This window comes from Cannabis sativa, chromosome 2 (assembly GCF_029168945.1).
Source record: "Cannabis sativa cultivar Pink pepper isolate KNU-18-1 chromosome 2, ASM2916894v1, whole genome shotgun sequence".
Classification (NCBI taxonomy): Eukaryota; Viridiplantae; Streptophyta; class Magnoliopsida; order Rosales; family Cannabaceae; genus Cannabis; species Cannabis sativa.
In genome coordinates this window covers 54,484,193-54,552,361 of record NC_083602.1, presented here as the reverse complement: position 1 = coordinate 54,552,361, position 68,169 = coordinate 54,484,193, and the positions used below count along the sequence as shown (strand labels likewise).

The window sequence follows — 68,169 nt, the reverse complement described above, 5'->3', positions numbered from 1 at the left end:
CCCTTTTGAGCATTGTCATCAATTTTTAGAGAAAATCTATAATGGTATTGAGCCCTCACTGTCATATGGGCCAGAGATGATTGGTTCTCCTCTCCCACAATCGGGCTATGACAGGTATAGGACTGATTTTTTTAAAGGAGAAGTGTGGCCTCTTATGACTCGATTAGCCAAGAAGTCCTTCACTGCTGCTTTGCCACAATTATCTACCAGAACCCGATCTTATCCCCAAGGTTTAACCATTGGCGAATCATCCTCAACACCAGCACCTAAACATACCATCATGCCAATGACTGACCCCAATCATGCCTCTTTGAATCAAAATCCCACCACCACGGCCTCAACTACTAGTAACAATATTGCAGTCACCCTTCCAATGCCTTCTTATCTCCAAAACTCCTTTCCATTTGCTACATATCCCCCATCTTCCATAGCCACTAACTTTCACCAATCTACAAATTTCTTATCTTCACCATTACCCTCAGCCATCTATACAAACACTGCTGCAATTCCTAATATACCAAAAGATACTGCTCTGCCCATCTCTCTGCAGAATGCAAATCATAAAGGGAAAAACATTGTTATTGATGATGTTGACAAGGAAAATTGCAACCCCAATAAAGTTTTCAAAAGGCAACTTAATGCTGAATCACTCCGATCAGTTCTTAAGCGTTGTCAATCAAATACAACTTCCAGTCACTCTGGTAATTCAGGCTTCAATGACTTCACTGCTCCTTCTGTTTCTACTTCCTCGAATTCAGATGAGTTTATCTCTGAAAGTTTGGCGGATGTTGCTAAGCAACACCGCCCACAACCATGAATTGCATAAGTTGGAATGCCCGGGGATTGGGGAACCCCAGTGCATTCAGGCATCTTCGCTTGCTAGTCAATGAGCAAGCGCCCTGTTCCATTTGCTACATATCCCCAAAACTCCTTTCCATTTGCTACATATCCCCCATCTTCCATGGCCACTAACTTTCACCAATCTACAAATTTCTTATCTTCACCATTACCCTCAGCCATCTATACAAACACTGCTGCAATTCCTAATATACCAAAAGATACTGCTCTGCCCATCTCTCCGCAGAATGCAAATCATAAAGGGAAAAACATTGTTATTGATGATGTTGACAAGGAAAATTGCAACCCCAATAAAGTTTTCAAAAGGCAACTTAATGCTAAATCACTCCGATCAGTTCTTAAGCGTTGTCAATCAAATACAACTTCCAGTCACTCTGGTAATTCAGGCTTCAATGACTTCACTGCTCCTTCTGTTTCTACTTCCTCGGATTCAGATGAGTTTATCTCTGAAAGTTTGGCGGATGTTGCTAAGCCACACTGCCCACAGCCATGAATTGCATAAGTTGGAATGCCCGGGGATTGGGGAACCCCAGTGCATTCAGGCATCTTCGCTTGCTAGTCAATGAGCAAGCGCCCTGTTTGTTGTTTATTATTGAATCTAAGTTAAAAGCTGGTAGTATTGACAAAGTTCGACATTCTCTTCGTTTTCCAAATGGTATTGAAGTTCCTAGGCAAGGCCATGGTGGGGGACTTATGTTGCTATGGAAATCCTCAGTTTCTGTTTCCCTAAATAACTTTTCCACTAATCACATTGACTGCTTTGTTGAGATTCATGAGGGGCCCTCCTTTCACTTCACTGGTTTCTATGGACATCCATGCACTTCTCAAAGACATTACACATGGACAATGCTGAAACGTTGTCATGATATTGCTCCTTTATCACCTTGGCTTGTACTTGGTGATTTTAATGAAATACTCTCACATGAAGAAAAAAATTGGAGGTACAATGAGGAATTCTTCTCAAATTTAAGCATTTCGTGGCACTGTCACAAATTGTTGTCTCAACCCGCTGCCTTTTGAAGGGGATCGAATCACCTGGAGTAGTCAAGGTCAAGGAAGAGGGGCTATCAAGGAAAGGTTAGACTATGGTTTTGTTAATGATCATTGGGATTCTACTTTCCAAGCTTGTACAGTTCAAGACCTGGATTACTAAAAGGTAGACCATCGGGCTATCAAAGTCCTCATTGAAGCTCTGAATGAACAAGCACACAATATTCATTTCAAATCCAGATTTCGATTCAAAAAAATATGGCTTCAGGAGGAACAATGTGCTGCATTAATTCTTGAAAATTGGTCTACAGATTCCAGTAATTGCATTGCTCAACTAGAAGCCAATATCTCTACCATTTCGAGTAAGCTCCAAACTTGGCATCATTCAACTTTTGGCCAACTTAAGCAGCAGATTAAGGACACTAAGCATGTTTCCACACTTCATAATTCAAGAAGGAATGACAGTGATCACTTGCAAGCTGTACAAACCTCTAAACAAATTCTTGATGAGTTACTTGCTAAAGAAGAGGACTATTGGCATCAACGCTCACGCATATCATGGTTACAATCAGGGAATTCCAACACTAAATTTTTCCATCAGCATGCTAGTACTCGGAGGAAAAACAATCAGATTCGAAAACTGATTGATGTTAATGGAAATGCTCAAACTAATCCACCGACTGTTTTGAATATAATCTCAGATTATTATGATGATCTTTTTACAAGTAGTGGTGTTGATCAAGCCTCTTTGGATATAATCCTTGACACAATTCCTTCCACTATAGATGTTGAAGCAAGGAATCTCATATCAGCCACTTTCACTGCAACATATGTTTATGATGCTCTAAAAACAATGAGTGATGACAAAAGCCCAGGCATCGATGGCATGTTCGTAATGTTTTATACTAATTATTGGCACATTGTTGGTCCACTGGTAATGGCTGCTGTTCTGAATTTACTAAACAATGGAGCAGATCCTAGCTCTTTTAATACAACTTTGATAACACTCATTCCTAAAGTGAAGAAGTCGAGCCACATTTCACAATATCGGCCAATTAGTCATTGCAATGTTCTTTACAAGCTAGTTTTTAAGGCCATTGTGATGAGGCTAAAGCCTTTCCTTCTGCAGGTGATATCCGAATATCAAAGTGCTTTCTTATCTCAAAGACTTATCACGGATAATATTCTTGTGGCTTTTGAATTATTACACTCTCTAAAGAATAGGAAACGTGGTTCTAAGGGGTTTGCCGCTATCAAACTTGACATGAGCAAAGATTTTGACCGAGTAGAGTGGCACTTTGTTGCTCAAGTCATGATCAAGATGGGGTTTGGAACTGTAATGGTTGATCTTATTCTCCGCTGTTTGCAATCGGTCTCTTATTCTTTTTTGTTGAATGGTATTGTTCAAGGTCAAGTGACTCCTTCTCAAGGTATCAGACAAGGTGATCCACTATCACCATATTTATTTCTTATATGTGCTAAGGGTCTCTCTCGTCTCTTGCAATATGAAGAATCAGCAGGTGGTTTAGAAGGGTTAAAAATTTCAAGAACAGCTCCCTCGGTATCACACTTGTTTTTTGCTAATGATAGTGTCCTCTTCTGTCGTGCTAATCAACAATCTGCTCGGGCAATACATCGATGTCTCCTAACATATAGCAAAGCTTCGGGACAGGTTATCAATCCTGAGAAGTGTGTACTATCATTCTCTGATAACACTCGGCAACATGAACAGATTTTTTTCAAAGATTTACTTAGTATGCCTATTCAACCATGTCATGAACAATACTTGGGGTTACCTTCTTTTGCTGGTAGAGATAAGAAGAAGCTCTTTGGAGGCATTACTGATAAGATTTGGAAACTTCTAAGTTCTTGGAAGGAGCATCTCTTCTCAGCTGGTGGCAAAGAAGTTTTACTAAAAGCAGTGGTATAAGCCATTCCAACTTATGCTATGAGTTGCTTTCGATTGCATGTTACTTTGTGTCACCAAATTGAAAGTATGATGGCAAGATTTTGGTGGGGATCCTCTGCCTCAGGCAAAACTATTCACAGGAAGAATTGGAATTTTCTTTGTAAGGCTAAAGTTCAAGGAGGACTAGGATTTCGCAATTTCATTCATTTTAACCAAGCTCTTTTGGCTAAACAAGCTTGGCGTATTATTGAGTTTCCTAATTCTCTTTTAAGGAATCTTCTCCGACATAGGTACTTCTCCAATGGTAATTTTCTCATTTCTGGTTTGGGATCTAATCCATCACTAACATGGAGAAGTTTAGTTTGGGGAAAGGAATTATTGTTGAAGGGTCTGAGATGGAGGGTTGGCTCGGGTATAAGAATCAATTGCAAATCTTATCCGTGGTTGCCTGGACATACAACCTTTAAACCGTATTTCTTCAAAGGTTCAGATCCCGATTTGATGGTTGCAGATTTGATTACTGAGCAAAGGCAATGGGATATGATCTCACTTGAGACAAATTTCAATCAAGCTGATATGGATCGTATACTCTTTATTCCCTTAAGTCTGTTTCCACACGATGATATCCTAATCTGGAATCACTCTTTCACAGGCATTTATAATGTAAAATCAGGATATCAATTTGCTGTTTCTCTAGCTGAACAAGATGACTCAACTTGCAGCACTTCAATTGAGCATTGGTGGTCAACTTTTTGGAAAATGAAACTCCCTCCAAAAGTGAGAATTTTTGTTTGGAAACTCTTTCACACTTCTCTCCCTGTAGCTGCGGAGCTTTATCGAAGGCATATTGCTTTTTCTCCATATTGTACAATCTGCAACTCTTGTGAGGAAACAATTCATCATGCTTTGTTCTATTGTCCAAGAGCTAAATCAGTTTGGGAATTATCTAATCTTTGCATCAACTTCTAGACTCTAGAACTAAGTTCAAGTGCTGATACTTTACTACAGCTCTCTACAACACTGTCCACATCAGAATTTGAGCTATTTCTTGTCCTCTGCTGGAGTATTTGGCATGAAAGAAACGCCATTTACCATGGTAATGTTGGAAATTATTTTACCAGGATCTAGATTTACTAACAAGTATGTTGGATTAACAACCTAATATGAATTCTAAAACAATGAAAATAAACACGTATAAAGTTAGAAAACCTTACAGTGGGTGCAGCGGAATATTATGACTCCTTCCGTTCAGATCTCTAGCCCTTGATTCCTTTCTGTAGCAGAGCATCACCAAGATCTGAACCTGGATCTTCTTTTCTCCTTCTTTGATGCAGAAATTCCATAGTCTTACATACTATGATTGAGGTACCACTTGATGTGTGTGGGCACTACTCATCTCGCAAGGATTTCGAAATTTCTCTCTATTTTTCTCTCTCAATTTCGTGGCTTATTACTTACAAGAGAAGAGAACAAAGGTTGCTTTATATAGGGAGAAGGGAGAGCACAACTTTCCAAATAAAATAGTTTCCTTAATTACTATGTAATCAATTGACTGTCTTATTTAGTGTGATCCACCACTTTCCTATTATTGCTAGGCTTTGATTAGCAATTACATGACAATTAAAATTGAAAATAATAATTGGGAAAATTAAACCATGTGGCCGGCCATAAGGGGAAATGGGCGTCACTTAGATTTTGCAGTTTCCTCAATTTTATTTATATTTCTCCAAAAATGCCATTTTTCCAATTCTAATCATTTAAATGCCAAAACTAATTATTTAATAACTAAAATAGATTATTAAATAATATTGTCATTTAAAATAATTATTAATTAGACATGCAAAGTCTCTCAATTAATGATTAAACCTAGAAACCCTTTTCTTTACAATTTCATCCTTAAACTGTGAGAATTCATAAAGTAGACATAGTCTAACTTTTAGAATTATAATTGATTAATTAAAATCAATTAACTGAGTCTTACAAGCAGTATGGTCTCAACTAGTATGGGGACCATGGGTCTATATAACCGAGCTTCCAATAAGTCGAACCGAATTTACCAAGTAAATTCCCTAACTTATTAATTCCTCATTGAATCCACACTATTAGAACTTGGAATTGCACTCTCAGTCATATAGAACACTCTATATGTTCCATGATATAGACACGTCATTAGTTATCCATTGTTATAACCCTAATGTGATCAATGATCCTCTATATAGATGATCTACATTGAAAAGGCACTACTGTTACCGCTACACCTTCAATGTATTTTATCCTTAAAACACTTGGCCCTGTATAAATAATATTTCACCAAAGTGAAATGAGATCTCCACCATTTATCTTCGTTTGGTTAAGCTCGAAGGAAATCATCCTTTACTTCTATTTGCCAAATAGAAGCTATAGATTCCATATTTATGTTAGCACTCCCACTCAATTGCACTACCGTGTTCCCAAAATGTAAGTATCACCCTGACCCAAAAGTAGGCTTAACTTAACAAATCAAAGAACATGAATAACACTCTTGAGATTGAGCCTAACCATATCATGATTGAGATCATTTGATCTAGGATCAACAAGTAATATTGAATTGAATAGATATTACGGTAAGTTTTAATATATCTAATCAAAGTTCAATATCGGTCCCTTCCGATGTATACTCCATACATCCGATACTGGTAAACTTTGCCAATGTCCTGGAAAGGACATAACACTTTTCCAAGGTGTAAGAATACCTATCGTTGATTATACCATGTCAGTCTAAATCCAGTGTTCTGACAAATCAGGGAATAAACTTTTGAACATATAATAAAGATTATATTCCACTGTGCTGACAACACTATAATCTTTAACAAACTCATATGTTCTGGACTTAAAAAGAATTCCTACATTATATACATATAATCATGAAATAAATCATGTGAACCATGCAACATAAAATGTTATTTCTGATCTTTATTAATAAGTAAATCTAATTATATGAAATGAGTTTTATTTAGGGAATAAAACCCAACAGGTAATACTGTTCGCACTCCAACTGCTGTTGCAGCATATGCACCGTCGTATCTACAAGAGTTTCAACAAGCCCGTGCACAGAGTACACAACCTGCTCCTACTTCAGGTTCTTCTACAACCCCTCGGCCATCATCTGAATTTACACATGTTCCTAAATGGACATCTCCTCCTCAGGGAAGACTCAAATTAAATACAGATGCTGCAATACATAAAGAGCACAATATTGTTGGTATTCGAGCGGTTCTCAGAAATTCAGATGGCATTATTGTTGCTGCACTTTCGAAGCCTATACAAGGGAATTTCAAAGCAGAGGAAATGGAGGCTCTTGGACTTGCTTTAAGCTTGAATTGGTTACTCTCAAACAATCTGTCAGTAGATTTCATAGAAACTGATTCACTCCTAGTTGTTTAAGGATTAAAGTCATCTCACTCTTTTTTTTTCTGCTTTTCATGCTCTTCTAAATAATATTAACTATCTTGTATCCTTTTTCCCACGAGCACAAATCGATCATGTTTCACGATCTACTAACACTTATGCCCATACTTTGGCTAAATTTGCTCTTACGGTGGATACTGATTGTACTTGGTTGGAGACTATTCCATCTCCACTAATGACTCTTATGTAATTCTTTTGAATTAATATAATAGTCTTTTTCTCAAAAAAAAATAGCGTAAAAAGTTAAGTATTTAATTAATATAATATTTAAGTGTATAAAATTAAAAGCATATAGTATTCATACCACAAATTTCCTATATAGATTAATTGAAGATTTTCTTTGTCTTTGTATAATAAGATGGAAACAAAAAAAAAAAATATAGCATTTTTTATTGTTTGAAATAAATAACAATATATATTAAAAGAATTAAATTTTAATTATTTAAAAAAATATTCCCATATATAGAGGAATTATTTTTGATGGGGTCAAAAAATTTGGTAATGAATATAGTAATTTCTTTCATTTTTATTTGTTCGTGTTCCTTTTTACCAACAACAATAAAATGATCACATCCCATAATTTATCCATCTTAGAGCACCCCATTAGATGTTTTATAAATGCTAAGAGATTAAAAAAAATAACCTAAACACTACAACAATACGAGACTTTCCTGTCGATCAACACGTCTATCAAATTTATTGACCGATGAAATAGACAACTATGTTTAGGAGGTGGATATTTTGAATTGACACTATTGAAACTCAATCGCATCGATTTACACCGACAATACAAAATATCATCAGTTATCAACCAACACAATATAATTCATTTAAAAAAAAAAAAAAAAAAAAAAAAAAAAAAGCAACCCAAAAACTGCATAGCAACAGTTGAGCAAGTGGGAAATGTTGGGGTGAACTAAAAACATTTGTGTAGAGTCGAATCTAAACATTGGCTAGGTAAGCGTCCTATAGTAAGAGGAGTAGTTATGAACCCTGTAGACCATTCTCATGGCGGTGGTGAAGAGAAGACCCCAATTGGTAGAAAAATAACCCTCAACCCCTTATGGTTATTCTGCACTTGGCAGAAGAAGTAGAAAAGAAATAAATATAACGATAATTTAATTTTTCGTTGCTGTAGTAAATAGGAGGGAAAATTAAATTTATTTCTTTGTCTTTATAATATAAAAAATAATAGAATAAATAAAAAAAAAATCATTCAAAGAAAAAGAGTGTTGATTAGAAACTGTTGTTACTTGTAGACAAAATTAAAGTAGCATTTTACAAAGTACTTTGATTGATTAAGATGAAAACTTCACGCAGGTTGTGTATGTCACATATATTTGTTAGTCTATGATTTATGATTTTGATTGGGCCTCCATGTGTTTTTATTCTGTACCTTACTTAAAAGCTGATCCTTGTTTTCCAACCAAATATTGTCTAACCAAATCCAATTCTCTCGATATTTTCCTCAAAAAATTTGATTCATGCGAATTCTTCCCCCAACTAAAAAGGAGATCTTGGCGAAATTGCCACATATGAAATTGAGCATAATTTTGTAAAGAAATAACCCACTTGTTTCTCGAGAAGAGATGAGAAACATGCTCAATATCATTTGATTGGTTACTATGGGGAATTAGATTCTCTTTCAAAAAGAACTTTTAGTGAGCAAGGAAAAAGCCTATCTTTTCTCAAGCTTGTATCGAAATAGCTATCAGTTCAAGCAGGAGAGTCCATCTTTCTTTGTTAAATGGCTGAATTAGTCACACCCATAGAAATGATCAATCCCACATTCAGCTCGTGAGAAGCAAAGGAAAGATCAGAGTCGGCATTAGCCCCGTTGTTGGAGGAAGAAGCCCTTCTATTGAATCAATTTGAGGAAGGACTACTACTAAGTAGTGGTGAGGTTGTTCTTATTAGTTCGAATTGGTGTTGGTAGCTGTAAATGTTGAAATACTGTAAATCTGTATATAGCCCTAATTAATTCATGAGAATTAAACAATAAGATTAAGGAATAGCGGAAGCGTACCGGAGTCCATAGAATCGACTTTGTAATAACCTTAGATTGGTATGATCTTACAATTTGCATCAAAACCTTTCTCTGTAAACTTTTGCTCTTGGTGATGGGGATACAAGAGTGAAAAGATACGATGCAAATGGGGACCATTACCCGTTATATTACCAACAGACAAACCTGTTGGCAATATTTTTGACTATTTCTATTTGGCCCCTCATCAATATAGAAATTGTCTAATTGGTATCCACATATTAAAATCATGACAATCATGCCCTTAAGTCATAAACTTTATTCCAAAATAGACCACATAAATTTGACTTATTTATTTGATGACCCAACACACATTTTATATATACAATTGTGACCCCAATAAATTCTAACAATCTCCCACTGGGTCACATATGTATACATATAAATGTGTTAACCTTATTGAGCTCATAACTTTGTCATCATAACCATAGGCATGTGCAATCTCGTCCATTAATTATATCAACATAGGATCAAAGCGATTTTCGTTGTATCAATCACAACTAAACCCATCAATGGTCACATATATCAACATAGCCAAATGACATAGATCAATCATGATAATGTGGTATGAAAATTACATGCACGGTGATCTATTCATGTCAATTTTCAATTGGTCCTACTTTACTTTATGGAGATCAAAACTTTAGCTTAAATGTACAAAGTGTAATAAACTGAATAACATAATTTCTGATCAGAAAAATATCCAAATACAGATGTTTCATGAAACAAATAAAACACACTAAAGACAAACTCCCACTGAATCTAGATATCCTCATAATCTAAAACACCCATACGAGCAGTGTGCTCGTGAAAGACCTTGGGTGGCAAACCCTTAGTAAGGGGGTCTGCGATCATGGAGTTTGTACCTAAGTGTTCTATACAAATCTGTCCACTTTGTACCCTTTCTTTTACAACAAGGAACTTGATGTCAATGTGTTTTGACTTCGTCGAGCTCCTATTGTTGTTGGAATATAATACAGCTGACTTATTGTCACAACACAACTTAAGTGATCTTTCAATTCCATTCACAATACGCAGCCCTGTGACAAAGTTTCTCAGCCATATACCATGGTTGGATGCCTCATAACACGCAACAAATTCTGCTGCCATGGTGGATGAAGCTATGAGTGTTTGTTTTGCACTCCTCCATGATATAGCTCCACCACCTAACAGATATATGTAGCCCAAAGTAGATCTCCTACTATCTTGGCATCCCGCAAAGTCAGAGTCAGAGTATCCAATGATCTCAAAGTGATCTGACTTCCTATATGTGAGCATGTACTCTCTTGTTCTCTTCAAATATCTCATAACCTTTTTGGCTGCTTTCCAGTGATCAATTCCTGGATTGCTTAAGTATCTGCCTAACACTCCAACAATGTATGCTATATCCGGACGCGTACAAACTTGAGCATACATAAGACTCCCAACAGCCGAAGCGTAGGGAATCTTTTGCATTTCTTGAATTTCAAGGCTTCCTTTAGGGCATTGTTTAAGACAAAATTTGTCTCCTTTAACGACAGGGGTATCACCTGGTCTACAATCTTGCATGCCAAACCGTTTGAGTACTTTATCGATATAGCTCTTTTGTGATAATCCAAGAATGCCCCGAGAACGGTCTCGATGTATTTGAATTCCTAAAACAAAAGAGGCGTCACCAAGATCTTTCATCTCAAAATGCTTCGATAAAAATCTCTTGGTTTCGTGCAATAAGCCTATATCATTAGTGGCAAGCAATATGTCATCGACATATAGAACCAGAAATATACACTTACTCCCACTAAACTTATGATACACACAATCATCAACAGCGTTCATCTCAAAACCAAATAAGAGAACCACTTGATGAAATTTGTGGTACCATTGACGGGAAGCTTGCTTGAGTCCATAGATGGATTTTTTTAATTTGCAAACCATTTTCTTTGGGTCACCAACCACAAAGTTTTCTGGTTGCTCCATATAAATTGTCTCATCAATGTCGCCATTGAGAAACGCTGTTTTAACATCCATCTGATGTAACTCAAGATCAAAGTGAGCAACAAGTGCCATTATTATTCTAAAAGAGTCTTTCGATGAAACCGGAGAGAAAGTCTCTTTATAATCAATGCCTTCTTTCTGAGTATAGCCTTTTGCTACAAGACGTGCCTTAAACCTCACCACATTACCATTTTCATCCCTCTTGGTTTTAAATATCCATTTACAACCAATTGGTTTTACACCTTCTGGTAATGGGACAACTTCCCAAACTTTATTGTCTTGCATAGACTTATTCTCTTCATTCATGGCATCATTCCACTTTTGAGAGTTAGAACTTTTCATGGCCTGATGAAAGTTGATTGGATCATCTTCCATCATTCCAATGCCATCCTCATGTTCTTGAAGATACACTATGTATTCATCTGGATTAATAGCATTTCTTCTTTCTCTAGTGGACCGTCGCAAAGGCACTTGTTCTTGAGGTTGTTGAGTTTGTACCTCTGGGGTTTGATTGACTATGTTTGGTTGCTCTTGATCTAAAACTTGATCAATATTAGGAATGGAATCCTGAATATTGTCAAAAGCAACTATTGGAATAGGAATCAACTCATCTTCAAGAGAAGTGGGTGATTCTAAATCCTCCTCAAAAACAAAGTCTTTAACCGTATTTCTCCCCCCAAACTCAATATCCTCAAAGAACTTTGCAGTTCCCGTTTCAAATATATTCTTTACTTTGGGATCATAAAACTTGAAACTCCTGGATCGTTCAGAATATCCAATAAAGTAGCTGCTCACAGTTTTGGGTTCCAGCTTCTTTTCATTTGGCCTATAAGGCCTAGCCTCAGTTGGACATCCCCAAACATGAAAGTGCTTAAGACTAGGCTTTCGCCCTGTCCAAAGCTCATAAGGTGTTTTTGCAAACCGCTTTGGTTGGTACCCTATTCAAAATGTAGGCCGCCGTCTTAAGTGCCTCTCCCCGCAGTGATTCTGGTAAGGTTGAATGACTGATCATACTCCTTACCATATCTTTAAGAGTACGGTTTCGTCTTTCAGCAACACCATTCATGCTAGGAGATCCTGGCATGGTGTACTGTGGGACAATTCCACACTCCTCTAGATATCTGGCAAAAGGTCCTGGACGTTGTTCACCTGAGCCGTCATATCTGCCATAGTACTCACCACCACGGTCAGACCTGACTTGCTTTATTCTTTTGCTAAGTTGATTCTCAACTTCAGCCTTAAAAGATTTGAACACGTCCAACACTTGAGACTTTTCATGAAGTAGAAATAGGTACGCATATCTTGAGTAATCATCTATGAATGATACAAAATATCGTTGACCATTCCAAGAAGGTGTAGGAAATGGCCCACAAATATCTGTATGTATCAACTCTAAGACATCTATAGCTCTTTTCGCACCTAATTTCTTTGTTTTGGTCTGTTTGCCTTTGATGCATTCAATACAAACATCAAAGTCTGAAAAATCAATTGAATCTAAAATTCCATCAGACACAAGTCGCTCAACTCTATTTCTAGAGATGTGACCTAACCGTTTGTGCCATAAGGAACTTGATTTTTCATTATCCATTTTACGCTTAGTACCACGTGATTCCACATTCAAGGTTTCATTATAAGAAGCAACAGTGTCAAGCAAATATAAGTTGTCATAAACCATAAGTGAACCAGTTCCAACAGTATTTGAATTAATAGATAAACTAAAGAAATTGTTTCCAAATGAACAACAATAACCCAATTTGTCCAAACAAGAAACAGAAACCAAATTCCGTCTAAAAGACGGTACAACAAAAGTATCTATTAAGTCCAAATAGTAACCAGTACTTAACAACAACCTAAAATGCCCTATTGCTTCCACATTTACCGACTTGCCATCTCCCACATAAATGCTTCTTTCAGCATCATTTGGCTTTCGGTAACTCAGGCAACCCTGCATAGAAACACTGATGTTAGAAGTAGCACCGGAATCTAACCACCAAGTGTTTCTTGGTACTGAAGCTAAATTTACCTCAGAACAGACCAAAGTAAGAAATGTACCTTTCTTTGCTCGCCATACAATGTACTTAGCACATTCCTTCTTCATGTGTCCTTTCATGTTACAAAAGAAACAAGCATCATCATTATTGGCTTGAGTTTGTTTCTTATGTGCAGGACCTTTATCCTTAGCAGCCTCATTCTTTCTTTTCTTTCCCTTATCTTTAGAGGTGCTTGCCAAATGAGCACTTTCAGTCTTCTCTTGCTTCAATCTTTCTTCCTCTTGAACACAAAATGAAATGAGCTCATTAAGAGTCCACTTCTCCCTTTGGCAGTTATGTAATCGACCTTAAATTGACTGAATTGTGGAGGAAGAGAGATAAGCACTAAATGCACAAGCAAGTCATCTGAAAGCTCAAGCTTTAGTGCCTTCAACTTTGAAGCAAGGTGAGACATTTCCATAATGTACTCCCTTATGTTTTCCTTGCCCTTAAACTTCATGGAAATAAGTTTCTTTAAAAGAGTACTTGTTTCCGCCTTATCGCTTTTTGCAAAGCGCTTCTCAATTTCAGCAAGGAAAGTTGTGGCATCGGTGACCTCCTCGGACACCGCACCCCTAAAAGCCTCAGGTATGTCGCGCTTAATGATCATAAGACTCATGCGGTTTGAACGGTCCCACTTCTCATAAATCCTCCTTTGCTCGGAGGTACTGGTATCCGTAAGAGAAGCAGGACGATCCATCATTAATGCAAGGTCAAGATCCATGCAGCCAAGAACAATAAAAATGTTCTCCTTCCAGTCCTTAAAGTTATTACCATTAAGGACCGGTACCGAATTAAGATTAGCAGATACACTAGCAACAGCTGAAAAGAACAATACAATTACATAAATAACATGCTCATATAAGAATCCAAATAAAACAATAAATTCAAATATTGGTTAATCCCATCTTAAGATACCAAACACAACATTAATATTAAGTCTTTCGACAGTAATATTAATTGTAAGCGGTACTCTTGTTGTAGTGATCAAACATTGATAATAAATTATGTCAAACAATATGCAATCTTTGGACTAACACATTGTTCACACAAAATACCTTATAATTGTCACACATTTATCACCACAAACATGCATGAAATTCATCCAAATATTAACTCACATTTGGGTTAATTAATAAATTTATGAATTACATACACACAATTATCATAATATTTTTATTAAATTAATCTACACAAAAGAGATCACTTTGGTGATATTTTGTTTCAATTAATTTAACTAAAATATTAAATATCCTTAATAAATTTTAAACCAAAATTTAAATTTAATTGTTACTGAATTATTATTATTATTACTTTAAAATTATTATATTTTAATAAAATAATAATAATAATAATCAATGAAGAAATCAGAATGTTATAATGGCATTCTCCCACAACAGTGAAAAGGACAAACAATATATATAGAATTGAAAAACTGTAATTGATTTACTAATACATATATGCCAAAGAGCAGCAAACGTGATTACTACATTATATATATAATAGTAATCCAAAAACAAAAAACTTAACAGTAACCACAGTCACCTTTATATATATTACATTCAAATCAAAAACTTCAATCGCAAACACAGTATTGACTGTTTTAAAGTAATATATATATATGTATACAAACCGTAATTAAATATGTATTGGCTTTCTGACCTATTATGAAAGAAAACTGATACAAGAAATGCATTTAAATTTCTGCAGTTTCCTTTCAGTCGCATTAAAACTTCAATCGTAATACATATATATAAATTAACTTAATCGCATATATATCTTTACAGAAAAGAATAATCAAATATTCCAAATACAGAAACTAAGAAAATATATACATGTATATGGCATGATTAACCAAATATTCCAAATACAGAAAAGAATACTATCATAAATTCTCAAGAACTAATTTAGGGTGATCTTGATACCACATGTTGAAATACTGTAAATCTGTATATAGCCCTAATTAATTCATGAGAATTAAACAATAAGATTAAGGAATAGTGGAAGCGTACCGGAGTCCATAGAATCGACTTTGTAATAACCTTAAATTGGTATGATCTTCCAATTTGCATCAAAACCTTTCTCTGTAAACTTTTGCTCTTGGTGATGGGGATACAAGAGTGAAAAGATACGATGCAAATGGGGACCATTACCCGTTATATTACCAACAGACAAACCTGTTGGCAATATTTTTGACTATTTCTATTTGGCCCCTCATCAATATAGAAATTGTCTAATTGGTATCCACATATTAAAATCATGACAATCATGCCCTTAAGTCATAAACTTTATTCCAAAATAGACCACATAAATTTGACTTATTTATTTGATGACCCAACACACATTTTATATATACAATTGTGACCCCAATAAATTCTAACAGTAAACTCTTCTTTCTTAATGGAAATCATAGCCCTATATCGTAGCCAAGTCAATGGACTGATGGGTTGAAAAAGTGCCTTGCGAACTAGGAGTTTGAAGATGCCCAAAGTATAACGCAACTTAGACCTTAATGGACGAGAGACTCTTGATCTTATTCTCAAATTTCTTACTCTTAAAGACTCGTACAAAGAAGAAAAAAAGTTCAATGGCATGGCACTTGCCTTCCCTTACTCTTACTAATACTAGTGCAATCATTTCCTCCCTCACATGCATTTGCATCAGATTCTAACTAAGATCGATAATCTCTAGCCATTCTTGGCATCTTCGTATCTAGGGAATAGTCGCTTCAAAGTGAATTTTCCCTAGATAAGGTTAGTCAGTTCTATTCTTGATATATTTTGAGTATATGGGTGATGTCAAAGATTCAAAACTCATTAAAATTTATGCAAAATGCTTTTTTATTTCTCATCGAGTTCGGGTAGAGACTAAAGGTCTTGAGTGACCGATTCGGCATAACAACTCAAAAGATAAAGAAGTATCATTAATTTTGTCATGCTCGTTTCAAGTTCTAAGTACCATTTGTACAAATAAGAATATCCTTTGTTACATGATTTCTTCTTCATATAGATAGATATAGGATCTAGGGAGCAATTACTTCGAAATACATTTTGTGCAACAACTCTTCCTATTTGATAGAAAAGGATCTCATGATCCTGAACCAATCTTACCTAGGATCGCAAATCTCAAGTTTGTCTATGAAGAGCAGATCTAATTATATTAGTGTCTATAATTTATTTTTTTTTTGTGTGTAATACTAATTGATAGGGCCTCCTGGTAAGTGCTACAAAATCTCGTACATTGGAACCCATGGTTATGGACCTGAATCTATTAGTATGGAACATTTTCTTTTTCAAGTGGAATAAGAAGCCTTCGTATCTTAATGCATGTATTTAATTTATTCAGAGCTATTAGAGTGGGATCCAGTTTTTGGGGAACATGAGCCGAAGTAATAACAAGAATATTTTTAGTGGAACATCTTTCAAAATCCCTAGAGAGATAGTTCACTAATAGACTGAAGGATAAGTAATTCTACCATTCACATCCAGATCATGAATGTTTGGAATCCATATAATGCAAGGAGACATTACTTTTGCTAATTCGAATTGAAGGGTGATATAAAATCGGTCTATTTTCGGCATCATATCTATAGTTAGCATATTCATTATAGTTAGAAGCTCCAGCTTCGTATCAAAATCACGGTCGATGCCATCCCTATCATCAATATCGTCACTATCATCAATAAGAAAACCCTTAGGCTTGATATTCAGGAACTTGTTCAGAAATATTGTAATTAAAGGAACATAGGAGTTTGTTGCTAAGTATTTGACCAAATAAGATCGTCCAGTTCCAATAGAACTTATCACTAAAATACCCCTAGAGAGGGATAGGGCTAAGCATAGCGAAAGGTTTTCCATGAGATGGGAAATGAAAACTATTAGCCCCACGGGAGGTTTGTGAATAAGTGATTATCTGATAATGATAAAGAAATATTTGTCTCTCTGCTAAACAAGATGTATTGAACTCATAATTCATTATAGACTTTTTATGAATGTCAACTAAGTATCGTAAGTAAATTGCTCCCAGTTGTTCAATCATTTGATAACGAGAGTCATTCTTTGATAAATGATCACTATGAGTCAGACTCAATAGAATTTGATCTATCCTTTTTTCTATCGTTAAGGCAGAGAATTGAACCAAGAGCTCTATTTCTATATTATTTATCCAATCACTATTCGAGACCCAAGATTCTATATGATCATCAATCTAATCACTGTTCACTTTTTTTCTTTTTCTTATCAATGAATGGGTCTCTTTACTTGTATGACTTAGATGTCTCGTATTTATAAAAAAAAAAAAAAAAAAAAAAAAAGAGAGAGAGATTCGATTGATAGAATTTGGTATAATACTTATAAAATTGATGAAATTGATTATCAAATATTTCTTCTTATAACGTATTAATTTGATCCCATAGGTAGGATCGCCACCCCATAGCATGTTACTGCTAGAAGTAGAACCCTGTATTTCTTCTATAGAATCTCCTAATTGTTCTCGAGCAACTAGAAAGAATTCAGTTCAAATGTAGGATACCTATCTAAAAGTTTTTGCAACTCTATAATGTATGATAGAATCAACAAAGATTTAACATTTTCGAACTCTGTCTATAACTCACTATAGGCTTAAGAAACAAAAAGAAGATGTGTATGAACGAGATATCCAACAACAAGAAGAAGGAAAAGGATTGAATAGATGAACTCTCGAACCCGAACATTTGTCGATCTCAGATGTGTCGATATCAATGGTGACTCATTATTTAACACAACTTATTTCTATTAACCCTAGTTATCTCTCTCTCTCTCTCTCTCTCTCTCTCTCTCTCTCTCTCTCTCTCTCTCTCTCTCTCTCTCTCTCTCTCTCTCTCTCTCTCTCTCTCTCTCTCTCTCTCTCTCTCTCTCTCTCTCTCTCTCTCTCTCTCTCTCTCTCTCTCTCTCTCTCTCTCTCTCTCTCTCTCTCTCTCTCTGATGTAGCCACTCCTTGACAACCTCACCCCTGTAATTCTCCAGCCACGTCGAGCCCAACACTACAGCAAAAGAGATTGGGAAGGATATGCTCTTGTCTCCCATCATCGGCAATTTGCTTCTGTCATGGTTAAGGATGCACATGGGGACGGGGCAATGCGGGGAATGCATTTCTTGCCCCGTACTCGCTTATTATTTTTTTTCTCGTCCCTGCATATTCCCCATCGAGGAATGGGGTGGGGAATCCCCGTCGGTAATGGACACCATAAGAGGGACCCATTTATTACAAAAAAATTTACAAAAATAAATAATTATATATATTCAAAATTAAATTTTGCAAACACTAAATTAAAACAACATAAAATTAAATTCATTATATAATTGATAGTCATTTAGATAAATCTAAAATTAAAAATCCTTCAATGTTAAACTTAAAATCCATAAACATAAACTTAAAACATAAACATAAACTTGAAATCCAAACAAACATACAAAACTTAATAAAATTGTAATAATGTCTTCATCTTCAACTTTGAAATCTAGTAATAGTTACCACCACTATTCAAAAGTTTTTAATCTTCAAGCATCAAAATCCACAAAACTTGGGCCCTAAAATAAAAATGTCATCAAGTTTAAGTAAATATATATTTTAAAGGAAAAAATAATGAACAAACAAATAAATATATGCTAACTTACTGCTTCATCATCTTCGACATCATCAAAGAATGTACTATATGAAGCCTCATATTTTGATGCATCTTAGAAATAAATAATATTGTCATTGATTGATTTTTTAATATAAAAAAATTAAATAATAAGAGTAAGTTAAAATAAACATACCTAGTTTCTCATCTCATAGCCAATCTTGTGTACATACTAAAGCCTCCAACATGTTCGGATGAAGCCTATTACGATAAGGAGTCACATGTCTTCCACTAGTACTGAAAGCAGACTCAAAAGCAACTATAGACACTGGGATAGCCAAAATATCTCTAACAACTTGTTGTAATATTGGATATTTAAGACCATTTGTCTTCCACCAAGCTAAAATATAAAACTCTCCACTCCTAGGCAAAACTGCTTCCTCCAAGTATAAGTTTAACTAAGACTTGTAAGTTTTCACATTTAAAGTACTACTAATAAACAAGGCAAAACCAACTAAATTATCTACAAACCCATCATTATCTCCACCAACTCCAGAAGCATTGAATAAAGGATCAAGAAGATTTTCTTTTCTATCATTCGGTTTATATTCTTTCACTAAATTATAGCACAACATTCTAATTCGCTCAACTTTATTTTGATATTCACCAACATAAATTTTAGAAAAGTAATACTCAATCAATTTCATCTTGAACCTTGGGTCCAAAACAGTTAATAGCTAATATGCCATGAATGGAAGTCTAATACTGCTCAAATTTATCCATCATATTTAATGCCATAATCCTAATCTCATCATAGAAAGATTTAAGACACCCCTTAAGCAACAACCAAATTTTACAAATCTTAGAGAAAAAATGATCAGCAATAGGATATTTAGTTTCAGAAAATATCTCAGTTACATTGTAAAACAACTTCAATTTTTCACACATAACTTTTGCCAAAAGCTAATCTTGCTCACTAGGTTCTTTTTTGTAATTTTTTTCAGTATGTATTAGGCGACTAAAAATATCTTTATTTATAAATAATTGCACTAGTAAGCATCAAATAAGTAGAATTCCACCTAGTCTTGCAATCAAACACAAACCTTTTGTTGCTAGAGCATGATAATCCTTTCTTAGCCTCTTCAAACTTTTCAACTCTTTTTGGAGTGCCAGTCCAAAAAACTGCACTCTCATGTATAGTTTTTATGGCACCTTGAATTGCCCTAGTCCTTACTGAACAATCAAGTTTAAGATATGAGCAGAGCATTTCATGTGAAGTAGTTCTCCTTTCATTAGTAAAGAAGGATTTCTCAATTTTTTTTTATTTGATCCATCATGGCAATGTTCACAGTACTGTTATCTAAGGTAAGGGTAGATAACTTACACTCAATAGATCATTCAATCAAACACTCCATCAACACTTTTGTTAAAAGTTTAGCAGTGTGAGGGGCAGACATATATAAACCTGAATGATACACAAAAAAAAAATTAGCATATATTGATATCAAATATTGACCTAATAAAAAAAATTATAAGTAATTTATCATATTACCATATAATTCAATTACGCAAAATCTAAGAATCATCAATATAATGTGCAGTCACCACCATATACTCTCTCTTTTGATTATTTTTGATGTCCACATGTCAGTTGTAATCGCAACTCTACTACGATTGTCATTCATTGAGTTTATTGTCTTGGTCTTTTCATTCTCATATATCTTCAATATATCCTCCTAATAGTAATTCAAGATACATGTCTGAATAATGGCAGGAGAAGAGAGTTGACAAAACTTCTAAATCTATTATGCTCAACCTTATTGAGTGGATACTCATGCAAAACTATTATCTTAGCAAGTTTTTCTCTTGAAAACTCTTGGTCAAAGTTGTGGGCAGCAAGAGAAGTATTTCCATCCTTCTTCCTACTTGGATTCAAGATTAATTGTTTTATATCACGATTCTTTCTAAGAGAATAAATCTTGAAGTGATCATGTAAATGTCTCGTTCCATGTTAATCCTCCCAATTTCTTTTGACAATAGTTACGAATTGTCTTGTCAACTCCTTCAATTTTTATCTTCTTAAAATATTTCCAAACAAAAGAAGTCAATTTTCTCTTCACCTGAATATTCTCATCGTCAATAATAGTTAGAGTTTCTAAATCAATATTATTTGGAGGAGTTGATGAGTCTACTTCTTTAAGTGTATTTGGTGTTGTTGCTCCTTCTATTTGTTCATATGTTGATGGTGTGTCTTTTTCAATCTCACTCATAGTTCCACTACATATAATAATAGACATATAAAAGGTCAACACACATGATAAAATACGAAAATAATTATAAATTACAAAAAAAAAAAAACAGTTATAGAATTACAAATGTATAATGTATAAAATAAAATAACATAAAATAATAAAACATAAAATATATATTACATAAAAATATTTTCTTATACATAATATGATATATATATATATATTTAAATATAAAATCAAATATATATATATATATAATATACCGCAAGATTCACAAGAATTACAACTTTATATGTAGATATAAACATAAATAACATATGTAAGACACATAAATATAAACATGCAAAAATCAATGCAAGAAAACAGTTACAACAACATATACTTATATACATTTCATACATCTTATTAAGAAATAAAATACAAAATGATGTTTTGTTCTACTATTATAATCTATCTTTCTATTCGTGAATCGTGTATGTATATATAAATTTATGTATATTCATTAATTATTACTAGCCAACATGCAAAGTTATACATATATCACATATCAATTTACATATAAGATAAAAATTACAAATTTTAATAAATATATATTATAAAATTTACATATAAGCTAAAACTTCTCAAATCTTAATAAATATATATATACAGTATATGTACAAGACAAAAAAACTGCTACCAAAAAAAGAATGAATAATATTAATAATAAAAAAAACAAAAGAATAAATTAGTGAATGAATAATATTAATAATAAAAAAATAACAGAATAAATCAGTTTCAAAAATAATATTATTCAAAAAAAAATAAAAATACTATACTAAAAAAAAAAAAAATAGAGTGCTAACCTCAAATTTCCTTCTATTTTAGAGCCACTATCACACACACCACAAACTCAACCTATTGGAGAGAAGTTTAGACTGTATGAGAAACTAAAAAGTGAAAACAATATATAATATGTATGTATATATGTACACTCTACTCTACACTGTAAGAGGATCTTTGACTATTAGGGTTGTAACAAGATAATCATAACGTATCTATATCGTGGTACATATAGAGCGTTCTATATAATTAAGAGTGTATTCAATTCTAAATCTTTAGTGGCGCAAGATGGAATTATAAGCTAGAGAATTTACTTGGTAAATTCTAGATCTACTTAGGGTGTATTTGGAAGTAACTGTGTAATTACTAGGTAGGGTAATTACTAGGATGGTAATTACACAGTTTAGTAATTACACTATATTTTAAAATGCAAGGTGTGTTTGGATATGAGGTGGTCATTACATATGAATTCTTAATATCTTGTTTGGCAAAATAGTTAGTAATTACATGGGAAAATAATATTTTTTAGTAGCTAATGTTTAATATGGAAAGTTTTTAGTAATTACAGTGTAATTACATCCAATTCTCATGGGGGCCATGAGAATTGGAGATTATAATTGAAACCCCTCAATTACTTCCAAGTACACAGTTACATTGTAATTACATGGTCAGACAAATATGTCAAATTGTGTAATTACCTCCAATTACACACAAATCCAATTACATTGTGGCTTTCCAAACGCACCCTTATTGAAAGCTCGGTTATATAGGCCCATGGTCCCCTCAGTAGTTGAGATAATACTACTTGCAGAATCAGTTAATTAATTTTAATTAATCAATTATAATTCTTAAATTAGATTGTGTTTTATTTATGAATTTTCACTAAGCAAGGGCTTAATTGTGAAGAAAAGAGGTTTTGGAGTCAATTTGTAAATTAAGAGACTTTGTATGGTCTAATTAATAAATTATATAAATGAAAATTTTATGTAGTAATTAATTATAATTATTAAATAAATAATTTTGGCATTTATAGGATTGAATTGAAAAATATGGTATTATTGAAAGAAGAATAAGTGGTTGAAAAGTGGCAAAATTGTAACTAGAGATTGGTCCATTATAGTGTACGGTCATGAAGTGTATTATTGCCCAATATCTTATTCTTTTTTAATCCATATAATTCAACAATTAGCCCTAGTTGAAACACTATAAGAGGAACATGATGCTCTCACTCATCCACTTGATGCCTTCAACCAAATCAAACCTAATTTTCTATGTCAGACAACCAGTAGATGAGAGAGTTCCTTCCATAGTGATTTCAGTCTCCTTCAATGTTCTTCTATATTCGAACCTTGAGTGATAGAGTGCCATGCCCACACATAGCAAGTCAAGTATTTAATCATAGTGAGTAAGACGGTGGTAACCAAATCCAAAGGAGAGAAAGAGATTCAGGTTCACATCTTGATAATGCTCTGCTACAAAAATGAATCAAGGGCTAGAAATCTTGAATGGAAAGAGTCGTTATGTTTCGCTGCAATCAATGTAAGGTTTTCTTAAACCCTTATGTGTTTATTTCATTATTTTAGAGAATTCGTATTTAGGATGTTAATCAACATACTTGTTAATAGATCTAGATCCTGATAATATTCCCAACATATACTTATTATAAGTTATTAACTATTATAATTTATATGTATTAATATATATAATCAAGGATAAATCGGGGTGGATAATACTTTCCCTAACCCTACCCCGTCTCTGACTCGGGTACGTAAAATTAACCTCGTCCTCGCCTTTGATCCCTGCTAAGCTGAGGAATCCCTGCCCCATTAGGGGCAGATGCCCGCGGGTTCCCATCCCCGTGGTGTTTATGTGCAACACTAGTCATGGTGCTCCTATTTCTCTCGTGTTATCTCTCTCATCTCTTTTTTCCATGTTAATATATTTTTTTTTTATTTATGTATAACTATCTTTTTTATTGTGATTTCTGTGCCTTCGATCCAACAGCCTAGATCACATTTAAAGAAACAAACCTTTCGAAATCCAACGGTCTAGGAATGTTAAAGATCGCCATTAAATGTGATGTACAGAACCTATGAATAATAATGATGACATTCGCCTTGAGATCATCTAGCTGACATCACTAGTTGTAAGTTTGCAACCCCAGGCTTCACGCACTTTCTCAAGCTACAAGATACATACGAACCAAGAAATCAGAGACACGTGCAATCCACTCACGGAATACAAGAAATTTAGCAAACGTCTACAACCTCCCACTTTGGGATTTTAAAGGGCTTGAGCTGGTCATGGTCTCGCGTACTATAGTGAATTTGGATGGTAGCTGCAAGCCTCTGCGACTCTTGAGCCTCGAAGGCTTGGGGGTAAATATTATCCATGTTTCTGGATAGGTGACACGTGTGCATTTAGTGTTCTAAATCAACTTACGGGCCCATTCACAAAGCCCAAAAAGACAAGCGGCCCGGCCCAAGAATGAAGTCAAAAAAAAGTTTGGATTCAATAAATATTTGGTAACAGGTAAAGTCTGACCTACAAATCCAGAAGGTTAACACAGCTGGATTATCGAGCATCTAGGAAGGCATAAACAAATGCCACGTGGGTATCCAGGACAATTAGTCCAAGGGGTACATAGAGGTCGACCCTTCGGGTTCAATCTAACGTGGAATACCTCTTACACCACAGAATCAGGGGTTTTTCCCTTATGTCGGAGGGAAAGGCACACAATACAAAAAGCAAACTACCTTTTGTCCAACATCCACTACCCTCACAGTAACTATACACAATTGGCAGCGCATGGCCACAGGTCAACATCAAGTTGTACAAGTTCGTACGGACGATGGTTATCCCTCAATTGGGCCTCACCTACTTGGCGGAAAGTCTATATTACAATATATTTTACCCCATCAATGGGCTTAAATCTCATGCAAGCCCTAACAGGTCCGAGTTTATCCGTAAACCTGACTCCAGCCTAAAAATATGGCTTTAACCCTTCATGCACAGGGTTACAAATTTGGCCACACACTCTGGTAAAAAATTTAGAAAGAACACTTGTGTAAAATACTCCATAGCCAAAGACCTCAATAATAATGACTTGTAGACTAATGTTCTTTAACGCCCCAACCACGTAAAAATTCTTTATCTTCTTTACTTCTTATCACTTTCCTTAAGCTTAATGTATTTCTTAATCGATTTCTGAAAAATGATAACATCACAACTAGTGATGTAAATACAGGCCAAACTTTTTGACATGGCATGATCGAAACTGGCACGAGTTTGGAAGGCACGAGCACGACTCGACATGAAAAAATATGGGCTTAGGCACAACACGGCACAATACTGCAAATTGGCACGACAAGATACAAAAAAATAGACTTAAGCACGACACGACACAATATGCCCGAAGACACGGTATGTAAGCACGAATAGAGTAGCCTAAAAGCACAACACGTTAAAAATTCTTATAATTTTAAAATTATAATAATACAAATTTATATTTTATTAAAAAAAATTCAATTTTTAATCATTCTAATTAATTTTTTTAAATGATTATGCGTAAAGTATTATCGAATATTTATATAAGAAATTAAAAATATAAAAAATACATATAATTTAGTGATTAACTTGTTAGTTGTAAAAAAAATAGTGAAAAAGTGAAGTCTGAATTCGAACTCGTATAAGAAAATTGGCTAACCTATTTATGAAAACAGATAAGTTTGAGAAAAGCACAGCAAGAAAATATAGGCTTATGGGTCGTATGAGGTCTACGCTTTAAAATATTGGTACAGTATAGCACGACCCATATTTTTTATGAGCCAACACGACATGATCGATATTATTACTGGCTTTTCAAAATATGAATCAAACTGGCCCGCGACATGCACATATCTACAGCTATGATCACAACATTGGTTCTAATAGAATAAAAAAGTTGTTTGTAAAAAAGAAATGTACCATTATTGTCATAGGTTAGCTAATAGAGTTGCACACTATTTAACTAAGTTAACTCTTTCCAAAAAAAAAATCATATATTTGGTAGCTTGGTTATTATATGCATGCCTTGATTCAGGTAGTTTATGAATAATTTACACTCAATATGAGTTTTAATTTTTTTTACTTAAATATGGTAGCTTTAAGTTTTTGACTAATTTTCATGGTATTTTTTTAAAACTATGTTATGGTATTAATTTGTTATGCCATATGTAAATTTAATTTTCAAAATAAATTGTTCACTGAAGATCCTTTATCAAGAAATTAGTTTTTTCATTAAAAAAAATTTCTTCATCAGGAAACTGGATTTGATTATATAAAAGTAAAATTTATATACGAATTTTTAAGTTTTTACCCATCCAGCAACGATCGATCGGAACAAAACTCACCAAAGATCTTTCATCAATAAACTAATTTTTTCATCAAGAAAGTGATTTTTTTTTTATCAAGAAACTAGTGTTTTTATCAAAAAACTTGTTTTGATTATATAGAAGTAAAATTTATATTCGAGTTTTTAAGTTTTTAATAGTATTTTTTCTATCTATGATGATTTATCTAATATTTTTAAGTTTTTTTAATGTTATATTTAGTACAATTAAATTTGCATGTCATAAATATGAAGAAAAAAAAATGTGTCATATTTTTGTAAATAGTTCACTATAAAAAGAAAAAAAAGAAACACTTTTTCGTCACAACATAAGTTTTTTATAATTAAATGTGACTTTTAGTCACAACAAAAAGTTACTTGTGACTAAAGCATAACATTTAGATATAAGTTGTCACTAGTTTAGTTTTAGTCACAATAAGTATTGTGACTAAAAATACATTTAATCACAACAAATTGTGATTTTTGTGACTAATATTTTTAGCCACGGATTTTTTAGTCAGAACATAAGAATAATAATTTATAATTAGTTATAATTCTTTTTACTTTTACTCATAAATTTTAATGTGATCATATTATTATTAATAGTAATTAATCATATCTTTTATTACTTTTGACATTTATCGCACATACACTTTTTAAAGAGGCCATTTAAAAAAAGAATGAGAAACTAAAATAAATCATAAACTCATGTAAAATTCATCAATTTGTTCTTATGTAATAACAATCTACTACGCAAACATAACAGAGTAATACTATATATAATAAATAAGTCAATACAGCTATGCATTTAACAAATTTAATTAACTGCTAACAATTATTGTATAAATCATCTTCTATAGAATTGAATGAATCTATATCTCAGAATAATCTGAGTCTCAGATTATTCTTAAAACAAAATTAACAAATTAACAGAACAAACAAAACAACAAAAGACTAGCTACGTGAAAAAAAATATAGTTCGGTGTACATGACCAACCCAAAAAAGTTATGATTATGGTTTTATGGTTATGTTTCATATTAGTATTTATTATATATATAAAAATATATTATTAATTACATATACATGAACATAAATCGGAGCAAATTAAATAGAAAAAATATATATAGTCAAACACCATAAATAGAGTTAACATTTGATCATATTTTCATATCATCCCTTTTAACGCATGTCCACAATCCTTTTGGCTCTTTCCACTTACTCAATAGCCTCTTCTCTCTTGATCTCAGTTTTGCATGGTTAAGGTTGCATTCATAAATATAACTTTCCCAAGAAAGAAACAAGAGAAAACCATCGAATATCATAGGTGTGTTTAGTGTTGTGTTGTATTGAATTGGGAGATATGGTAAGGGAATTCCCGTTGTACCATCCGCAGTCGGATGTGGTACCTTCAAGCCTGTATGGGACGATGATGATGCATCTGGCTAATGTTTCTGTGAAAGCTCAAAACGATGCACCGGTGATTCCAGCCGGTGGCTTATTCATATGTCAAAAGACTCATCAATCAAGTCACCCTTTCGGCATTTTTTATGGTGACAATACCAGCATGACATACTCCTTCCCTTTAATGTTGTTAGAAATTAGTTTCGTTGTCATCGCCACTCGCATTGTTCGTTTTCTTCTTTCGCCTCTTAAACAACCTAGGATTGTCTCTGAGATCCTTGTAAGTTTTTCTTCTTCATGGTTAAATTTGGATTAAGAAAATAATGGTAAAATAAATATGTGGATGATCATTTGCTAACAATAAATTAGTAGGTAGTATATTTTTTTCAAGAGAATTACATCATATACTATATTTTTAATTTTTTTTTTTAAATTTACAGTTTGGGTTTCTAAAGTAGTTGCAGCGCTAGTTGCAATAGGAATTTCTATACCATTTTTTGTTGCAATTTAGGATGCAGCGCAAGTTACACTAAGAAATTCTACGTACAATTCCATAAAAATACAAAAAAAATCTATTTTGAAATGTAAAAATGAAAAAATCTCTCTTTTTCTTCATTGCTAGTATTTTATTAATATACTAATATAACGATTGAATAGAATAAACTTATGTAAAAAGAAAAAATTGTTGGAATTCAGTTATCCGGATTTATTTTCTAGTTATGTTGTTTAATTTAATAATAAAATTATAGGGGTTGTAAAAAATATGCTATTCTATTTCCTAAGTTAAAATTTGATTAATTTTAGCTTATTAGCAATGTTTGATAATAATTTTTTTGTTTTGTTTTGTTCAAATAAGGGTGGAATAATTGTTGGGCCAAGTGTTTTAGGGAGAAGCAAAAGGTTCACTGCATTTATGTTTCCAGAAAATGCAGACTTCATGGTGAAGAACATTGGAGTAATGGGATTCATGTACTTTTTGTTCGTATCAGGAGTGAAAATGGACATGACTCTAATCACCAAAACAGGTAAGAAACAGGTGTGGATTGCCTTAGCTTCAGTTGTATTCCCAATGGGCTTAATCATAGGCGTCGGATTCCTCTTACGCCCAACGATGGACAAGGATCTCGCCACATTATCATCAATAGGAGCTGTCTCATCCTCTGTCGCCATAACAGCTTTCCCTGTTTTATATCCTCTCCTCAAAGAGCTTAACCTCCTCAGCTCTGACCTCGGTCGAATGGCCCTTTCGACGTCAGTTATAAGCGATGCCATTGGAATCAATGCGCTCATAGCTTTCGAGTCATCCAAGCAAACCGAAGCCCAAAGCAAAAACGCAGGCTGGTACCTGCTCTCAATGGTCCTTATCTTGTTAATGTTGGTCGGTGTGAGGAAACTTATGCAGTTGTTAGCTTCCAGGGCTCGAAATGGAAAACCCGTCGAGCAAACTTATTTAGTGCTCATAATGACGTTTGCTATGTCAATGGGATTCCTCACTGACATGTTTGGTTTGGCTATAGCCAATGGACCTATGTGGCTTGGGCTCATCATTCCTGATGGCCCTCCACTCGGATCCATGCTTGTAGAGCGTGTAGAAACTATTGCTTCTGAAATTTTGATGCCCTTTTCATTTGCATTTATAGGAATGTACACTGATGTCTCAACTATCTACCTTGCATGGCCAAGTTTGAAACCTTTGTTGGCCATGGTTGTTATCGGTTATATTGCTAAAATTGCTACCACTTGTTTGGCTTGTCTTTATTTCAAAATGTCTTTAAAAGACAGTCTTGCTTTGAGCTTTATTCTTAGCGTAAGAGGACAGGTGGAACTTTTATTGTTCATTCACTGGATGGACAAACAGGTATATACATATATATATAAATATTATGTTCTCAAATATATAAACACTTGAAATTTCATAATTCTGATTCATGTATATACATTTTTCTTTTTCAGATTCTACAGCAATCTCAATTCACAATGATGGTTCTTTTAACAACCATGATAAGTGCCATATGCTCACCTTTAATAAGTGTTCTATATGACCCCACAAAACCTTACATGGTGAACAAGAAGAGAACAATTCAACATACAGCACCAGGCACAGATCTTCGAGTCCTACTTGTCATTCTCGACCAAGAAAGTGTGGCTGGCTTAATCACCCTTATAGAAGCCTCCAACCCAACTTCGGCCACACCATTCTCCATCACCTCACTATGCCTAATCGAGCTCATGGGCCGAGCCAACCCAATCTTCATCGACCACCAAAAACAAAGCCACGTCCCAACCCAATACGGAACCTCAGTAACCATCCACAAAGCACTCGAATTCTACCAAGAAACTCGATCCGAATGCGTGAAGCTCGAGTCCTACACTGTGGTCACCCCAAAACGAACAATGTACCAAGACATTTGCGAGCAAGCCCTCCTCCACAAATCAACTCTCATCATCTTACCTTTCAACAGCGACCAGATGGAAGGAGTGGCAGACGATTCAGAAAGACGAACAGGTGTTCGTTCAGTGAACTCGCTAGTGCTCACCCATGCACCCTGCTCGGTTGGGATATTCCTCGACAAAGGAGATCTCAGGAACCCTTTGGCAACAGCCTCGTTTGGCCATGCACAACACCATTTTGCGGTTCTGTTCTTGGGGGGAGCCGATGCCAGGGAGGCATTGGCTTATGCTGATCGAATGCTGGGAAACCCCGAGGTGACATTAACGGTGGTGAGATTCCTGTCGTTTAATGGAGAAGGAGATAATGAGATGGAGAAGAAGCTTGATGATGGAGTGGTGACTTGGTTTTGGGTGAAAAATGAAGCGAACAACAGGGTGGTGTACAGAGAAGTGGTTGTGAGGAATGGGGCGGAGACGGTGGCCGCGATTCAAGCTGTAAACGACGGGTCGTTTGATTTGTGGATTGTGGGGAGACAACAAGGGATAAATCCTGTGCTTGTGTCAGGTCTTTCGGATTGGACAGAGAATTTGCATGAGTTAGGAGTAATAGGAGATTATGTGGGAGCAAGTGATTTTGGAGGCTCAGCTTCTGTTTTGGTAATTCAACAGCAAATTCTCAGACAACAAGGCACCACTACCACTTCTTGTGGTAACCTTAATAGATTGGGTGCCTTGTTTGGTAGTCATTATTAGTTAGCATCCTCCATGCAACAACCAGGTATATATAGATAGTTATAATTACATTTATAATAAGTTTAATAAAGAAGATCAAAGAAAGTTAAGTGGTGGTATATTATAAAACATTAAGTTTTTTTGGATGGTAATTTTTAGAAGCACAAAAATAGATGGAAAATCTAAGTTAGTTGAAGAATCAATTGAATATTATTATGTTTAATTTTTTTAATTGTCTTGCTTCTTAACTTATTTAATGAATAAAATAATTAGCTTAAGCAATTTTCAAGAATTATAAAATGAATATGATTTAGATACACTTAAATTCTACACACATTAATTATATATAATAATATGTAATTAATTTAATTTAGACACTAAAAAAAAGTATTGTGATACCATTCAAAAATATAAATGATTAATATATCATTGATTTAGATAATTTATAATCACTTAAGTATTTTTTTTTTCTTGCAATATATAAACTAAATTTTATCTTAATTGAGGCTCTCCAATTTAAAATGTATTGCAATATTATTATATTTTTTATTATTATAATCTACCAAATTTCAATTCATTTATAGAAAAAATTATCAAAATTAGAGTTTAAATATATTGTAATGCAATGGGACTAAAATGTATAGTTTAATTAATGCAGGTCAATTTATTGAGTGTGAAGGAAAGGAGTAAACCATAATAAAAGGCTCTTTAAAGTGTAAGCTTCACAAGATGTTATTGGTGTATTTTGATATTGGGTTTAACCATTTTGATTTAATAAATAACATAAAAAAAAAAAATAATTAACCAAATATAAAGTATCAAGTTGGTGTTAGATACTTTTAAGTGCCAAATAACAATGATGAAGTCAAAATAATATTATTTCAAGTTGTGGTAGCTCCTCTCATCTAGTTCCACATTGGTGACAACCACCAATCATAGTCTGGTTGTAGTTTGTATAAAATGTGTAACTTAATTGATATAATTTATTATTAGAAAAAGATACTGCGCTTCGCGCGGTTTTTATAACAATTGAGAATTGCATATTATTGTTTAAATTCATAGTTGACTTTATAGTTATGATACAACTTAAATTATTAAAAGAATCAACAAGTATTTTTTTTCTTAAATTATTATCGAGAAAATAATATCTCTGAACTATAATCGATAATAAATACTCTCTCAAACTATTTATATTACTAAGTTGTGACAATTCTCTTACTTTTTGTTCTACATGAATAATAAAAAGTTAATTTGGTACATTAGACCTTGGTGTGCCATTGTCAAATTAGAATAAATAAGCATTTCACCCCCTAACTATTTGTTCTCTCTAATTTATTAAATTCAATATACTAATATTAAAAGTTAAAAAATATGTATTTAAAAAATTAGACCAATAAAAAATCAATATTTCTACGTGGACACATATTTGATATTAAGTGTGTCCATACTACATTGTATATTAATAAAGGAAAATTTGAGTTACCATGCTTAAACATGTCCCTAAGAATACCACTACACAAAACATCAAAGAAAATGTGCTAATATGTTTATTTAGTTCTAATTATACCTCTCAAATAATAAAACCAAACCTCTATGTTTCCCTCTCTCTCTTTCTCGTCTATCTCTAGAAAGTCACACATACACACACACACACAAGTCAGTCCATCTTTACCAGAGCACCCATCGTCGAACTCAAAATAATGCTATTATGTATATAGTTTGTTTTCAACAAATATATACATTTATGTTTGTGTTTTGTTGATTTTTTGCCCAAAAATTAAATTTTAAATTTTTTGTATTTAACTGCGTTTTTTCTGGGTTTCTAGTTTTTTGCAATAATTTGCATTATTAATCATGTATTTGCAATGATATACGAAATTTGAGGTTAGGGATGAAGTTTAGCGATGATTAGCATGTTCTGTGGAGTTGGAATAAAATAAGAAATATTTGCGTATTTATCGATGTTTAGCGATAATTTTGTGATGTATTTACGATATGAGACTAAAATTTGTAGAGCACATCACTAAACGTCCATAAATCACACTCAAGTTTTCACGATGATTAACAATGTTTAACAATGTGCTTTGTATTTTTTAGTCTCGTATCACAAAAATATCGCTAAATACGGAAACATTTATTAGTTTAGTCAAACAAGGACAAGCGTGGATCCCCAGTACCAAGACTGGGATCCCGAAGTCCAAAATTTAAGAATTCCAAAGGATGTAGTCCTAAACACAGTCCCAAAAGTTGCAGTCCAACAAGGTGACGAAGCCCAAAACTCGTCTAGTCGCCAACAAAGAAGGATACCTCCCCAAAGTGGAAGGGAGGCCCACGCTTTGTCAATTATACCAAACTTTCTATCACTCGCGACCATATCTATACGATTGAGGAACATAACGATATTTTAGAAAACCACCACCGATCTGAGGAAATCGCAACAAGATGGATCCAAAAAAGTTTTGCAAGTATCATAACAATATTGGCCACACCACTCTTGAATGCTGATTATTGCAAGACGAGATTGAAGAATTGATCAGACGAAGAAAGTTTGGCCAGTATAAGAAAAAGGGAGAAGCCAATCACAGAGCATATAGGGTAGACGACTCAGAGGATGCAAGAGTTTCCAGAGCTCCTTGCAACATCCTGACCATCATTGGAGGTCCACATATTGGTGGAGACTGCAAGAAAGCGCATAAGCATTATGCAAAGGAAGCTAAAGAAAAACCTTTGACAAATATAAATAATCTAGGTGAAATACCTGAGAATTTATTCAAGAAGGAGTGTGACGACATCATTTTCATGGAAAGTGATGCGAGATGGGTGCACTATGATGAGGAAAGTGAGTTGAACTCAATAGAGAATGCTCTTTTGGACAAGCCATTTTCCTGCAAAGACTTAATCTCGCAGGTTAGGAAGTCTGACTTGATGACGTGTGAGAGATTGAAGCTAATAAATACTGCTACAATGAAGTCCATGTCGATGCAACACCCTCATCTTCCTTTTACCAACCCAGCGATCATTCTGACCCAAAATGGGGTAGTCTCAGTTCCCATTATTCGCTGTGGTATCACCCTTCCTTTTCACTTTTTTGTAAAGGCAATCTTGACACACTACGGCATCTCCACGTTCCAACTCACACCCAATAGCTATCGAATAATCATTGGGTTTTATGCAATGTATATGGAATACACGCAACAAGAACCCACAGTCGAGGATTTTAGTTACTTTTACGATATAGAAAATGTTGTCCATGACAATGACAAAAAGAAACTAACATAAGTTTCTTGATCATATTGTTTTAATACAAGACTATAAATAATTTTGCATATGGATAAATACCTCAATGTTATTTTTTTATTACTTCTAATAATCTTATAACTGTGACATTTTTATGTTTATCATTAAGTTTCCAACCAAGCCATCGAGGAATATGATTTTCTGGGACTCTTTATCCTACCATTTTACCCAACTTTGGCACTGCTTCACAAATCTATATCTATAAAAGAAAAATTCATATCAAAATTATATCTCAAAATACAAAAAAAAATATCCAAAAATAAATAAACTAAATAAATTATAATCATAATCAAATTTCTTACCAAAAATATCCAAGGACAACTAAAGAGTAACTAGTTATATCCTTCTCAGTTGGATTATTTTTCATATTTTTTTTTTGTAATTTGCTCTATTATTTTCTCATATGCCAGATTTCCCCAACAATAATTGTCAAATATTGGTAGATTGTCCACTAGTTGTAGTCATTCAAGATCTATTACCGAAGAAGGACTTGGCATTATTAGAAATGCACTGAGTAAATAGATTAAGTACAACTTCACTCTGTCCCTAGTCTTTGTTTTTCTAGATATTATATCTAGAGCACTGGGAACATCTGTTATTTTAATAGACATCGTGTTCTTGAAGTACTTTTCCTTTAACTTATTCTTAGAAGAAACAAGTTCCATTTCTTCAGGTGTTGGGCCACCATTAGTGTACAATCCAAATACTATTGCAATTTTTGGAAAGAAAACCTCACAGGTTTTCCATTAATTAAAAACTATAACTCATGCCTCTTTTGGCAATTTATCCTCCTCAAAACTATCTAGTTAACTAAAGTGCCAGGAAAAAACACTTTAGTGTCGAGATCCAAGAGACGATCCAATTAGGATTAATGTTTAAAAACAGCCTAGTTAGACTTAGTGAGCCAATTCTTTATTTGGCCTATTATACTTAGCGGGGATTTGATGGTAACTTTAGATGTTACAGCTGTATTAGTAGTAATGGCACAAGGTATACATGGAAGCTCTGTTGTTAATATAGTTTTGGGCATCTACAATAATAATGTGTGAAATGAAAAAAAAATATATAAAAGATAAGAACATAAATATAAAAAGTATAAAAAAGAATTACAAATTTAACTAAATGAACAGGGTTGCACGTGGTATGAAAATATATAGTGTAACCAGGTGCGACCCTATGCGACCTTTATGGTCGTCGCACATAATTTAAAAAAGATTTGACAATAAATTGTGCGATTGTGTGCGACCTTAGTGGTCGTTTATTGTTGTTCAGAGCAAATTCAAGTTACATAGTATAAATTCAAGGTCGTTCATAGTCGTTCAGAGTAAATTAAAGTTTCTTAAAATTGGTTGAAGAACATAAAAGACCATTATGGTCGCATAGTGTAAATTCAAGATCGTTTATGGTCGTTCAGATCAAATTCGAGTTCTTTAAAATTGGTTGAAGACCATAAAAGACTATGATGGTCACATAATGTAAATGCAAGGTCGTTTATGGTCATTCAGAGCAAATTCAAGTTCTTTAAAATTGGTTGAAGGACATAAAAGACTATTATGGTCGCATAGTGTAAATTCAAGGTCGTTTATGGTCGTTCAGATCAAATTCAAGTTCTTTAAAATTGATTGAAGACCATGATGGTCGCTTAATGTAAATTCAAGGTTGTTTATGGTCGTTCAGATCAAATTCAAGTTCTTTAAAATTGGTTGAAGACCATAAAAGATCATGATGGTCGCATAATGTAAATTCAAGGTCGTTTATGGTCGTTCAGAGCGAATTCAAGTTCTTTAAAATTGGTTGAAGAATATAAAAGACCATGATGGTCGCATAATGTAAATTTAAGGTCGTTATGGTCGTTCAGAGAAAATTCAAGTTCTTTAAAGTTAGTTGAAGAACATAAAAGACCATGATGGTCGCATAGTATAAATTCAATGTCGTTTATGGTTATTCAGAGCAAATTCAAGGTCTTTTATCAATAAAATTACAAAAATTAAAATTATAATCCAAAAGACTGTAATAAAATATATATGTTACATGTTCATGTTTATTGGGTGGTGTGGGTATTGTGGTTGATGCATCACTTGTTGATTCCATTATAATTCTGAATGATTAGTTATTGTAAATAAGAGATTGAGAGAAGAAAAATATTAATGGCTACAACTGAAAAAGATTAAAGAAAAGAAGCAGAATGAGAAGAGACAAGGAAATTATTTGGGGCTTACCTCTGTTAGAATGAATCTCAAATTCTTTTGTCTATGGCTACCACCACTTGCCACCATTCATGAACAATGACTGATCTTTTTGGTCTTACCAGCAAGAAGAAGAAAGAGGAGGAGAAGAAGAAGAATCGTTCACTTGCGACCATTCATGGTCTTTTATGAGGTTTTAATTGATTTTGTTTAATATTAAATTAATTTTTTGAATGAATTAAGCGCCACATGTAAAAAAAAAAAAAAAAGGACTATTTTGCAAAGGGAAATTTCACTTTTTATGATTAATAAAACACCTCATATCAATTTTGACTCCCCTTATTAATTTGTACCAATTAATTCCTTTAATTACACAAGCGTCCCATTTTACCCTTTTGATTTTAATATAATTTTTGCTAAAATCGCGAGATCTCATTTTTTGGAGTATTCTATGTGTTCATATTTTTCTCGACAGTTTCTCGATACGTTCTCAATGGGTTCTCAACGCGAATGTCTCAAGGTCAGGAAAGACCTTTCTCGACGGGTTGTCGATAAGTGCTTGAAAGGTTCTTGACTCAAATATCCCAAGGTCAGGGAAGACCTTTCTCGAAGGCTTTTCGATAGGTTATCGAAAGGTTCTCCACTCGGATGTCTCAAGGTCAGGGAAGACCTTTCTCGAAGGCTTTTCAATAGGTTCTCGACAGTTTGTCGAAATGGCAAATGATTTTGCATTTCCAATCATGATTGAGATGTGTTTTAGCAAAAAAAAAAGTCATTCTTGGCATGTTATCTTTGCGTTCTCGATTATTTGTCGATAGTTTTTTGATGGTGTGTATAGCTGTGTTTTTAAACTTTCTTGTCCCATGTTATTGATGATTTCTTGACATGTTATCGACTGTTTCTCGATGATTGACTGATTATTATTTTCCACGATTATTGATTGCTTTTCTACAAGTTCTCAATTGGTTATTCTGATTCAATTGTTGGTGGTTTGTATTGAATTGCAGGATCACTTGTGTTTCTGGCTGTATTTTATGATGATGCTTAGAGTGTTGAAGGATTTAATTGGGTGTATAAAAGAGAACTTGCAGAGTTTCATTTTTTTTTCTTTGTTATTAGTGTTAGGCTATTAGCTCTAATATTTATTTGTTGAAGTTATCATCTATCAATCTACATTGGCCAAAAGGGGTTCCCTTCATCCTTGCAATAATCTACTGAAGAGAAAGCAAAAGTTTCAGCCTTCCAAAATTGGCCAAAAGGGGCTCCATTCATCCTTTCAATTAATCTTTCATGTTTTTTAAACTTTGGAACGATTGAAGTGAATATTCCACTCCTTCTATCTGTCACACGGCCTAAAAAGTGGGCTGAAGTGGGAATAATAAGTTTTGGAGCCATCTGTAAAAGGTAAAGAATACAATTATTAAAAAAAAAAACTTAAGAGAAAACATGATAAAAAACACTAAATCATATGGAGAACCTGTCGAGAACCCATCGATAATCAGTAAACACTCACCAAACATGAATTAATACTTTCGAGAACCTATCGAGAACCATATAAAACCGATCATAAATTAAGAAAAATTCATCAAAATAAAGTGCATTTCAACACTTATAATATATAATCTCTCTAAATTAACCACACAAAAAAAACTAAAAACGAACTTTTTTTTAACAACATCTTGTCGATAACCTATCGAGAATCTTTCGATAAATAATCGAGAACATACATAACCATCACCATCAAACTAGATCAGAAAACACTATAACCACTAAATCCTATCGAGAACCTGTCGAGAACCCATCGATAATCAATATATACTCATCAAACATGACAACTAAAAGGCTAATTATCGCTATCAAGAACCTATCGAGAATCCAGCGACAATATGTCGATAATCAAACTTACATAAATTAAAAGAAATTATCATCAAAATGAAATGTATTTCAACACAAATAATATATAATCGATCTAACTAAAAAAAACCAAAAATAAACTTTTTTTAACAACATCTTGTCGATAACCTATCAAGAATCTGTCGATAAATAATTGAGAACATACATAACCACCACCACCACACTAGATCGGAAAACACCATAACTACCATATAAAAACCGACCATAAATTAAGAAAAATTCATCAAAATAAAATATATCTCAACACAAATAATATATAATCTCTCTAAATTAACCATAAAAAAAACTAAAAATAAACTTTTTTTTAACAACATCTTGTCGATAACTTATCGAGAATCTGTCGATAAATAATCGAGAACATACATAACCACCACCACCACACTAGATCGGAAAATACCATAACCACCATATAAAATCGACCATAAATTAAGAAAAATTCATCAAAATAAAATGTATTTCAACATAAATAATATATAATCTCTCTAAATTAACCACAAAAAAAAAACTAAAAACAAACTTTTTATTAACAATACCTTCTTGTTGCTGAAGAGATCTTGAAGGTCAAGGGCTCCTTCACGATGTCATCTGCCAAATCCGCTTCTGCACTGGCGAAGAAGTATGCTGCGAAAGGCTCCGAAAGCTTGTTGCGAGAGAGGAAACACGGTTGGGGGAGGTGGGGATGCAGCTGGGGGAGGAGGCTGGGGTCGACTGGGGGACGGTTGGGGGGCGAGGTTGAGGGACGGCTGGAGAGAGAGAGAGAGAGAAATTGTTTTGAGTTTATTTAGGTTTTGAAAATAAATAAATAATAAGTGTATTTTTGGAAAAATGAGAAATTAATAAATTAGTATTGTACAAAATATTTAAGAGGGTATTTTTTGAAATAGGAGTTTTTTTTTATGTATATTAAATGAAAGGCTAATTAACAATTTTCCCCCCAAATTTTGACATATATCAAATCATGTCCCTGAACTTTTTTGGCCGTTAAAAATTCCCCTGAACTATTGAGATTGTTAGATTTAAGGACTTTTGTCTAATTTCATTCAATTTAATTGTTTCAGTGATTGTTTATGTACTAAACTATGCTCCTCAGACTTAGATATCTACCAAATCATTCCCCTCAAACTTTGATATGTACTAAATTATGCCTCTGAACTTTCATTCATGTTAGAATTTTTTTACTAAAATTAGACAAAAGTCCTTAAATCTAACAATCTTAATAATTCAAAGGATTTTTTAACAACTAAAAAAATACAGGAAGCATGATTTAATAAATGTCAAAGTTCAAAGAAAAAAATTATTAATTAGCCTAAATGAAATTTTCCTTTGCAAATTTCAATTTGACTATTTTGACAAATTTTACTTTTTGGAACACCTTAAGTTGATATTAACTCAAAAGAAACCCTTTAATCTTTGACATATTTTCGTTCAACATATTCTCGGTGCAATCAGTCAATTCCGACGACGTGTTACCGGAATCCACCACTATGGACGACGACGTTTCGAACCCATCGCGTCGCATGTCGAGTCGCACACGGAAGGTCGCTCCGAAGATGGTTGCGGCGCTTGCTAGCACTGACAACCGTACCCAGGTTTTGTTTTTTTAGGGGAAATACTCAGTTTGAGCTCTCTCTCTCTCTCTCTCTCTCTCTCTCTCTCTCTCTCTCTCTCTCTCTTTATCTCTTATTGCCGACACCCAAAGTGAAAGTGAAAGTGAAAGTGTTTGACAAAATCTGTCGTTTTAGGCAGCTCTAGCTCGTCTTGAAGCCTTGGAGAATGATAATGCCGGTATTGAAACAGTTGAAGTTAATGACGAAGACGAGGATTCTCTCGACGAAGACGATCAAGGTACTCCCCTACACTGAAATATTCCTATTTTCTTCAGGATTTATTTTTCCTTTTCACTGAAAGTACCTTTTTTGATTATTTCAAGCTTCAAAGTTTCAATCTTTAGGGATTCTATCCCACAACATACTTTGCTTTTTAATGGGTTTTGGTATGCTATAACATAGCTATCTAGCTCTTTAATAGGGAAACATTACTGATGTTTGGGATTGATTGATTCCATTGCTGGTTTTTTTGCTCTGAAATACATAATTTACAAGATTTTTCTTTTCTTTGGGCAATGGCTGCTATTGAAACATGTCTTCCAATGGCTGCAAGTACTCGTTTATTAAATTTCTATGGCCTCTGTTGTAGCGTACATGCAAAAGAAACATTCCAAGACCATGAAGCGCAAAACACGACAAGCAAAAGCCCTCGAGGCTAGGAAAGCGCCAAGATCATTTATTGAGCTTCTACATGAGGTAAAAAGAACAATTGAAATGCTGACTGCATATCCTTTTCTTTTTTCAATGTGGCTTTCATAAGTGGTGTTTTATTGCTTTTCACTGATACATCTTGTTTCTTCTAAAACAGGCCAATTTGGAATCTTTGCCTCCCAATGTTCCCTCGTATCTAAAGGCCGCTGTAGGACCTCCGAGCTCAACCTCTCGCCGGCATTACTGTACGGTTTGTGGTTCTGCTGCTAAATATACTTGTGTGAGGTGTGGTATACGCTTTTGTTCATGTCGTTGCCAGACTATACATAATGATACTCGTTGTCTTAAGTTTGTTGCCTGATTGCTCTGTTGAAAATGGATGCTTAAACTCTATGTTATACAAATAATGAATGTTGGTTCGGATTTTCCATAGTCTCTTTCCTGAGATAAATGACTTATCATATACTAATTACTTTATGGCTTTAAATTTTGAAGTAATAACTGATTAAGGTCTACTTGGTCGCATCTAATTTACATGTTACTTTGATAACATCTGATGTTTGTGTTTTCTGAGTTGTTACCATTGAAAAGGAAGCTCAAGTGAAATTTGATAAGTGTTTATTGCACAGATATTGTAATCCTTTCTTTCAATCAAAGAACAAATTACATAAACCTAAGAACATGACAAATCACCTATTTCAATTCAAGAAAGTCTAATTCTGGATTACTACTCCAGATACATACATATATTTCAATCTGTAAATACATAATTATTATAAATCAAAGCACACAAGAAAAGAAAAACAAATCCTTCTGGGTATGTTTGGATTTAACAATTGGTGATTCCATATTGATAATTTAACATCGGGGAAGATCTGCAGGGGGAGGTATCACAGATTGTAATCGTCCAGATCCATTTTCAACTAGAAAAGCCATTGCTAAACCCAGGGAAAGGTGAGCGTCAAGATGACAGTGCATCAACCAAATTCCTGCAATAGACAATGAGTGAGAAGTATTAAATTAGTGATATTTCTATTTGGCAGGGATGCTTGGTATAAAAGCATGTTTGCTCACATGATAGTGCAAGAAAGTTACCTGGGTTGTCAGCAACAAAACGAATGGCTACCCATCCACCTGGAGGAGTTCCAACAGTATTCCTCTGTGCTGGGTCAAAGAGGTTGAAGTTAGCTGGGTCGCTTTGTGGGTTGAAGTTGCCAAAACCGGATCCAACAACATAGAAATGGTATCCGTGAAGATGCATGGGGTGGTCTTCTGTTGTGACGATACTTGTGTCCTGCAATACAATTTGTACACTAGAACCGTATTTCAGCTTGTATAGCTTTGTTCCAGTAGATGGCTGCCATAGTCCTCGTGGCACATTACCGGTGTAATCGAATTGCACAGGGGGGACAGGAGGAAAGTCAGTGGTGAAGACTCCAGGTATACCTTGGTAGTAAGCCTGCATTAGAGAAGTCCTTCTTGGGAATACAAAAGAGACATTGTTCATGCTAGCGGCAAAGCGAGTTCCATTAGGGCCTTGGCAACGAGGGCTATTTGGATTCGAACAGTTGTTTAGTCCTAAACCCACTGTGAAGTAAAGGCTCACATCTATTTTCGTAGGGACATCAGCCTTTGAAGGACTTCTGAGCCCAGTAGTAAAGGCTCTTGCAGTGGCTGTGTCATTGAATGCTGGTAATTGTGGTAAGATTGGTCTTGGAGTTGAATTCCCTTTCTTGCAAGATGCAGCCTTGTACTCAAGGATTGCAGTGGTGGTGGTGTTGTCAAAGGCAGCATTCATAGCAGTTTGGTAGGCACGTGCTGCCAAGTAGTAGTGGGCTGGTGTCTGATCAGCTGTGAGAAGGACATCCGTTGTTTGACCAGGTCCTATCATAATGACCCGAGTATTGAAAGGCTTTGTGTACATAGCATCGGCAGCCACAACAGTCAACTGGTGGTTGGCAACAGCAAAGAAAAGTTCTTGATTGAGTGCAGAGTTGATGACCCTTAAGAGAATTGTCTCCTTTGTATCCACTGGTATTCTCACAGTTTCTGAATTTGAAACTCTTATCAGATGTGCATACAAGGATTATCTCCATGTTCAAGCTTGGTAATTTAAAGTTAATTATAGTTGGAGGTAGAATTAGGCTAACCTTTGCTTGAGCATGCATATAGATCACCGGGCTGACCATTCATTGTATATGCATCAGATACATTTGGTGCTCCTCCTGTGAACTGTGCCTGCCTCAAGACATCCATGGGGTTTCTGTCCCACCATTCCCCTGTCAATTTCCAACAATTCTAATTAAGAGATGACTTTGCAAAGTTGAAAATGTCAAGTAGTGGTGGAGGAAACAATTGAAGTGGAAATAGTTTAAAACAAACAAACGTTTGGTGTTTTGTTATTACCAAGAAGAATTGGAAATTCTTTCTTGGGTGTAGGAAATGGATATGGAGAACCCAATTTAGGATAAATAATGAGAGCTCCATAAACAGTAGCTCTAAGCCATCTGCTGTGAGCATGCCACCACAATGTTCCCTCTTGGTCTATGATTGTGAACCTATATGTGTAGGCTGCACCAGGTTGGATTGCGCACTGAGTGACAGACTCTGGCCCGTCTGCCCATGGATTCTGCAGCTGTCGTATGCCATGCCTGAAGTATAACAAGTTACAAAGCATGAACTAAAATTTAAAAGCAACATGAGGTGATGTAGGAGCAAACACATGCATCCATGAGTTACATGAAAGCTTAGTCTAGTTTGAGAATTTAAGGCTTAAGGTTTACCAGTGCATGGTAACATTGTATTGTGCACTATTTACAACTTTGATCACTAGAGAATCTCCATTTCTGACTTCCAATGTCGGTCCCGGGAACATCCCATTGACTGTGATTCTATTACGGGTCCTACATAGCCGCGTTATCGGTGCTTGTTGAACCTAATTTCACATAAACAGAAAAAGGAAATAAGAAGAAAAATCTTCTCTTAAAATGCTATGTCATTGCAAATAAAGGCCTGAATAAGAGGTTGGTAAGTTCAACTACATACAACAAATTGATGGTAGTGAGTTTCAGCATCTGCAAAACAAGCTAGTAAAGCAAACAAAACAAAGATGCCAAGTGAAAAGCAAGAGGACCAAGGCTTGAGACTGAGTTTGAAAGCTTCCATTGCTCACTAATTCCTTAACTTTGTATAATCAAGTATGGTGCTGATGAGTATGTTTAGACCCATAGTAGAGCTGATACTTATACTAGGATAGAGCCTTAAGAGGGAATAATAATTAATTCATTATTTTGACTTAAAGAAATTATAATTAGTAATAATGTATTTAGAAAATTAGGTTTTAAGTCAACAGTAACACTTGAGATTATAGGACAGCTTAGTCCAACCACAAATGGGTATTTGGTGCACCCACTCATAGTTTCTTTCTTCACTTGTTAATTTAATTACATGGAGATTAGTGGGTTTTGTTGTATAATCTTTGAAACTCTACCATATAATAATATAAGTTTATTAATTGTCTAAAGTTGCATAATATTTCAAGGCTCTTGCGGTCAAAGGCTTGCAAGTCTTCTAATCAGAAACTAGAAACCTTTGCTTTAGCTTCATAATATATCCAACCAAGTAACGTCGCACAATAAAACTTTTTTTTTTTACTAATTTGACATTGAGAAAGGACTTTTAGAAATTCATAACTAAACTGTAAATACATGTATTTGAATGTGAAACAATAATTAAATATGAATTTCTATTCTTGTGTTTAACAATATATATATACATATATTCATTACAACTAACCATTAGGGGGTTTAAAAAAAAAACCATAATAGTCGTATGAGAGGAGTGTTAATTACAACCTTTTAGTCAATTTTTATGTCTGAAATTACATGTCGAAATATTTTTTTTAAAAAAAAATTTATAGCGGTATTTGTTATAGTTACAATATCATTTTTGCAAATTTTTGAAAAATTCCGAATAGTTTACAATACCGAAAACAGAGTTCTTGATATTCCAGTTTACCACGCGTGTTCAAAAAATTTCAAACGTATTTTCGGTATTATAAATGTAGATGCTAAAATCTACAATGATCGGAATGAGCGTTTGTGGGCACCGACAACCTGCGGAACAAAGACAAAGGATGACCGTAAAACCTTGGGACACCGGGGTGGTGCCGGCCGAAGGCACTCCGACGGTCAAGTCAGTAAATTTATAGTGCGAAGTAGAAAAGAAAACAAGAAATGTAAATAAATACTTCCTGTGTTTATGGTTATGTGGTGATCCGCGGTCAAACCTCGCTCACCGGAATGAGAAAGAGTATGTCAGATCGTAGAGAAATAATAAGTTTGGTAGTAAAACTATAGAGAGAGAGAGAGAGTGAATATTCGTCTATGCTTCCTCCAAGTGTTTGTTGATCAGAGACTTGGGTCTCTGTTCTTATAGGAGTTGAGTCTAGTGATGCCATTGGTGCAATTGGAACTCGGAACCGACTTTGAGCAACATTGGGAGTCGTCATGGTAGCATTCAGTGACTCCATTTGTGATTTTATTGTGGCGTTTTCACTCCTAAATGCTGCGTTCTCCTCCTTAAAGGTTGCATTTTCTCGCTCCAGAACTCCAGTTCGCTCAGCCATCTCGCGCATCTGGGCCATTATCGTGGCAAGCTGTTCATTGACATTGGGTTGTTCTTGGGCAACAAACTCTCCTTCTTCTGCCATTTGAAGTGTGGTAATGATAGATCGCCTTGCTCACAGTCAGTTTGTCAGGGCCCCACGGTGGGCGCCAAATTGTAGATGCTAAAATCTACAATGATCGGAATGAGCGTTTGTGGGCACCGACAACCTGCGGAACAAAGACAAAGGATGACCGTAAAACCTTGGGACACCGGGGTGGTGCCGGCCGAAGGCACTCCGACGGTCAAGTCAGTAAATTTATAGTGCGAAGTAGAAAAGAAAACAAGAAATGTAAATAAATACTTCCTGTGTTTATGGTTATGTGGTGATCCGCGGTCAAACCTCGCTCACCGGAATGAGAAAGAGTATGTCAGATCGTAGAGAAATAATAAGTTTGGTAGTAAAACTATAGAGAGAGAGAGAGAGAGTGAATATTCGTCTATGCTTCCTCCCTTTTTCAGTCCCAGTGTGGGCCTATTTATTATCTTAGGAAAACGGCTACCTCTTGAAACGTGGTCCGTCCCTAGAGAAACGGTCTTCCCCCACTTCTCCAGGGATGAGCGTCATCTTTTTGGTTCGCTCCTCGATCAGCGTCCTCCCCTTAGTGTATCACTTAGAGGGTTGATATTCTTGCTCCGCTATGCTAGGGAAGATCGCTATTTTCGTGGGTTAGTTGGGAAACTTAACGTTCTTCTTCCCCCACGCGTCAACCCTAACATTACACTTTAGAATCAAGCTTTATTGTGGGTTGGACATTCGAATATGGGTATGACCCAAAAGGCATGGATTGGGCGTGGCCCATGTGAGCCATTGGGCTTACGGGTTCCTTGTTTCTGACTTATAAGTGGGCTTCGTAAGTACTTCGATCGTTGGGCCTTTTTCGTTGGGCTTAGAGCAATTTTTGGCCACTACAATAAACTATTCAAAAAATTTCAAAAATTTACAAGAATGATGTTGTAAGCATAACGAACACCGCCGTGAACAAAAAAAATAAAAAAAATATTCTGACATATGTTTTTGGGCGTGGAAATTGATTAAGAGGTTGTAACAAGAAGTTGATGGTAGCACTCCTCTAGGCCTATTGTGTAATTATTTCACTATACAATATTATTTTTCGTTAATTATTTAGTTAAACAAATACATTTCCTATAGATAAATTTACACGATACACTACAATTTTTTTTTACATTTTTATGAATTCTTTTTTACATCTTTTACAGAGCTTTTCTTTATTTACATTTTTATGAATTATCTTTTTACAAGGTATCACTTGTTTTTTTTTTTAGAAAAAATGTTGTTTTTCACATTGTTTTTTTTGCATAAACATCAGATCAACATTGTTCTAGCATAAACAAAAAAAAAAAAACAACACTCCATATTGTTGTAAAAAAATATCGTGTTGCTTTTTCACAGCGGTAACATCAAAATAATATTTTTTTTCAAAAATAATAAAAAAAATAATTCCATATTTTTGAAAAAAAAAAAATCTATGAAATCTGTAAAAAATTTGTCATTTTTCTGTATTTATGAAATAATCTCATCTAAGAGAGGGCAAAAAATGAATTAAAAGAATTTATTAAGATGTATTTAAAATGTAATTGGAATTGAGTGTAATTCAAAATAATTACTAAATTTGTTTAAGTAGTCCAGATAATTACACCATTAGATAATTTGAGATAATTGTAATATGACAATTATTTATTTGAATTCTCATATCTTCATAAAAATTGAGTATAATCACTAAATACTATTAGTTTTAAGTAGTAATACTTACATACTATATATAATTTTACTATGTAATTCCTAATTATTTTAGTTGATAATAACAAAGTCTAGAATATATAATTATAATAATAAGAAGTCTAAAACTTGTAATTTAAGAATGTGTAATATTTTTCTAATAAATGTAAATGGTATTTTAGCTTAAACTAAAATATATGAAGAAAAAAAAGGGTAAGTTGAAAAATACTACTTTTATTAATCAATTAATTAAATTTATCTCTAATTTTATATTTAATTGAAATATACATCTTTTTATATGTATTGTACCCAAAATACTCTAACATAAGAGAGTCACATGGAGAGTATCTTGAAGTGATATGGACAAAATTGGTACAATGTTTAAAAAAAGAAGTAAAAATGATAGTCTTTAAAAAAGAGAGTAAACATAAAATAAGATAATATAAAAAAAAAAGTATAGTCTAATTTCTTAAAAAAAAAAAAATAATAATAATAATTACTTTAGAATATGTATATTGGGTGGGGTTGGGTTGGGTTTGCTTTACTTTGTTTTAATTTTTGTTTCTTTTGGATGAATCCAATGCTTACATTCTTTTAGCAATTTGAGAAGTCCTTTCATGAGTCGTAATTCGTAAATAAATGCTTATTCAATTGTTAGCTCAACCATTCAAGCTCCAAAAATGCCATCTGGAACAAGAGTAAGTAATACTATGAAACTGATGTTTCACTTTCTATTCTATAGACTTTATATGTCAATCTTTGGGGATTAATCATCTATTATTATTATTATTATTATTATTATTATTATTATTATTATTATTATTAAATGGGTGGGATGGTTAGGATGAGGTTGAATTTGGTTTGATTTGGTGGACGAATGAGAAAAGGCATAAAACCACGTTCCGTTATAAAAAGGCCAACAAAATAATAATATATATATTTTTTTTTTTTTTTGACATTGGGGAATATGACCACAACAAAATAATAATAATATTAGTAACTAAAAATCTGGCCATTAACAACGTTAGTTGTAAGAAAATAAAACAAAAGTTCTCATCAGCTCCGCTAAGTGGAATTTTGTTTCAACAAGTGATATTTATATACATTGCGAATTCCTTTTTGTTTTTTGTTTTTCTAATTTGTTTGGTCAGAACATGGTATTATTATATAATTTAGTGAAAATTGCAATGCCTAATAAAATATTTACACTATATTCTCATCAAATAAATACAAATTAATGATTAGATGCTAGTGTTAGATCTAATTTCGTGAGTTTTACTTAAATTATTAATTAATTTGCTTTCTCTATAAATATAGAATAATAATTTTACTAAACTAAACGTGAACTCCTTCCTCTACATATGTACTTAAAATAGGAAGTGTTTTAATTTAATACTAAAAGAAAATAGTTAGTTATCCTACACGAAACAAACTAGTGTTTTAAAAGGAAGAAGTAATTTGGTGAATCTCTAATCCAAACTTGTGAATTGCATTGCCTCATAAACTAATAATTAGTAGCTAGTTTTGGTTTGTCAACAAAAACAATGATCATTTAGATTTTTATATACTAAACATCAATCAAGGCACTAATTAACATGCAGAGCAGTTCACTCGCTCTTTTCCATTGCCAATATAATAAATTATAAATTAAGCAGATTTAGCTGGGCAGTTAGTCAGGTAGACTTCTTATAAATTGACATTGTACTTATTGTAGCCTATTTTTCAAAATTCCTAATAATTTGAATTAGGTAACCTGCCGACTTACTTGAAAATACATATATATTAATCTTTGTTGTATTACAATACATACATATATGGTTTCTTTACATTTAAATGTAATATAATGTAACTAGTTTATGCATCTATAACATTTCATACAGAAAACAAAATGGTCAAAATCCCTAGTGAGATATCTAAACATGCTTAATTTCAATGCTATATGATTTCAAAGTTATACTTTATGTCATTGATTATGATGGTCGTAAAATAACAGAGAGACATTTATAAAACAAAGATTTCAAACAAGGTAATTTAATTTCTAATAGGCTATAGGGCTACAATTTACCAAACATATCCCAATGATTGTGACATTATTTGTGGAAGAGTGAATAAATGTTATTTGAAAAATCTAATAATTGACTGAACCCAAAAAGATTAAAACAATTGTCAAAATTTATGCTCAAATAATACAAAGCTTAAACTAAAGCCTATACTAAACCTCACACACCTCAAAAAGTAACAGCAAAAAAATATAAATTAACTCAGCTTGTATTTTATTAAACTCAGAAAATTTACCAGCCAACATTCAACCTTTAGATGCCGAAACACACCAGGAGTCTAATGATGATTCGATGTAGAGCAGAAGCATAAAAACTAACTCGATCTCCTCAACATCTTCCGTGCTGGACACCTTATTCTTAAGATGGGATGAAATGAAAGCATCATAAGTTGAAACAAACAAAGCACCAAGTGGTGCCACCGAAGAACATAAAATACTATCTATCACAGAAAATAACAAGTAACCATTCAGATTTGAGCCAATTGTCGTTTTAATGCCTGAAGCATCTTGAATTTTGACTCACAAATTCGAAGAAATTCAGCCAATACCCTGCATTTCCCTGTTACTATTTTCCTTGCCATATCGACACGATTCCAAGATTTGAGAGCTTGGGAGATTCGATCGCCATAATCAATGTCATTTGTGGACGAGACAAGAGTTTCTAGAATATGGAAAACCTGGCCAGGGCCTTCCTGTCCTTTCTTCTGCAAACAAGAGAGGAAAGATTCCAAAATTTCATCCTCTGGCTTGTTAAACTGCTCTCTCAACCTTTCCATAAGCTTTTCTAATGTACCACACAAGGAAAGGACCGAATCACGAGTATGAGATAGAGTTGGCAGATGTGAAGGTCCAGTTTTCTTCTTCTTTTTGCCCGATGGAAGCGATGAACGAACACAGGATTGAATCACAAGACTATGCCAAGCAAACGGCTCTGTAACCAACTGTGACAGTACTGAAAGATTACTCCAAGGAGAAGTAATGGAAAATTCTGTCATATTCATATTCTCCAAAATATACTTCTCCAGCAAGGAATCTACAATTTGCCAAGTTTGAGGCTGGCATCCATCTCCATCAGCCCGACCAAGTTCATGTGAACCCAAATTCCATGAATTCAAAAATACAGCAAAGTTCAACCAGTCAATGAAGTCTGAACCAAACACCTACAACAGCACAGAAATATGTTAGCTTTACATAAAAATAAGCTCATAAGATTAGAGTAAATGAACTAAGAAAGCTATACCCAGTACCCAGACAACTACTACCTTTTCTACAGAAATCATATACGACAAGCATATCAGTCATTAGTATATGTGACAGAAAATAAATTTGCCTATAATATCTGCCACCAAATATGTGCCCAATTCAAGTCTTTCTATGGCAAATTCATTTAACATAATACAATTTCTTATGATATGATGGGTGATATAGCACCAACAAATCATATAAATCTGCATTCTGGTAAAGCGAGACTTGACATAATATTGCAAATTTCTTCGCAAGATTTCTTCTAAAAGTAAACAAAGTGATAAATTGAATCACTCCTCAATATAAGGAACTTCTTTCAATGCCCACCTAAATATGAGCTAACTATTTCATACAGGACTATGGATACTAGTCAAGCTAAATAATAGTTTCATGGACCAGGAAATTGACATCTCTGTAACAGACTTGAAAAAATCGGTGTAGATTTGGTAGTACATTGGACAGCAAGTACAGAGTTGACTGATAGTACACTAAGGAAGGATTTTGTTGATAGTACACTACATGCATATAGTTTATAATGATAGTACACTGTACTCTGTACACACATATAGTTTATAATGATAGTACATTGTACTCTACCGGTTGCATAATATTAAATGATAGTACAATGTACCACAAGCATAAAGTAAGATTGATGCAATCATACCTCAAAAGACTTTTGGCCACCAGAAACACCCAAAACAACTTCTATTGCATCACTGAGAGAAAATCCCAACATTTTTGCATAACGCTCAAGCAAAATCTTCAGTTCTGATGAGCTTTTACTGCCGGAAATTGAACCGTTGACCTCAATATTATCCTTGAGTGATGCCGAAGCACTACGAATAGACAGATAAATCATCCGAGGAAGAAGAGATTTCCTCTCAACAGCTCTTCGAACACTTCCTTCCCTTTCTTTAGTCTAGTTTTGGGGCCAGCATACAGAAGATAATTTGCAATTAATAAAAATAAATAAGAAGAAAAAAGGGACAAAAGTAACTTCCTAGAGCAAGAGAAGAAATGTGATAAACAAGTTTTAGGCTACGAAAAACTATGTGCAAAAAATATGATTTCTTTAACTACGGAAAATTATTATGCATACCGAGTTTTCTTTAGGACAGTATGAAACTCCTTCGTAAGGGCCTGAAACAAAAGATAGCTTTCAACTATTTGAATAAATGACATGTAATAGACAGAAAAACCCAATCATAAATGCTAAATATGAAATGATGAATCCCAAATATTTTCTGAGACATAATTTTGAATTTAAAAGAAAAGTATATATATCCCTTCAACTATGACAAAACCTTAGAATCACAGACAATACTGACCTAGAAGATAATTTTTTTCTGTTGTCGGCACCCACCACGGGCGTGCCTGCATATCTTCATTAAAGGTCAAAGATTTGGATCCAATTTCATTAGATAGTTCAAGGAAGTGAGCTCCACATTGCAAGCTTTCAAGCACAACCTAAATATGATAGACAAACACAATCACAAATGCAAATGAGACCGTTTTCAGTAGGCATGTTCTACGGCAGAAGTTGCAAAGCAAGTAATTACCTCTTCTTCGTCAAGATTATCTGCATTCTGCTTCAGCTGCAGAATTGATGCTTCAACCCTTGCAACTAAATACTGATTAGAGTGCTGAAGTCGTTCTTTGAACTGGACAAACTCAATTACCTGTAAAATACAAAAGTATGATTCAGCAACTATACACTCACAATCCCAATACATTAAGGTGTTATTTGATAAGTGTAATGATGTACTCAAATAGTAATGTGATAGAGCTGTAAGAAGAAATGAAAGGAATGTGTATTGAATTTCAGGGTAAGAGTATAACTTCCTAGGTAATTGAGAAACCCGATTCTCTCCAAAAGTCCACAGCTCATACAAAATGACTTGATGCCCTCGTCTACTGCCCTCATACTTCCTATACACCTTTGCCAATTCTCTAAACGAAACCAAAACACCCCAATACAAATCATTACACCCTTCGCCACGACGCATGCTAGTCGGCCTCGGGCCACTACCACACGAATTCTTACACCTATTATATGTATTTTTTATGAAACGCCTACCAAGTAATTAGGTCTAAACACTATTGACCTTGATATATTGGAAGTGCAAATATGCATGCATCCTAAAATCAGGTTTGATTTGTATCCTTGCATGCTTTGAAATAACATTCGACCTTCCGACATAAAATAAATATAAAATAACACACTAACAGAAAACCATACAGACCTTAGAGTAATTTCTATGGCGATAAGCAAGAAATGTCAGATCAGCAGATTCTCTGAAGTAGTCATCCATAAACTTAAGATAGTCTTGTAACAGATTACTTAAATCTACCCAAAGGGGAGAAACCAACATCTGGGGTAAAATGTGGTGAGAAACAGTTTCCGTCAGGATGTTTTTGACATCCAGCAATTTGTACCTAACAAAAAGAAGCTCCTCTTAATAGGTAAACATGCTGCAGCATAATAATTCCAAATGCTGCTTATGTTGAAGCAATAAATGTAAGTACAAATAACTAACCGTTCATGTGCTAATGAAATAGCACCCCAGTGGGAATATAAGTGCAATAATAAGATCTTGTATTGCCATACATATCTGCACACACAATCAAATATTGAAGTTAACAATATTAAACCGACAACCATAAATAACATAGCGAAAACAAGGTCTCACCTTCGGATATTCAAGCCAAACTCCAAGACCATAATTGCCTCTATAAAGTAACCAACATTCCTAGTACGCCAGAATAACTACAAAAGCATTGTATGAGACTCCCTTCAATAGTAGAAGCATGCAAAATTTGGAATTTGTAATTTCTTCATGGACAATTTGTAGATGCAATGTGAACATGATACCTGAATCAATACATTGCACACCATGGATAGCAGCTCTTCACCGTACATACTCTCTTGTGAATCCAAATCCTTTGATAGTGGAAGGTTTTGATAATATATCTTTACCATTTGTACAGCATGACACTCAAGTTCTGCAGAAGAATTTTTTTGAAAAAGAGACAGGTCATATGCTTAGACTGACCTCCCAAATTTAATTGAGAGTCTCACTTATGGAAAAAGTGAAAGCCTCACTTATGGAATAAGTGAGGAGGAAAACTGTGGTAACACAATCAAGTTCTACAGAAGAATAATTGAAGAGGGATTGGATAGACAGCTAAGTAACAGAAGTCGCAATAAAAGAACTTTAAAAATAAACTAGGGAAATAAAAATGCAAATATAAACCCAAAAATAAGCTAGTGTAGGGTACTGAACATCATGAGGATGATATCTTGTTACAATTGGTGACAAAAATTCACCAACAACCAGATTTTATTTGAAAACAGTTCTGCCGCACATAATCACCACAAAGCAATAACAGCAGAAATTCTAAGGGTGATAGCACTAAGGAATTAAGTAAAATAAACAAATCATATTAATAATAAAATTAAAGGGAGAAAAAAAGCAATTTTTGAATTTTTTTTATACAACGCACCTGGTACAGAAAGATCAAACATATTTCCAGCCAATTCTTGAATTTTGAATAGAGTAATTGACTGCCCAAGCATTTTGGTTGGTACACTAGTAATGCAGTCAAAGCTTCTTTTCAACTTGTTCAGGAACTCCATCTTCTTATCAGGGCTTAAAACATCTAGGAAACTTTCAACATCTGTAGGGGAGCAGGCTAAGTGACCAAACCTGAGTTTAGACGACAACAAAAATCATATGCCAGAATAAAAATCATAGTCCTGTCGTGGTTTTCTTATAACAAGGGAGGTCCATTACAAGATTTCGTAAATTAGTATAAAATGCAAATAAGATGTCAAATTTATATAGTACCTAACAAAATATTGCATCAAAAGCTCTATTAACTTGTCATTGTCCCCCTTTCCCTGCAAGTGCTTTCTCCTTTCAATTTCAATATTTGCCAGGTAAGGACACCTTACAATATTCTCATCACTATCTGCCTGTAACTTCTGTACAAAAGCTGATGCCTTTGATATTTGAGAGTCAAACTGCACATTCAATTGCAAAAGAGAAATTGAGTTATTGCACCAAGGCAACGCTTTAAAATAAATGAAAACACAAAAACAGAAATAGTAAATGACATCTGGATTTAAATACACACTGCTTCATCTTCCAAATGTAAAATCTTGTAATCAACAGATTTTGATGGATGAATTTGATCATTCAAGGCTTGATTGGACCAGTAGCTGTCATCCTCCAACAAACAGCCTAGATAATGTATGAAACATTCCCAATCATCTGGGCTGCCAAATGAAAGAAACAAAATTAAAGTAGAACAAATGAAAGATTACACGTAAAAAACAAGCATTGTTAAGGCCATTGAATAATGTTGAACTCCAGGCCAAAACATAAAACATTCGCCTCACACTAAATCAAAGTATAACATCTTATATATGTTTATTTCAGTTGTTTGCATAAGTATTTCTTCTAAGGTACATAACAGTGACAACGATCATTGGCCACTGTCATGTACAGCACACTACAATACTATCATCAGCATATTATTCAAAGAGCAGAAGGGCAGAAGAGGGAGGAAGGGAATGTTTAAAATTATGGTTGTGAAGCGCACATCACACTGAGGCGCTACATTTTTGCACTAAAGCATGCGTTTTCATATGCATCACATGGCGCCTCTAATAACACTAACGGGTAAAAAAAGATCTTAGTGGCTTTTTTTTGCCCAAAATGATGATATTTTTATTTTATTTTTTTGAAACTAGGATCCCCATCTAACCCAACAATATTTCGGGACTAAGAAACTATAACAATTGCTATGTAGGTACCCAGGAGGTACTCAAACCTCAGACCTTGTGGGAGCAAACAACATGCCTGACCATTTGAGCTACCCGCCTTGGGTAACCAAATGATGTTACATCAGCTAAATAACTTTAAAAAGTGGAATAAAACTCAAACAAAATATAAAAAAAGCCAACAAAAGCCCTAAAACATATTATTTCGGGTTAGCACTTAGCAGGCTTAAAATAGTTGAGTTTTATGAGACATTTTATGGTACATTTGAGTTTAATGAGACAATTTATGGTATGTTTGAGTTTTATAAGACATTATTCATCCTTGATATCTTTAGGCGCTTTAAAAATATTTTTCAATTAAATATTTGAGGCTTACGCCTCAATGCGCCTTGAAGGCTTATGCCTCACCTCAAAAAAAAAACACCTCGAGGCTTAAAAGTGTTATTTCAAACATTGAGATGGGGAGCTAAGGCAATCAATAAGAGCCTCCAAGGAACACTTTATTTCTTAGCTAAATTGTTAAAATAGAGAACAATTTTTTTAATTTTGCTCCAATCATATTCTTTTCTTTACTTAAGATTGAGTATTTTAATATTTTTTTATAAATTGAATTTGTTTATTATAAATTAAATTAAATAATGAAAAACTAGTAGTGCTTTTTGATTAAAATACTACTAAAAATTTGGCAAAAAAAATAGGAAGCTCTCTACATTTAGAGAGCTCCTAACCATTCTCTATTATAGGGAGCCACTTTTTTTTTATGGTTGTAGTTCATTTTGTTGAGACTTACTCCCTATTTTAGCTAAGGAGTGTGGTTAGCTAATATGGTAGGAGATGCTCTAACAATATATAAATAAATAAAAAATAAAACCCAAAAGGATGGTTAATACTCTCAAAATTTGCATGATTTGTGAACCCCTAGGCAATGAAATAGCCAGCAATGAACTGCCATCAATTGCCAAAGAATAATACGAAAAAATATTCTGCTATAAAGATTTTATTTTTTTATCGGCATACCTTAGCTCCAAAATTTTCTGAAAAATATCAGCAGCAGCACTGTAATCACCCGCCCTAGCAAGAAGCCTTCCCTGTCAACTTGAAGTCAAAGTTCACAAGTTGATAAAGATAGCAAATAAGGTTGTCGAGTATCAAATACCAGGGATAGCACATACAAGTTAAATTTTTGATAATGAAAATAATTGTAGCAGAGGTATACAAAAGAAGAAAGAGGGGTGAGACAAAGACAGCAGTTAGAGAATAAGAATCCAAATAAGCTAGGATTGTTTAAGGACCTAAACATTGTTAGACTTGTTTCAAGAATAATCAGGCTTAACACTGAAACTATCCTAATAATACAAAGACAAAACTCTTAATCCTAAAAACACGAAAGATGTGCAATATGTTTCACAAGATGTAATAACCAATATTCATGAGTTCATAAGTAGGTGACAAGCCAAAAACATCACACTGTATAAACAAATCTTCTAAAGTACCTGTATGCGTAATTTATCAACTTCAATCATTAACAGAGATCCTAAATCCCCAGTGAGAATTTCCAAAGCATCCCCATACTTTGCTTGTTGCTCCAATATAGAAATGTATACCATCAGAGCTGCACTAATTCCAGGTTTTTAGCATATAACCAATTAACAATAGAGCAGAAAAAAACATGGTCATGGATACCTTCAGGCTCATGCAAGCTATGGGATGCTACATGCTTCTTAATTAAACCTTCAGCTAAAACCAAAAGCTTCTCTCCCCCATTTCCACAGAACACCTAACAAAAGTAAACAAAAAGAAACAAGCAACTTTAGAGCAAGTACATATCATAATTAAACCTCGATAATATATGATGTGGAAACCCAATAGAAACTAACAGCAGCTCTATGTGAAAAGAAAAAAAAAAGTATGCCATATTAATCCATTCCCACTAGAATTTATCCTGACAAAAACAAAGTTATGTTGACATGGGACAGCACATGGATTTTCCAAAAAACAAATTAATAAAATAATAATAAGTATTGCATAAACAAAAAATTGCACTGAAATATGTATGGTAGGACCATGGGGATCAAATATGTCAAGCTTGCGAAGCAGGTTTGGAGAATATCTACAAATGTTGAACGAAAAATGCATACCCAAACAACATAAATAACAACATGTCATGAAACAAACCAAAATAAATTTATAAACCATCAAAGAAAAGACTTCTGAAAAATTCTATGGACTGTGACCTTCTCAATATCATGCATAATGATCAACCTATGCACGTTTCTTTCAAAAAAAATGCATAATGATCAAGAAATATATATTTCCAACAGCCTTGGCATTCTTATTCATCATCATAATTACCAAAACTTATGATCAAAGTAGTCATCATCAAACTCTTACGTCCAAAATTTTATATCATCTTCGAACATGGAATGGTGGTACAAAAAGTAGATCAAAGTGTTCAGTTGCTGTCAACAGGTTTACACTTAACTTTGGACACTGCTGATTTAAAAAGCAACCTAACTGGGTAACTGCGGATGAAACCTCTTAAATTTGATTGATTCTTAAGCATAGTGTCTATGATCTCTACACTTAGGTTGTGTTTGGTTAGGAATACTGGAATGGAAAAGAATAATTTTTTCCATTCCTTTGTTTGGTTGTAATTTAAAGTATTAGAATCGCCAATAGGAATGACTTTTCCACCAATTTGGTGGAATGACTATTCCATTTTGAAATAGAAAAAAAGATCATCACAATGCAAGGTGAAACAAAAAAATTTAATCAATTCTTTTACAAATTTAAATTTTATTTCACTCTATTCATATTCCTATTCTTATTTTCATTTCTATTCTTGTGTTTTCATTCCTCCCAACCAAACATACCTTAGTACTAAACTTGATTAAAAATTTACTTATTTACCTACATAGTATTTAACTTCACCACCCATGGAACTCGTTAAAGTATCCAAAACCATTTAAGCTCATCCTCCACCATAAAGGTACTCAACAACCCGCTCTTCTATTGATGCCATCCATTTAGGCACCAGCTATAAGCTCGAAAAGGGGCTCTCATGCTAAATTGATGGGTCCTCGGAGCTAGATCAGACAAACAATAGAAGCATGAGATTGAATCCAAAAGTAGAAAAAGAAGTTACAGGGTAATTGGAAAATTGAGTGGCCTAGAGTTCCAAGAAGCTCAGCTCCAATTCTCACACTAAAAAGTACTCACATATCCTTCAAGTTCTTACTTCAAATAACACTCTAACACAATGTTTAAAATTGCATTTGTGAGGAGCGCAATGAGGTGCCCCCCAATCTGAGGTGAAACTTTTTCGCACTAAGGCGTACATCTCTTTGTATCAAATTCTCACACTAAAAAGTACTCACAATATTTTCCTTCAAGTTCTTACTTCAAATAGCACTCTAACACAGTGTTTAAAATTGCGTTTGTGAGGAGCTCAATGAGGTGCCCCTCAATCTGAGGCGAAAATTTTTCGCACTAAGGCGTGCGCCTTTGTATGGAGCAAAGAGACGTACGACTCACACGTGTAAGGCTCCTCTAATCTGATGAGGCGTGAAAATGGCTTCGGTGTGCGCCCAGAAAAGAAGTCGTATTTGGGCTTTTTCTTATGCCCTAAAAGACCCAAAAGGATGTTATTTTGGTTTCTCAGCTTAAGTAACTTAAGCCCATTAGTTAAATAACTTGCCCAATAAAACACAAAACTAATTAAAAAAAATTCCACTAAAAACCCTCAAAATATATTATAAACTTGGCAGTCGTTCCCCTCTCCTCCCGCCTCCCTCCTTCCTCAATCGTGACTTCCAGACTTCAGAGAACATAACCAAAAAAAAGTGTTAAAGTCTTTTTCCTTCAACAGCTGGAAGTTGAAGCTTCTTCTTCTTCTTTCCTAATAGTTGAAGCTTCATTCTAGAGTAGAAGAAGAGTCAAACTTTGGGCTAATTAAGATTTTTACCCCCGAACTTTGACATAAACCAAATCATGCTCCCAAACTTTTTGAGTCGTTAAAAATTCCCCCTGAACTATTGAAATTGTTGGATTCAAGGACTCCTATCCAGTTTCGTTCAATTTTTCTAACGTGAATATTTTTCCCTTGTACCGAATCATTCCCCTAAACTTTGATATGTACCAAATCGTGCCCCCTGAACTTTCATCCACGTTAGACTTCCATTAGTAAAATTGGACGAAAGTCCTCAAATCAATCTCAATAGTTCGAGAAAAATTTTTAACGGCCTGAAAAGTTTGAGAGACATAATTTGGAATATGTCAAAGTTGGGGGGCAAAAATCTTAATTAAGCCTAAAGTTTATTTTAGTTTGAATTTTATGAGATATTTTATGGTTTGTTTGAGTTTTATGAGACATTTTATAGTATGTTTGAGTATTATAATGCATTTTTCATTTTTGATATTTTTAGGTGCTCTAAAAATATTTTTTCAATTGAATATTTGAGGCTTGCGCCTTGAGACGTAAAGGCTTACGCCTCGCCTGAAAAAAAAAAAAAAAACTCCTCGAGGCTTAAAAGCGTTATTTTAAACATTGCTCTAACAAAACTAATAAAGCAACACCAAAATTCATGATAGCCTTTACCCTTTTAGTTAACTCTGTTGCCCCTCATCACATATGTGATCCTATTGGGAGGTTTATCATACGAATATGTTTTTGATCACGAGAACAATATAATAGAAATAATTAGACCATCCACTGTAAAAGATTAGTAAAGAAAACACTACGATTGTGACAACAAAAAAGAGCAAAGAAAGTTAAACTAACCTGTAACTGGATACTACAAACTGCCCAGAGCATAAACCTCTCTTCTCCAGCAAGTTTGTACATCTTGATAGCTGTCTACAAAAAAATAAAACGAAACAAAAAAACACTTGTAAATAACATAAATTCATCTCCTATACATCATCAAACAGACATAAATATACATCAACTACCACAGATCACTCAAAAACCAGGGTAAATACAAGAACACAAACCTGTTGCTGTTTCACAAATGAGTACTCCCGAACATAGCAATTAAAAAGACCCATCATTAGTTCCAAATTATTTGGAAATTTCCCACAAGCGTGTTCATAACAGCCAGTAGCCAAGTCCACTATCACAGTAGAATTTTGATATAAGGAAACCAAGTGGCCACTGTTTGTATAGAAAATTAAAAAGACAATTCAAATCAGTGAAAGTTTAAGACTTACAGTGATCAAGACGTTGGAAAACAATTTGCAGCGTACTAAGAGTGAGGTCATCCATTAACATGGAATCGTTTTTGTATAAAAGCTCTTTTGCATTCAAGCAAACAGATAAAGCTTCCTCAGCTTTCCCCATTCTTTCCAAGATAAGAGCTTTAAGTGCCTGTGAAATCCACAACCGGAAGATATTAACACAATGCAGACCTCTGTATATCTAGTAAAAAATTGCTTACATGCTACATCAAAATTCGAAATAAATTACACTGTACACAGCTTCATTGGTTTAAAATTCGAAAAAAAATGAAAATTTATAAAAGAATACGAACCTACACATCTAAATTCACACAATCCTTCCTTTCCCAAAAAAAAAATTACTTTCTCAACCATGCAAAAATCATCAAACACGTTTTAAGAACTAAAATCGAAAAAAAAAAAAGTTGGAATAAAAACCAGAGCATATGGTGAATTTGGATTCTTAGTGAGGAGAGCGGTGGCGAGCTTGAGAGCATTTTTGTACTGGCGAGAATCAACGGCGTCCCAAATGGGTCGGACCCGGCGCTCCGGTATCCCACCAGCCAATCCGAACTTGGACGCCATTAGAGATTCCCACGGTTGAAATGAGGGATGTGATTTAGGGTTTTTAAAGGAAGAAGAGAGAGTGTTAACAGTGGCGTTGATTATCTTGGAGGAAAGTACTCGTTCTGACTCAGGCTCTACTATGAATGTTTTTTTAAAACACATAAGATTTGTTCCAACCCCAAACGGAAAACCTAACGCTACTGTTTGGATGCAACTAAAACCCAAATGATCTAACACTGCGCTCGGCTTTCCCAATCCCGCTCCCCTTTTTGCCTAATAAAATTATGTTTGGTAATTGCCTCCACCTCTACAAAATTTTGAAGGAGAGTAATTTTCGTCATAAATATTTAATTTTAATTTTTTACGGTAATAAATATTTTTGGTACCTAATCGTTAAATATTAATTATTAGGTCATTATCTACGTGTCATTTTCTTATCGGTATATTTAAATTAATTTTTTTGCAACTGGAGTTAAACTTACATATTTATGCCGCAAATTACAATTTTAAAGAATAATGATTGTTTTCTTTTTTTTTTTTAGGAAGAACCATGATAGTTTTTTCCCCTTAACTTTGTATAGGGCCCGTTTGGTACGCAGGATTGCACTGGATTGGACTGAAAAGGATTGGACTGGACTGGACAAGATTGGATTATGCTGAAAGTAATCATGTGTTTGGTTTAAGAATGAACTGGACTATTTTATTTATTTCCTTTTAGAAAAAAAAAAAACTTAAATTAAATAAAAATATATAATAATAAATTAAAATTAAAATATATAATAATAAATAAATAATTCGTAGCAAAAAAAATAATATATCATATATAATTAAGAATATATCATAAATATATAATAAAATATTTTGTCATAATTTTTATTTAATAAATAATTAAAATAGTAAAATAAAAAATACTTGAATAATATAAAATTGTTTATCTTAAACACTAATTTAATCACTAATTTAATATAAATATTAATTTTTTAAAATATTTATATAAATTTTTTAGTAATTTAAAAATAATATATAATTTTATTGTCATATTTTTTTTCTTAGAATCAATTTAAGTAACTATTATTTAATTAATAATATTCTAAATTTTAAAAACTTATGTATAATAATTCAAAATTATACATTTTCACTAATTTTAATGAATAAGTTTTTGATAAAAAAAATGTATAAATAAATGTGAGATAATTATTTCCTTTAAATTCTTATTAAATTTAAAATATATTAATAAAATTTAAATTAAAAAACGATAAAAAAAAAACTCCCACCTGCATGGGATTATTTATCCCACCCTGCTGGATGGGATAAATAATCCCAGACAGATGAGGTTAACTGGATTAGTTATCCAGACTTCTAACATGCCCAAACACTGGATTGGACAAATTAGCCTGTCTAATCCAATCCAGTCCTGCGTACCAAACAGGCCCATACAGTATTGTGGTCTTTTTATCATATTTTATTCAATTTTACAGATGTTATCAGAAAAGAATAGATAATACTAAGAATAGCAAAGTATTCACATTCTCAAATATTAGACTACGAAATAAACAAAACAAAGGTAGTAAAAAGGAAATGAAACAAAAAAGTGTAATGGTTTAGTCAGAGTTTGGTCTGCTTAGTCTATTTTTAGCAATTGTTTTAGCTTAGTTTATTTGATTTGGATCACTCATTTATATAAAAAGCAAGTGTCCGTTGATTTTACATATACGGCCAGACAAGACCATTTATTACATTATTAACAATACAAAATAATTAAGATAAATGTTAACAGAATAAATGTAAGAGCAGTTTCGTCCGTTCTTGATTAATTGCTTGAACATGCGACTTATCAAGTCGCAAATTGACTATCCATATTTCAATCACGCGAACTCGTGGGCTATGTGGTGTTCTACTCGCATAATGGGCATTTGGGCTTTTTAGGTTAATTGATGAATGTTTGTGATCATCCTTAATTGCATATTCGGGCATTCTTGCGTCGACAACTTAAAATTTGAGAGTTTTTAACAAGTCTTCGAACACATTAATCTTTCAGACCAAACATGTGTAAAGATGTAGTCTTTACATGTCGCAGGAGGGATATACTTGATCATCGTATATAATCGATATACGCGCGACCAGTACTAGCTTCTCTCAGTCTTGCTTATTTCTCGACACTATGTTGTGCATAGTGTGCGACTAGACCTTGTCTCGGTCGCACATTCTCGTAAGTTCATATCATGCGAGGTTAGCTTTACAGGAGCTATCTATTGACACGTCATTCTTTTCCATCTGGAATCGGGTCCACGTGTTAGCTATTTACGAGACTGTACTTGTATGTTTAGGCGAAAAACTCATGCCATAACAACAGAGAATAGTAATTGATAAATGAATGATAATTAAATACATTTCACTTTAATGATTAAAAAGTACAGATATAAATATAGATTATTATTAAAAAAAACATTCTATTATTTATTAGCGTAAAAAGAATGAAGGGTATTTAATTTACATTTATTTATCAACTACCATCTACCACTTCACTCATTTCACGATAAATTTTAATTAATTAGATGAAAAGAATACGTTATTGTAAAAGTTATATTTCGAGGGGTATAATTAACAAGTCGTATACTATAAGGGAGGTACAACTTGGTAGTGTAAAAAGTTCAGGGGCAAAATGCTAATTAGAATTTTGAAAAAGATTGTGAAATTATTGGTGTCATAGTGTAATTACACTATGTTTTACAAAATAATTAGTAATTACACGTGTTGCTCCAAAATTCGCCCAAAATACGTGGACCAGTCAAGAGGGGACACGTGGATCAGATAACTTGGAAAGATTTGCTAAGTCTTTTTATGCCACCAGGAAGCGCTATTAGCATGGGTCCCGGAGGAGACACCCGGAGTACAAGTTACTCCTGGAAGCTAGTATAGCGTGAAGGCCCTCCGGGATGTGTCAGGTCTCTCCCGAGAAATCAAGTCGCATTTAATGCTGCATGGGAGGAAGCGTGTTGGGACTGTAACACGCAATAAAGTCTGACGGCACAACCCCCGAACAGCAGCGCTACAGTAATGATCATTTAAGTCTAGCGACGGCTACTCTGCGAAGAGTCACGTCAATCATAAGACAAAAAGGACATTCTCCATAAAAACCCTACAGCACCTAGGGATTTGACCATGCATCACCCATGGTATATTCATCGGAAATGCCCAACTTTATGGATACTTACAGACACATGTGTAAGAACAATTCTAGGGATTACCCCACCAAAACACTATAAATACCCCCTCAAAGCTCATTTAATGGGGTCGGAGAATCTTGGTTGCAAAAGAGCAAGAAGAGAAAAAACTCACCAAGAACATTCTCTGTATTTAAGAGAAAAACATTCTCTCAAGTGTAGAATCTGTATTAAATACATCCATTAATAGCAGTGGCTCGTGGACTAAGGCTCATTAACGCCCCAACCACGTAAAAAGTCTTCATCTCACTTTCTTACAGCTCATTATTATAATTATATTTTAATAGTTGCCGAAAACCTCGGTCAACATTTTGGTGCTTTCATTGAGAGCTGAGGAAAGCTGCTTCACAAAAAGCATTTAACTTCACGATAATGGTGGAGACAAGAGCTACACGTCATCCTCGCCCTCTAGAAGACGCTCAAGATCCCAATGAGGAAGATGTAGCCTCAAGGGCAGCAGAGGAGTCCGAGGAAGAAGAAGAAGGAATAGTTCCCGATGAAAACCACGAGGAACACCTCGACGAGTATGCTTATGATGATGGAAGCTACCAAGAGCTGGTGCTCCTCAGACAAAAAGCTATCGATCATGAAGCTGAGATCGAAGCTCAGAAAGTGCAAAATCAAAAAATGCATGAAGTGATGCTAGCCATGCAGAAAGCCATGGAGGCGAGTGGTATTCACGTGCATCCCAAGGCGATGGCCGCTGGACTCGACGGGGAGCCAGCGACGTCTTCGCCTAATTCCCAGCAGCAAAGGCCTAGGGAACCTAGCCCTATAAGGCACCTGCTGAGGAAAACCAAACAAAAAACCCTACTTCTGCCTCTGGTCGAAAGAAAAAGGCGCAGGATCCGCGAAAGGTCCGCTCGGATTTCCCTAAAGGGAAAGGTCCGCAGAGGGGCAAGCCCCAAAGAGGGAGTCTTGGCCCTCGGGATCGAGGGGACCGGAAAAGCGTTTCCGTGCACCAGGAACCAGGGGGTACAGGAAGAGGAGGACAGAGATGTCCACCCATTGATCTGAGAAATCAAATCAATGGGAATCAAGGTGACCTCCGGGATCACCTTGACCAAAAAAGATACAGACCCGTAGTCTCCTCGGGTACTGTAAACGAAGGGATTATGGCAGAACTTGCCATACTTCGAAAAGATATTGCCCGAGTCTCCCGGAGGCAGAAGGGAGATGACTCCGACTCGGACAGTGAGGATCGGGAGCCTTGTGCCAAACATATCCTGGAGGCGGAGCTCCCTAAAAACTTCAAGATGCCCGAGATGGCGACATATACTGGGAACTCCGACCCCAGTGATCACTTGTCACGATTCAACCGAGTCATGACAGTCATGCGGGTCAGCAATGACGCCAAATGCTTATGCTTCCCCCTCACTCTGAGCGGATCGGCAGAGGAATGGTTCAAGAAATTGGAACCAGGATCGGTGGGATGTTGGAACAAACTCCAAACCAACTTCCGGAGACAATTTGTCGCCGCCAGGAAGGTCAACTTGGAGGTTAGTGCCTTGACCAACATCAAGCAACTGCCCACCGAGACCTTGAAGAATTACATCAAGAGGTTCCGAGAGGAAGCCTCGAAGACCAAGAAGGTCGACGACGGACAACAGCTTGCGCTTCTCCAAGCAAGAATCCGCACTGGGACTCCCTTCTGGAACGAATTACAGCAAGAAGGCGCTGCTAGCCTTCAGGACTTCCAGAAGCGAGTCCAAAAATATATTAACCTCGAAGAAGCCCAGATCGTGGCTTACGGAGGCTATTATCCCACCGGGATAGCAGGATACATGCCAGGAGTATCGCCCTCGGGTACTGTCCCGACCGCGACCCCTCCGATAAGTGGCATACAGTTTTCTGCTACTCCCGGATACAGCCAGGGCCAAGCTTTGCCCCCGGCATCTTCCCATTACGGCAACCCGTCCGGGGTGAATGGACGGACTCCTTCACAGGCTGCCCCGACCGCTAGCTTAACAGGCCCTACCCAGGGGTCGAGAAGCAAAAGGTCTTCCAAGGGCAGCACCCGAACGGGAGAGAAGCGCCAAAAGAAGGGGTACACACCCCAATACACCCAATACACGAGCTCACGGACTCTCGGGAACGTGTATATTTTGCCACAAGGCGGAATACGCACTACCGGAGACCCCAGCCATTGTACAGAGACAGCTCCCGGAGAGATCCGAGTAAAAGGTGCGAGTACCACAACGACATTGGCCACAGCACCAATGAGTGTAAAAATCTCAAAGATGAGATTGAGAATCTGATCCGTTTGGGCCACTTCTATGAGTGGATCAAAAATAGGTTGCCCCACCTTAACCCGGGGCAGGTGGCAGGGGGTATGCCTTCGGGAACACCGGGGGTACGGCGGGAGTATTGCCTCCGATGCTCCCGCAGTGACACCCAACATATACCGGACTACCGCCCCGCCTAATGGACGGGTAGCCATGATCTCCGGAGGTCCCCATATCGGAGGAAACACTCGAAAGGAGCGAAAGAGATATGCCGAGGCCGCAAGACACAGTGAGGTGTGGGAGGTCACTCAACTCCCGGCTCAAAGGCCTCGGCTAATGGACCAACCCATAACGTTCACGGAAGAAGACGCCAAGACGGTGCGCTTTCCTCATCACGACCCGTCGGTCATAGAGACCCCCATCGCAAATAAAGTGGTGGCTAGTGGTCCCGATTGACAATGGAAGTTCCGTGAACTTGCTCTTCAAAGAAGCCTTCACCGCGATAGGGTTGACCGACCGGGACCTCTCTCCTAGTGGGTCGCAGCTCACAGGGTTTAACGGGACAACGCTAATCCCGATGGGAAAAGTCAGCTCCCGGTTACCTGTGCCGGATACCCCCAAAGCACATTCAAGTATTGCACCTTCGTGGTGGTAGATCGTCCAACAGCCCTACAACGCACTCTTAGGCCGACCGGCCCTCGTCGACTTTGGTGCAATAACTTCAATCCGACACCTATGCCTAAAATTCCCTACCCGGGAAGCGGAGTCGGAACGGTGAGGGGAAATCAAGGAGAGGCCGAGCAATGTTACAATGTTGCCACCCACTTGCCGGTACTCATGGTCCGGGGCCCCCGAGATAGAGAAGGCTGAAGAAGACGAGCTGGATCCTCGCATAGGATCCGAAAGGGTCGTAGAACCAATGGAGGACGTCGAAGAAATACCAGTGTGCGACGACGACTCCACCAAAGTACTCCGGATAGGGAGAAGCCTAGATCCGGAGGAAAAAGATAAAATAATAAAAACACTGAAGGGCGCCATCGACATTTTTGCATGGCGCCAAGAAGACATGACCGCATCGGCCCTCATGTCATCACCCATGTACTCAATGTCAACCGGACATGCCCCCCGTACAACAAAAGAGACGCCCGCTCGACTCGGTGAAAGCGAGAGGCCTTAGAGAAGAGGTGGATAAACTTTTGTCCAATAGCATGATCCGCGACGTATACTATCCGAATGGTGGCCAATCCGGTCCCGGTGCCCAAGCCAAACGGGACTTGGCGGGTTTGTATAGATTTCACGGATCTAAACAAAGCCCGCCCAAAGGATCGCTTTCCGCCGCCCGGGATCGACCGGATGGTGGACGCCACGTCCGGATTTAAGCCGCCGTCTTTCATGGATGCCTATGCCGGGTACAACCAAATAAAAATGCATACGGCGGACCAGAGTGCACTAGCTTCGGGACCGATAAGGGGGTATACCGTTACCTAGTCATGCCTTTCGCATCGAAAACGCCGGAGCAACCTATCAAAGAATGGTTAACCGGATGTTTAAAAGCCTCCTGGGACGAAACATGGAAGTATATGTAGACGACATGCTCGTCAAATCCAAAGCACGCAACAGCCATGCAAGCGACTTAGAGGAATGTTTCAAAGTCGTCCGGAGATACGGCATGAAACTCAATCCGAAAAAATGCACCTTCGGGGTCAAGTCAGGAAAATTCCTGGGCTTCATAGTCAGCCAAAGGGGGATCGAGGCGAACCCGGAGAAAATCCAAGCTCTCCTGGACATGCCATCCCCCAAGAAACATAAGGACGTGCAAAGTTTGACCGGAAAGGTAGCCGCACTGAGCCGCTTTATCTCACGGTCCACGGACAAGTGCATACCCTTCTTCAACATACTGAAGAAATGCCAAAAGTTCGAATGGACAGATGAATGCGAGGAGGCATTCAAAAGGTTAAAAGACCAC

The 68,169-nt window shown here is 35.1% G+C and overlaps 4 protein-coding genes across 6 annotated transcripts; 2 read left to right on the top strand and 2 right to left on the bottom strand.

Annotated features, from left to right (window-relative positions):
- The first annotated feature begins 27,453 nt into the window (after nt 1-27,453).
- On the top strand, nt 27,454-31,851 carry LOC115720403 (cation/H(+) antiporter 24). Its single transcript, XM_061110627.1, has 4 exons — nt 27,454-27,979; nt 28,556-29,557; nt 29,653-30,868; nt 31,481-31,851. Exons 1-3 carry the CDS (start codon nt 27,659-27,661, stop codon nt 30,841-30,843), a joined length of 2,514 nt encoding a protein of 837 aa, XP_060966610.1. The 5' UTR covers nt 27,454-27,658; the 3' UTR covers nt 30,844-30,868; nt 31,481-31,851.
- A 7,715-nt stretch (nt 31,852-39,566) lies between these two features.
- On the top strand, nt 39,567-40,992 carry LOC115719643 (SWR1 complex subunit 6). The gene is made up of 4 exons (XM_030648760.2): nt 39,567-39,808; nt 39,962-40,064; nt 40,416-40,522; nt 40,635-40,992. The coding sequence occupies exons 1-4, from the start codon at nt 39,704-39,706 to the stop codon at nt 40,836-40,838; spliced, it is 519 nt and encodes a 172-aa protein (XP_030504620.1). The 5' UTR covers nt 39,567-39,703; the 3' UTR covers nt 40,839-40,992.
- Nucleotides 40,993-41,073: 81 nt separating this feature from the next.
- LOC115719642 (laccase-3) lies at nt 41,074-49,317 on the bottom strand. 2 transcript variants are annotated; one of them, XM_061110626.1, is made up of 6 exons: nt 49,179-49,317; nt 43,261-43,412; nt 42,884-43,128; nt 42,628-42,756; nt 41,573-42,526; nt 41,074-41,466 (listed from the first exon to the last, which is right to left on the bottom strand). In XM_061110626.1, the coding sequence occupies exons 2-6, from the start codon at nt 43,350-43,352 to the stop codon at nt 41,336-41,338; spliced, it is 1,551 nt and encodes a 516-aa protein (XP_060966609.1). In that variant the 5' UTR covers nt 43,353-43,412; nt 49,179-49,317; the 3' UTR covers nt 41,074-41,335. The 2 variants fall into 2 exon arrangements, with proteins under 2 accessions (XP_060966609.1, XP_030504619.1); XM_030648759.2 differs by lacking the exon at nt 49,179-49,317 and adding an exon at nt 43,523-44,206.
- On the bottom strand, nt 48,899-61,060 carry LOC115719641 (N-terminal acetyltransferase B complex auxiliary subunit NAA25). Of its 2 annotated transcripts, XM_030648758.2 has the most exons (19): nt 60,626-61,060; nt 60,182-60,338; nt 59,966-60,084; nt 59,754-59,828; nt 56,657-56,750; nt 56,467-56,585; nt 55,991-56,061; nt 54,325-54,466; nt 54,036-54,211; nt 53,692-53,894; nt 53,060-53,190; nt 52,878-52,954; nt 52,725-52,799; nt 52,431-52,623; nt 51,747-51,866; nt 51,516-51,654; nt 51,287-51,327; nt 50,852-51,106; nt 48,899-50,102 (listed from the first exon to the last, which is right to left on the bottom strand). In XM_030648758.2, exons 1-19 carry the CDS (start codon nt 60,914-60,916, stop codon nt 49,410-49,412), a joined length of 3,171 nt encoding a protein of 1,056 aa, XP_030504618.1. In that variant the 5' UTR covers nt 60,917-61,060; the 3' UTR covers nt 48,899-49,409. The 2 variants fall into 2 exon arrangements, with proteins under 2 accessions (XP_030504618.1, XP_060966608.1); XM_061110625.1 differs by lacking the exons at nt 60,182-60,338; nt 60,626-61,060 and having other exon boundaries at nt 59,754-59,824.
- Nucleotides 61,061-68,169: the final 7,109 nt, after the last annotated feature.

Bases quoted from the DNA above. Each gene is read 5' to 3' on its own strand.
- LOC115720403 (XM_061110627.1), top strand. From the start codon at position 27,659: ATGGTAAGGGAATTCCCGTTGTACCATCCGCAGTCGGATGTGGTACCT. The intron at 27,980-28,555 runs GTAAGTTTTTCT...TGTTCAAATAAG, and splicing joins GGATTGTCTCTGAGATCCTT to GGTGGAATAATTGTTGGGCC. The intron at 29,558-29,652 runs GTATATACATAT...TTTCTTTTTCAG, and splicing joins TTCACTGGATGGACAAACAG to ATTCTACAGCAATCTCAATT.
- LOC115719643 (XM_030648760.2), top strand. From the start codon at position 39,704: ATGGACGACGACGTTTCGAACCCATCGCGTCGCATGTCGAGTCGCACA. The intron at 39,809-39,961 runs GTTTTGTTTTTT...CTGTCGTTTTAG, and splicing joins GCACTGACAACCGTACCCAG to GCAGCTCTAGCTCGTCTTGA. The intron at 40,065-40,415 runs GTACTCCCCTAC...CCTCTGTTGTAG, and splicing joins TCTCGACGAAGACGATCAAG to CGTACATGCAAAAGAAACAT.
- LOC115719642 (XM_030648759.2), bottom strand. From the start codon at position 43,642: ATGGAAGCTTTCAAACTCAGTCTCAAGCCTTGGTCCTCTTGCTTTTCA. The intron at 43,413-43,522 runs GTATGTAGTTGA...ATGTGAAATTAG, and splicing joins CTCACTACCATCAATTTGTT to GTTCAACAAGCACCGATAAC. The intron at 42,757-42,883 runs GTAATAACAAAA...GGAAATTGACAG, and splicing joins AGAATTTCCAATTCTTCTTG to GGGAATGGTGGGACAGAAAC.
- LOC115719641 (XM_030648758.2), bottom strand. From the start codon at position 60,916: ATGTGTTTTAAAAAAACATTCATAGTAGAGCCTGAGTCAGAACGAGTA. The intron at 54,467-55,990 runs GTATGCCGATAA...TTCATTTGGCAG, and splicing joins CAGAAAATTTTGGAGCTAAG to CCCAGATGATTGGGAATGTT. The intron at 53,895-54,035 runs GTACTATATAAA...GTCTAAACTCAG, and splicing joins TTGATGCAATATTTTGTTAG to GTTTGGTCACTTAGCCTGCT.